The sequence below is a fragment of the Lonchura striata genome, chromosome 2 (genome assembly GCF_050655825.1).
Source record: "Lonchura striata isolate lonStrDom1 chromosome 2, ASM5065582v1, whole genome shotgun sequence".
NCBI classification, from domain to species: Eukaryota; Metazoa; Chordata; class Aves; order Passeriformes; family Estrildidae; genus Lonchura; species Lonchura striata.
Genome location: NC_140704.1, coordinates 89,151,448 through 89,223,536, shown reverse-complemented (window position 1 = coordinate 89,223,536; position 72,089 = coordinate 89,151,448). Strand labels below are relative to the sequence as shown.

The 72,089-nt window shown below is 35.8% G+C and overlaps 1 long non-coding RNA gene across 4 annotated transcripts; it reads left to right on the top strand.

The window, feature by feature from the left end:
- Positions 1-35,276: 35,276 nt before the first annotated feature.
- Positions 35,277-62,633, top strand: LOC110479524 (uncharacterized). 4 transcript variants are annotated; one of them, XR_014952795.1, is made up of 4 exons: positions 35,277-36,500; positions 42,485-42,642; positions 59,768-59,837; positions 61,021-62,633. It is a non-coding gene; the product is annotated as an uncharacterized LOC110479524 (long non-coding RNA). The 4 variants fall into 4 exon arrangements; XR_014952794.1 differs by having other exon boundaries at positions 59,644-59,837; XR_014952796.1 differs by having other exon boundaries at positions 35,277-40,402; positions 59,644-59,837.
- Positions 62,634-72,089: the final 9,456 nt, after the last annotated feature.

Sequence of the window (72,089 nt, the reverse complement as noted above, 5' to 3'; positions counted from 1 at the left end):
ATTGAAATGAGTTATATTTTGACAGCAATAATATGATAATGCCATCATGATTTTAAAAGGTTTAACCCTAACAGGAGCTTCTTTTGCAGAGGGAAAAGGCTTTCTGCAATTACCAGTGAAGCCTGCATAAAATTTGGGAGAGTGGAATAGAGTTCAATACATTGAACTCTAAATTCTGATGCTGGCGGTTTTCTCAGCTTTTTGGGGAGTCAGAATTATTCATGGCTATAGTGCAGAAATTAATCTTAAAAGTGGTAAATAGCTAAGATCAAGACTGAGAGGCAAGAGGAGGACATGATGGAGATATGCCAGACTCAATGGAAATGGAAAGGTGATTTTTACTTAATATCACTATCCAGATATCTGCAAGAGAGATGGGTCAAATAAGGGAACTGAAGTTTTAAACTACTTTGACACCTAAAGTGTAGATATCCCCGCAAGATAGAAATTCTCTTTCTGCTAAAACCTCAAAGTGTTTTACTACACCTCAAAGAAAGCTGTCTGATAATAATTTCAGATACTTCCTTCTCAATTAGCTGCAAAGGTGTTTTGGCTGGGTTTTGTTTGGTTGATATGGTTTTGGTTTATTATTTGCAACATTGAAGTAATTAGGGAATAGTTTCAAGGATGTTCACTTGATTATCTGAAAGTAAAGAGTTGTCCTGCTGTCACTATAACTTCCAAGAAGATTTAAGGATAGAAAAAGATTTGGGATCTTTGGAGAAACAAATAAACATCTCAGCTATGACACTTCATTTATTCCACTTCCCTTCTAGGACAAAATAGGTTTCTTATGTGGTATTAGCAGAAAAAAAGCAACTATTCCCACCAATTGAGCAATCTTTACAGTCATCTTAGATTAAGGAACATTGCCTCAAATGGGAGACTTGACTGGAATAATGCTTTTTCAGATGGCACATCATGTATTTCACATTACTCACATATTTCGCATTTTCACATTTCCCACATATAGAGAACCACATTTTATACTAAAATACAAAGATCTACTTTAAAAGTGGCTTGATCTAACTTTTGTAAGAAACTAAGCATAAAGCCTGCTGCTAGCAGCTTTTCCTATTTTTTGTCTTCTCTTCCCCTCAGACCCACACTGGAGTTCTATATATTTATATGGCTATATATTGTGCTTTGATGGGTGATTTTTTTCTCTTCCTCCATATTCAGTCACTAGCTTTTCAATTAAAAATGCACAAATAGATACATAGAAGCTGTGAGTCAGAGCTTTGTCTAAGTACAGTTGAAAACTACTGTTGTCAAAACTGCCCTTAAACAGAAACAGAGAAAATAAGATTAGGTTAAAAAATACCTTGTTTTAAAATAGCTCTTTATGTTTCAGGAGACTGGAGTGGGGGAATATTTATTTCTTTCTTTCTTTCCAGAAGTATAATTTATATTTCTATAGAGACAAGACAGCAAAGACCTGTGGAAGATGAGATAAGCGAGTGACATTCAAAATAAGGAATAAATTTGAATGAAGGGGGGAAAAATACAAATAGGGAATTAGCCTTTTAAAACAGTTTGACTTACTAAGAAGAGAATATAAAATACATTGGAGTAAATGTCAAAACTTAGCTAAACAAGAAATATCTTATGTGATCTTGATAGTATGACCCTCTCAGTTGTTAAAGTCCCTCTTAGAAACAATATAATACCTTGTTGTAGTGATATAGCCAAGTAAGGACCATTCAAAATAATCTGTGTCTAAGATTTGTGATCTATTTCGATATGCAGAATTTGAAACCTACATTCCTCATAGCAATATTGTTGCTTCCAATTACAGATTTACAAACTGTATTTGACAAAGTTACATGATGAAAAGCAATAGAATGGTGTTTGAATCCATCACACACCATGTCATGCTACTGAATCATCCCTGTACTATGAAAGTATTAAAGCTATTGTTTTAATTCTTAATTATTGATTACATTAACAGCTTCTGCTTGCTGAAATAAATCCCTAATATAGTAAGAATTTAAAAATTGGTTGTCTTGAGAGGTTTCCTTTCCCCATTTTGTTGTGTTTACAAGCTTTGTCTCTGTCAGAGATCAGACACACTAGTTACACCTTCCACTTTGAATATAAATAGTAACCATTCATAAAATAAATATTATGGATTTCATTCTATTATTGAGATCCTTATACAGCTACATCTAAAATTAGTTTTATTCTGAGGCTGGGGGTTTTCTTGGACTGTTTTTTTTCTATGCTTTTTGTTTCTTGATTTTTGGTTTTATTTCATCTTTGTGGGCTTTTTTGGGGAGGGTAATGGGGTAGGATAGTTTTTGGCATACTTTTATCATTATTACTTACTGAAATAAATTGGACTGTAGAGTTGTTGTAATATACTTCAATGTTAAGTTTACAGGAATATACCTGTAAATCAACCCATACAGTTAACTTCTGCTTTTGCAGATACAAATACTTGCAATGTACTTTTCTAAGCACAAAATTCATCCAAGGGACAACCAGAGGTTTGAGTTAAGCATATACATTGTATTTCCTATGCTGTACACATACATATTGAAACTACTTAGATACAATTTTATACAATTTTTTTTTGTTTGAACTGTGACTTTATACTCTTAATACAATGTGTTTAGCAAGGAAATGCTACCATGTGTCCTGAAGAGGTTGCAGAAACATTTTCATGTTAAAATGCAAAAACATTTTCATGTTAAATTTTTCATGCTCATAACTTACTGAAATATTCAATTTTTTGAGTTAAATTTATGCATTGCTTGAAGGAAATAAAGGAAAGATTGTTGAGATGCCGTATATTTAATAAGGATGAAAGAAAAACATATTCTCTGGTCATGCCATGCAATAGCCATAAATTAAGGAATGGGGCTTTTAGTACTTTTGACCCCAGGTTACCTGAAAAAACTGATGTTTAAATAACATTTGAGATTTTAAAAATTTTTATTCTGAATCAGTGCACAGTTGATTATGCATACTTATTAATTACATTTACTAATTTATTTAAAGCATAATCAAGAATTATGTTTTAATACTTCTTTCTTGTAAAGATAGCTTGTGGAACAGGTTATCTGTGGTTCTTAGACAGAATCCAAGCAAGTGTTCACATTCCTTCTGACTCAAAATGTACCTTTCTACAACATTTTCCAATCTTTATATATTTTTTTGCAAAGAAATATCTGCCAGTGTTTCCATCTCAAGTCATGAGAATCAAGCATAACATAGAGCTTCATACTACACAGATTTTATTTCACTGCCACTTGGTATCCTAACTAAATTCAGTATAGCAAATTGCAAGCATCTTCTTCTCTTTATACCTTAGTTTTTCTCACCTGTGAAGAGCAAACATTTAAAGCCTTTCTACAAGACATGTGAAAGTACTACTTGTGATAGCACACAGATATTTGAGGTCTGTTTATTTAAATCACACTCCTGTAAATGAAAATAGATCCATAAATTTAACTATTTTCAAAATCTTTAAACAAAGTAAATAAGTATTTAGATAGATTATTTCAGAATACATAGAATTCATTAAAAGGTCACAAAATAGTAGGTATGACCTACAGTCAAAATACTTCACAAATCAGAGTTCACAGCACTGAGAAGATAATTTCTGTTTAAGGAATGCTTGGAGCAAAACTGTCTTCTCCCCAACAAGAAGGGAAATCACAAGGTAAGATAGTAAAAAGGGAAGATGCCCATATAGCTGGAAATATTATAGTGGACTACTAAAAGAATGGACTGAAAGTAAGTTTTTAGGAAACCAGTCCTAGCACTATCACTAACAGGAGAAACATTTTTTGATCAGCAAGTGCTAATTAATGTGCAGAAAAACAAACATTTAATTGGATTATGCAGCATAATCTCCATGACTCTTTAGGATCAGGTAGATATGTTTAACAAAGACATCTCTACTTCTTTAAGTTGTATAAGATTGTCTGATCTCCTCTGGTCCCTTCTGATGGTATATTTATGTGTTTGGCCTTTTGTTCTAAAGATCTTTAAGTATGTTGGCAAAGAGGATTTCTCTGTGGTTTTATTGGGTGGACGGAAGGTTTTTCTGATCCTAAGGGTGAGATTTATCTTGTCTAAAACGCTAAAAGTCTCTGAAGCTTAATATTTAATCCAAGTCAGTCATTAAGTCTTCTTTTATTGTCAGTGGTGAAAGATTCACCTGATTTTAGACAAGGTTCTGAAACTAGATAGGTAACTTAGATTCTGGAGATCTTACTTTCTCATTGACCGAAGATGATCGTGATTAGATGGCATTTTAGAGTAAATGCTTAACTTTCCAGTGTTTGAAATTATGACATTATGAATTTGGACTGAGATTATGAAAGTCTTTCTGTGGAGCTGTCTGAATAGCTATTTGGGATCACAAAGGAACAGAGTGTCAATATCCATACCAAGAACTAAATGTGTCATGAAATGACCTTTCTGTCTGAAGTCTTCTGATGCAGAAGAATCTGTACTCATACGAGGCACTAACAAAGGGACTAACACAGAGAGAGATTTTATGCCAGAATTAGTGCTCAAAAACCAACCGGCCCGTATTTCTCTAACTCTTCCTATAACCCTGTCATTTGCTGCTCACAGGAGACATCATCACGCTGCATCACTACCAGCACTCAACACAGACATAGTGCTGCAGAGGAACTAAAATCAATAGTTGAACATGGAAGGAAGCTTATGTGATGGAAAGTGTCTCCACAGCTAAGAGTACAGCCTTGGTTTCCACCTTGGAAGGTCATCTGATTGAACCTCTTTGTTCAAGCAGGGCTATATACAGCAGGACCATGCCAGATGGTTTTTGAATATAACAAAAGATGGAGACTCTACATCTGCTCTGGGAAACTTGTGCTGGTGGTCTGTCACCATCACAGTGAAAAAGTGTTTCCCTGTGCTCAGAGACATCCTCTTGGTCAAGACTTTGCAAATGGTTCTGTCACTGGGCACCCCTGAAAAGAGTCTGGATCTATCTTCACTGCACCATCCTTTCAGTAATTATGAACATTCATATAAATACTGGAGATCTTTTCTTAAGGTGTGACAAATAAGTCACTCAAATGAAAGAAAGCTCAGAGGAGGTGGGAAAGGGTGATGATCCCATGAAGATCAGGAAATGTGTGACTGACCGCAGCTTTGCATGATCACATGCAAAAGAGACAATATTTTCTCAATACAAAGGGGACCAAAACAGCTATAACAATTGAGTGGATCAACAGGTGAAACAAATATTTCTCCCTGAGTTCATTATAACAGTGTGGATATCTCCCTGAGTTACCAAGACCAGTATGAGAAGAAGATTATATTTCTTTCTGGTGAAAGAAGATACCCAGCATTGTGGTGATGAGCATATTCTATGATACATTAGTGAGAGTCACATTTGCATTGTGATTGAACTCTGTATTGCAACTGCTGTAATTTTCTATGTGTAACTTAAATTTATATTGTATTTTCACAAGTGTTAAAACAGAAATCCTGGGGTAAAACAGAAATCCTGGGTTACATCAACATTCTTCAGATAGGTAAATCTCGTATTAATCATACTCTGCCTTTCTGAAATACCTAAAACAGGTAGAGGTTAGAGAGCTCTGACACAAAGCTAAACATTCTCAGGTCTCTTAGCCTTTCCTTACGTGAAAGGTTGTCTAATTCCTTAATCTATAAAAGTAGAAAACTACAGTGCAGTAATGGAGGCCAGGAGTTTCTCAATCAAATTTATATTCTGATGGTTGACTGCAGTGATATGAATTGATTAGACAGGCTGGATGATACTCAGTCAGTGCCTGATGCACAGCTTGATCTGAGGACATTGGCAAACCTTTTCATTAGCACTGGATGCAGCAAGCTTCTTTACGTCTACCCTGGCATCACTCTCATTTTGTGATCTGATAACAGAGAAGGGAGAGACAAGAATTGCATATTTTAGATACAGGTTGTTTGGGAAAGGTACAAAAAAGTAAGTTTACATTCATAGAAGTATTTTGTTGATTGGATTACTTTGAACTAGAATTATTGTAATGTACCAAAAATATGCTACATTCTTTTAACATGTTTCATTTGATTTCTACATTGTACTAAGTTCCATTACATTTTTATGTGGTTATTTTCTGTAATTTCATTTTTAATTATGTAATATTAGCTTTGCATATTTCTGCAATTTCTAAAGTAAGAAAAGCAACATATAAAAGTCATAGCTCCCCATAATAAATCAATCTATCAAACACATATATCACAGGAGTTTTAATACATTTTAGTCAGGTGAATGCTGTGACTTTTGAAAGTGTGTATGTATGCCTTATTCAGCTCATAGGTGTGTGTGTTGTACATCCACATTATGTGTGATAAAATTTAAGTCAGATATTTGACTTTAGATTAGATCACCCTAAAAATTATGGTGTCTTGGTCTATGGGTCTACTTTCTACACTGTGATTACTGAAAGCCTGCAAAGTATTTTTCCTGGGGAAAGTTACTCTCAATAGTACAAGACAAATTATCCAAAATTTATATCCAAAAAGAAAATGCAATCAATGATTTATGTATTTTGCTTAAAGACACAAAATGAAATGGGATGGTGCATTGTTGGGGTAACAGGGAGCGAAGCAGGGACCCTGAGCAGGTGCAAAGGAGTTATCTTTATTGCCAAAAAACAGACCTTTTAAGCAGTTAGCCTGTTACCAGTTTACATAGTTTTAAGACACAACAATCCCAAGTCAACCAACCACCACACACCACGATGTGGGCATGCGGTAGTCACACAGCATGTTTCTCACATCTCTCATGTCTTTCTACCCCTATTCCACCTGAGTCACTCTCCCATAGTTGCCCTCTACTTAGCCTAAATTACAGGCCTAAGCCATGTTACAAGGGCTTCCCTTTATAAAGCCTTACCTATCAGCAACAATTCCCCCTTCTTTGTTTATGTGTTCCACAGCTAAAACTGTCTACACCAGTAAACCCATTATCTAATCAAGACTGCTATTGATCATTCATTGCACAGGAGATAAAATACATGGGATACATAGCACAATCATTAAGAACATACCAAAGATAACTATGCCATACATTACTAAATGCTTAAGCCATGCACTGAAGCTGAGGTTGTCGAGCCATGAAGATACCCCCTCTTAAATCCCATCCCCACTGTATACTATACAAATGAAAAAAGGAAAGGTAAGGTTGGAAGACAAATAGTAAGATTTTTAAATGCAATTACTCTATCATTTTCCCAATAAAGTTATGAGTTTCTAGTTTACGTCCATTAAATATCAACCTTCAAGAAACCTAAGTTTAAGAAATTTAAGGGAAGGACTCACTGTAATTATTAAGAAAACTAGAATAATGTAGGTTCATTGTCCTGAGCTGGGGGAGTAAGGGGTCTTACAACACTTGCTCCAGCACTCTGGCACTACGCTGTATTAGTGCAACTGGACTGAAGTTACTTTCTTCCCTGTAGATTTTCTTCCCTGCACAAAAATGAGAACGGCAGCTCCTCTAAACGATAAAGAAGGAAGCAGGATTTTCTTAAATTGCAGATTACTATTTATGGCCAGTGACCATACAAAACTCATATTTTTGGAAATTAAGAAAAATCTTGACTGGGATATGCAGTAGAATAGAGGACTGATAACCTGGAATGAGTGAAAGGATGCTCAGAGAGGCTAACAAAACCAGTTACATGAGGAGCATACAGGGGCCAGAAGATTTATATATTAAAGGCCAGAGAAGAGAGGGAAATGGAATTCAGAACTGATAGTAAAATGAATGCAAAGTGGGAAGAATGTCTCTGCTTTTTGAAAAAATATCAGGACTATCACATGAAATGGGGACTCTAGCATTTTGAACCATATCTAGGTCAACCCATAGCTTTGGGAAGATATTTTGTCAGTTGCAATACAGAGGGAACAAAATTTTAGGATATCCATCTTCAGCATCAAATATAAATATACATTTGAAATTACTCAGTAAGACTTAAGAAAAAAAAGGATTTGCCTTCTATCATGGGCATTTCTCTCTATGTTCTTGTTTTCTGAAATAATAGTCTCATTCTTTACGTCTGATAAATCCCTGAATTATGTCAGATATTTTATGAAAATAAACTTATTTTCTGAACCATCTTGTAATTATTTCCAGGAATTACACATACAAAAGCAACATTATTGAATCATATGACACAGAGTTACCTCTACAGTTTTCTATCTTTGTTTAGTTCTGCTTCAAAAAGAAAAAACAGAATCATCTCTGAGTTTCTTAAATTCAACATGTAGTAAAATGATGAACGCAGTTCTAAGATTCAGCTTTTTTAGTACTCAGCTTTCTGAAATGCTGATGCCTTCTGCTCTACTTTATTGCATCACTCTTTCTGTATGTGAGTATGGATTATTCATCAGATCCAATTTAGAATAACAAAAAACACTGCCTTGTGGAAAAAAAGTGTCAATCCCTCTGAATTATATATAGAGAGAAAGATTTTCTGATGTCAAGCTTACAGTTCCTCTTTGGAATTCAACTTACATGAAGAGGATATAGTTTGTGTTTTGTTCTCTTGTTCCACTTTTCTAGCTACATAATTGTTCAAAAGCCAGATGCATACTGACCTGTAGGAAAAGAAAATAAATGTCTATAACACACTGGGAGTAATTTGAGGAGAAATATAAACCAGAAGTGCAAGATTAACAGATTTAACTTGCTTCCCAGGTGGCTGGAAACAAACAAATATGTAATCAAGGCAGAAAACAACCTTCATATTTGCAAACTATTCTATACCTAAAAATAGATGAGGTGGACACATACTTTTTCTTTCTCAGACAACTTAACTGGAAGTGAAAACTTTCTCAGAATTGTGATATGAAAGGGAAAAGGCATGTGTCTTACATTCCTGAGCAAAATGTATTTCTTCTGTATGTTCTCCTGAATTTTCCAAAAGGTTTCCACTTTCAGATATTTAATAGTTCATAAAGTTGACAAGTCTGTATCTTTAGAGTAACATGAAATATTGTGCATTTTCAGTTTGTGGTTTACCATTAAAAGTAGTATCAGCACAGCTTAAGGCCTTTCTAACTTATTTCTACAATTCACATTACAGCTCCGGTGAATAGATATTGCAACTTGAGAAAATTATTGGTCTCTTCTTGAAATTATTTTTTTTTCCAGAAGGAAATAGAACGTCAACAGAGAGAAGGAATCTGGTCTTCCTTTATTTCTGTTATGAATCAAACCAGCAAATTTAACAGAAATTTAATGCATGAAAGAACACTATGACATCAGAGACAGTACTCATCCCCATACTATAGTGTTTGTAAGAGCTCAAAGTTCATCACAAAATGAATATTAGATATTTTGTGAGATCCTTAAGAAAAGTATATAAACCTAAAAGGATCTCTTTGGGATTATTTTTATCATTCTTCTTTCAAGACACAGATATCATAAGAATAAGAATTGACCACTAACTTCATATAAATCTGGTAGAAAGCTGTCCCAAGAGAAATACTTGATCAGTTAGCTTAAGACTGAATGTGGAGACCTTGGAAAAATATATTGGAAAGAGGAAAGGAAGACAGAAAAAAAAAGTTTAACTTGCACAGCCTGGGGCTTCTGCTGTTTCTCTGAGTAATGATGAATGTCATTTATGGGTAAGGCTCAAGCTTTCTCAGCAATCACATATATGTCCATCCAGAGGTTAAGGGTGAGGTGCTTTCTGTGACTTTCCCATTGCTTTCTGTGACTGATTCCCATTCCTGTAAGATGCATAATGAATGTAGGCAGCTTGTAAGGGTGGGACATTCATTCCTGGGTCTGTCTGTCAGCTCTTCTTTAAATCAAGCATACTGGATCCTCACAAGGAGTTCAATGGATCACTGCACTAGATTTTGGAAAAAAGTTTTTCCAGAAGACCTTATTGCAATATGCTGTGTGGCCTTTTTCTGTCTTGCTCTTGACATGCACAGGGCTTATCTAGAAGATTTATGTTGTGATGCTGCAATTCTGGCAGATGATATTAGTGATTTAGGAAGGACCTGTTAGGGACGTAAAATCTCTCCACTCTTAAACTGAAAAATCAATACTGGTGCAACTCTACTGGGGATTTCTGGATGATTTATTCTTACTAATTACCAATGTTGGACCTTATATTTTCAGTTGTTTCCATGGTTAAGATTTCACCTAGTGTTTCCACATATAGAAAAACATGACTAGGAGAAAAATAGCTTAATGTGATTTTGTCTACTTAGCATGCAAAGGATGTAAACAGCAAAGGTGGAAAGATTAAACATGCACACATAATAAAGACAAGCCAAAAATTAATTTAAACAACAGAAAATTAATATTTAACACTTCTTTATCTTTTAACCCTGACTCACTGTGACTATGCTCATATAGATGAACACTGCTCACTATCAGTCCATCTCACCCAATTTATAGGATATTAACTGAACATATCTTGTCAAAAGCCATAGACAAAATGAAAAACAAATCAGTATTTCTTAAAATTAATGGCAGCAGAATTCAAATTGTTAAGAGAACAGCCATGCAGCTGAGTACTTTCTGATTCAATTTACTGAGTATTATGTCAAAAATGATGTGAATATTTTGGAAAGCTATAATGTAATATAACATTTTTGTGGGGCTTGTTTTTTCTCTTTTTTTTGTTTGTTTGTTTTGTTTTGTTTTGTTTTGTTTTGTTTTGCTTTTCTTTCTTTCTTTTTTTTTTTCTTTTTTTTTCTTTTTCCTTTTTGGTCCAGAGACTGAAATACAATAATTGATGGAGGGTTTTTTTATTTAATTAATGATACAATATGCAGTTCCTGGAACAAAAATGTTCACATTGAAATACCTTACTGTAATAACTAAGATAAAAGCCTAGGAGGGCCTATAATTTAATATTGTATTGCATTTTTAAAAGACAGCCATATGTACTTTTCTTTTAAATGTCAGTCTCTTTAACAAATAAACAGATTATTCACAGTTTTCTGTGAAAAATCAAGGTGTCTTCCATTCTGTGACTGACTCAGTTTCATTTCCAAGTTATAATTGCACAAAGAACTGTGTGCTGAAGGGAAAAATTGCTAAGTTCACACAGTCTAAACCAAGCAGGCAAATTTAACTTCAGGGTCGTAGTTCATGGGCCCTGATGAGGTGCAACCACAAGTCCGGAGGGAGATGGCTGTTGTCATTGTAAGGCAACTCTCAATTATTTCTGAAGGCTCCAGGAGAGGTCCATGAGGACTAGAGAAAAGAAAATGTCACTCCTTTCTTCAAGAAAGGCAAAAAGGAGGATCCAGGGAACTACAAGCCAATCAGATTCATCTTGATTCCTCGGTAGGTGATGGAGCAGCTTATGTTGGAATTAATTTCTAGACAGATGAAGGACAAGCAGGTGATGAGGAGTAGTCAGCCTGGTTTTACCAGGGGGAAGTTATGCTTCACCAACTTAATAATAAATCATGGAATCATTTAGATTGGGAAAAGGTCATCAAATCCAGCTGTTAACCTAACACTACCAAGCTCACCACAAAATCATTTCCCAAGAATAATGTCTACGCGTCTTTTAAATATCTCCAAGGACGATGACTCTCCACTTCCCTGGGCAGCCTGTTCCAATGCTTGATAACCCTTCCAGTGAATAAAATGTTCCTAATTTTCCACACAGACGTCCTGTAGTGCAGCTTGAATCTGATTCCTCTTTACCTATACATTGTTACTTGTGAAAAAAGACCAACCCCACCACACTGAGTGCTACTTTCAGAGTGATAAAATCTCCCTTAGTAGCCTCTTTCACAGGCTAAGCAATTTCAGCTCCCACAGATGTTCCTCATAAAATTTGTGCTCCAGACCCTTCACCCGCTCTATTGGCTCTCTCTGGAAACACTGCAACACCTTAATCTTCTTGTACTGAAAGGCTCAAAGGTGAACACAGGGTTTAAGGTATGACTTTACCAGAGCTGAGTACAGAGGTCTTATTCCTGATAGCTGCACTAATTTTGATACAAACCAGGATGTCATTGTCCTTTTTGGCCACCTGGGCACACACTGGCTCACGTTCAGCAAGCTGCGGATCAGCACCACTTTTTTCTCAGCAGTTTTTCAGCCACACTTCCTTAAACCTACATTGTTGCATGGGGTTGTTTTGACCCAAGTATAAGATACTTGATAACCTTCTATGAAAAAATTACTTTCCTGATAGGTGAGGGCAAAGAAGTGGATACTGTTTGCTTGGACTTCAGTCAGGCCTGTGATCCTGTCTGGTAAGATCCACTTAGAGAAGATGACAAAATATGGGCGGGATGAGCAGTGAGGTTAATTGGAAACTATCTAAATAGCTAGGGCCTGCCTGTGGTTGGTGATTAGTGGCGCAAAGTCTAGTTGGAAGTAATTTCTAGGTAACATCAGTACAAAAGAGACATGGATATACCGGAAAGAATCCAACACAGGGCTACCAGGATCATTAGGGCACCTGAAGCACCTCACATATGAGGATAAGAAGAGACAGCTGGGACTGTTCACCCTGGAGAAGAGAAAGCTTAGGAGGGTGAATCTCATCAATGTATTTGAATATATTAGGTAAATACCTTAGAGAATAGAAGGGGCAAGGAAGACAAACCTGAACTCTTTTCAGTGGTGCTCAAAGGCAACAGGCACAAACTGAAACACAAAGCTATTTAAAAGTGGTCCTGGTCAATCTGCTCTAGATCACTCTGCTTGAGCAAGAGGTTCAACCCAGTGACCTCCAGAGTTTCCTTCCAAGTTTCATCATTATGTGATCTTGTGGTCCTGTGAAAGTAGCTTCTTGATATATTAGCAGCACAAAATTGACAAGCAGTCTGTGCACAAGAATTTCAAGATCAGTATCTGCAATATAATGATAACCAATGCTACAGAACACTTAAATGCTATTAGCAACCCCGTTTAGGTTAAATACAAAGGTAAGATTTTGTTCCTGTCCTACCATCTGCTGCTACTGAGGCTATACATGCAAGATTGAAACGTGACAACTACTGACTGTGTTCATCCCTTATTGCATCTCTGTAGTAGCCTGTCACATCTTGCATAGCCTCAGTGAAGTAACTCTTCATACAGGTGTATCATCCATAAATAAATCATGTCACAGCTTTTCCTTTTTTTAATAAAAAAAAAAAAAAAAGTTTCTTTAGGAGAACACATAAAGTGTATATACTAAAGAGGACAATTTCTGGAATCAGTAGACAAGAGCAGCAGCAGAGAGACAGCAGCAGTAGTTTTCAGCTACCTGAGACTCATGTAGGTGAGGTCCAGGGTAATATGATTCCATTGTATTTTCTGAACTCCCGGGAGAAGAAATAAGACAAATTCTCAAGGCCAAAGAAGAAGCAGCTTTGATCAACCCTATCCCTAATGAGGTTTTTCATGAAACATCCTATGAAAAAAGTGTGCCTAAAAAAACATCTTATACTATACCCTTTTTACCCCTAATATAAGTAGGGTTAAAAAATTCCTACTTGTACTTCAAGATCAAGCTTGTTTTCTTGTTGCCATTGCCTGACTTGTATCAAAGCCATGGAAATCAACACCTGAGCCTCACATGTACCCTTGATCAATAATCTCAAAAAGAATCTGAAATCAGTCTATAGTGGTAACTTTTAACCCATGCAAGGTCAAAATCCTATAGCTTGGGATCCAGTCTAGTAGGACTGCTAGAAGTAGAAGTTATTTTTCTGTGCTGAAAGACTTAACCATAAAGTGCCACAATCCTCAACTGCCGCTTTACTGACCCCTCTCCTGGAAGCCATGGGCTTTGTGTCCTTTGATCGAAGGACACTATGGCCAACAAATTTAGTCACCTCCAAAAGAGTGTTGGGCAGGGGTCTGGGTGACTTGACACAGGCAGGCAGTCAGAACAACCACAAAAACCAGAGCTGAAATGTAAAGAGCAAAGTTGTTTCACTGCCCCGCTAACCAGAGGATCCCAGCAGTGACACACAAATGGCAACACAGTCACCATCAGGCTCAGTCAGTCCTGATGGGAGGTGGGCCTGCTGCTTGCACAAATTCATCAAAGGCCCACACACCTTACTGTGATATCCTCTGAGCCTTTTTATCATCTTTGAGCTTTGATCTTCTGTCTTCTGGAGCTCAAGCATGTCCATGAGAGTGCATCCAAGTCTCTCCAAACATCCATGTTCTCTATGCACAGATTTTACTTCTCAAAACAGACAGAGGCAGTAGGCATACTATACGGGGTTTTCCACACTGTTATTCTCCAGGCCTTGGCATTCTCAGAGAGGTCACGTGGACAAATCTGTCATTCTCCTCACCACTCTTCTGCTTTTAACCCCTTTCTGCCAACAGGGCAAAACTAGTACTCAGCAGTTAGAATTAGTGAGTATTTTCAATCTCATTGTTCTTGAGTATATGAACCTCCCTGGACTGAGAATGCATCAGGCAAGACTTCCCTAAGAGTCCTTTTTTCCAATCCTCATAGAAGGTCTCTGGCAGATTTTTTTTTTTTTTTTTTTTTTTTAAGACCTTATTTAAAACATGAAGAAAATCTGTCTGGGTTTGTTGGGGTTTTTTTTTCCCCCACAATGACAGAAGCATTTATATTCACTCACTCAGGATATGAGGCAGCCAGAAATAATTACTCCTGCAAATTTCCAAAGGCTTGAGTAGATACAGATAGCAATAAAATGTTATAGAATAGAATGGATATAAGAGGAGTAACAAAAACTGTGACTGTAGGACTACTCTGAAGGTGAAGAGCCTCTCTGGTTTCTGTTTCTGTTAACATAGTGAAAATTTAGCATTCAATAGAAGCAAACTCTGGCTCCTCCCAAGCTCTCCTTTCCCTATCTGAGGCTTCAAATAAGATCGCTGAATGAGTAATTCCATGACTGCATATTTAGAGGTTCCTATACCACCTCTCACTCTCCGGATCTACTGAATCATCTCTGATGCTTCAAAGGCTGTTGCAAAGGAAGGGGAGGCTGAGAAGTTATTCTGAGCTCTGAAAGCATATCTCTATATGTGGTTTTAAACTGCCAGTTTTTAAAACAAATGTAGTACTAAATCACTATCTCCTGGTCATAAAGTTTCTGGGGGCAAAGACAGAATCAGCACATGAGTGACATGCTTTTATCCAAATTCTTCAAGTTCCTACATCAGAACTATGTACTTCTCACCCATGCATGTTCTGGAGAAATCAGATTTGTATGGGAAATATTGTTAAGCATCTCTAAAACCTGGAGACACAGTAGTAAAGCCTGTATGCCACTCATGCTTTGGCTTCCTCCCCACCAGATATCAGATATACCAAAAAAGACTGCTAATATATAGAATCAGAGAATTATAGCATTGTTTAAGTTGCAAAAGAATTTTAAGTTCACCCAGTCAAACTGTTAACTCAGCACTGCCAAGTTCACCACTTAACCATGCCTCTCAATGCCCCATGTACACAAATACCTCCAGGGGTGGTGACTTCCTCAGGCTTGACAACCCTTTCGGTGAAAAAACTTTTCCAAATAGCCAATCTAAATTGGTATTATTTCTGGAGCTCTCCCAAAGATATTATACACAGGCTTATATTCCGGAGTCTACACCACTTCCAACACAATTTCATTACACAGTACCAAAATGAAGTTATGGCATCACAGATATGAATTTAATTTTAAAAGCTAAATGAAAGGTTGCACTGCAGTAGTCTGCAATTTGGAAAAAGATACATGTCACTAATAAAAAGATAATAGTGTTTGGTGAGAAGCATTATGTTAATCTGATTAAACTTACCATTATTGGTTTTAGGAAGTAACATAAATCATTTAATCCTTCTCAGTGAAATAATAGTGGTTAACCAAACACTGTTGTTGATGGCTTTCTAATCTATTGTTCACAGAAGCAAGTACAAAGAAAAGTAAAATGATTTTTTTTTAAGGATCCCTGTCCGAAGATATGTTTGAAAAATACCTAGGAAAGTAATCATCTAAATTCTGGAAAATATTAGGTAAGACTGATATTTTCCTTGCAGTTTAGATAAATATTTGCCACTTTATTACACTTCTGTCTGACAATGGTACTGCACTGTAACAATGATGGATGATAGCTATCTATTTATTTATCCACTGGGAAATATAGACTTACCAAATTGTAGTCCTGGGACAAGGAAAGGAATAAAAATGAAAATTCAAGAACTTTATCTAATGTCAGACTCAGAATTATGAATTCCAGAGCCTTTTTTTTTACAACTCTACATTGGCATGGGACAAATAGAAAATGTATGAACAAACTCAAAACACATATAATTTAAAAATATACAGTTTTGTAATGGATAAGATCAATCTATCTGGAAAGTTTCCCTTAAAAAAAAAACATGCCAAGGACAACTGACTGTGGGAGGTGCCATGGCAGGGTGAGAAGTTCACATTCAAAGCATCACTGTAATGTTAAAACTTAGAATACAAAATTAAAACTGAAAAAAATTCCTCCCCCCCCCCCCCCCCGCAAAACATCATGCCCAAAAACCTTTCAGGGCATTCAAAGATAAATCAACATCAACAAGAAGAGGAGGGTTGTTGAAATAGGAAGAAATAGGAAGAAAAAGTTGGGAAAGCTCTGGACAACATGTATATCCCACTAGTATGTTTTATTGTTCATAGATATAATAAAAGAGAAATATTGGATATTCTTTATGGCAAATTCCATTTCCAAAATTCTTGTATGCTAATTGGAAATGTTTTTAATTAATACAAATTACTTCTATTTTCATTAAATTAGCAAGTACTCAACATCAAGACTGCAACTGTTAACAAGAAAAGAAGGGTAGTTGTTAAACTACTCTCTTCCAGGTGAACAAAGGGCCCCACATGAAGACTGCATACAACTCACAGGGAAGTCTGCTCTCTCCTAGGAGCATGGATAAGGGACACTGGAAAATACTCCAGTCTACCAAGGCCTTCCGATTACTATCCACTATTAGTTGTTCCAACTGGCAATGACGAAATAACAAAGACAAGGTCAGGAGCAATCAAAAGAGACTTCAGGGCCATATAGTGATTGGTAGAGAGATCAGGAGCACAGGTAGTGATTTTATCAATTCCTCCAGGAACAAGGAATAATATTGATAGGAATAGGCAGACCTATCCAGTTAATGCATGGCTCTGCGGTTGATGTAAATGGAAAAATTTTGGGTATGTTGACCATGTAATGATTTATTTAACACCTGATCGACTGAAATCTGAAAGGATGCACCTGTCTCAGAGGAGAAAAAGAGTGAGAAGCTAGCAGGGCTCATTGACTGAGCTGTAAACTATCTTGGAATGGGGGAAGGGACAAACCAGGCTTTCCAGTGATGAGTGATGGCATGGTGTGCCAAAACCTGGGGAAGCAAGAACTCATGGGATCTCCCAATCTGTTTTACAAAGTGTTGGCTATGTTGACTACAAAGCACCACACCTAAAATGTTTCTGAACCAATCTGTGCAGCTTGGACAACAAACAAGAAGAGGTTGAGGCTTTGGTCTGGTCCCAGAGATATGATATCTTTGGTATAAGTGAAACCTGGTGGGATGAGTCCTGTGTCTGGAGTGCCCTGTTGGATGGTTACAGGTTCTTCAGGAGGCATAGGCAGGGCATAAGAGGCAGAAGGGAGCCATTGTATGTAATAGTAGGGGTAAAATGCATGAAACTCAAAGTTGCCAATGGCACTGTTGAGAGCACCTGGATGAGAATGAAGGGACATAAATACAGATGTTATCACAGGAGTCTAGTATAGACCTCCTAGAGAGGACACTGAGCCTGACAAATTATTCTTTACGAAGCCAAGGCACACTTCGAAGACAGTGGTGTTGGGAATCCAGAGCAGTCCCAGATAACTGGAAGATGGAAAACAGTGTCCTGATTCCCAAGAAGGTCATGAAGGAGGACCCCAGAAACTACAGGCCTGTAAGGCTCACTACAGCAGCTGGTAAACTTACGGAGAAGATTATTCTGGGATGTATTGAAAAACACCTGAAAGACAATGCAGCCATTGATCACAGCTCACACAACTTTGTGAGAGGAAAGCCCTGCTTATCAAACCTGATTTCTTTATGTGACAAGGTAACCCACTTCAAGGGCAGCCAGTTGATGTAATGTAACTTTGGATTTCAATACTGTCTCCCACAGGATCCATTTAGACAGAATGTCCAACTCACAGCTGGATAAACACATCATGTAATGAGTGGGTGTCTGGCTCAGGTCAGGTCAAAGGGGTATAGTAAATGGGCTGACATCACAATGGTAACCTGTCACTAGTGGCGTTCAGTACAGATCCATCTTCAGTCCTGTGCTTTTCAACAACTTCATAAATGACATGGATGTAAGACTGGAATGGATATTAAGCAAGTTTGCAGGTAACGAAAGTTAGGAGGACCTGTTGATTCTCTTGAGGGCAGGGAGACCCTGCCAAAAAGACCTAGACAAATTAGAGGGCTCAGCAATTGCTGGCCATATAAAGTTTAACAAGGAAAATTATCGTTTTTGCAGCTGGGATGGGACAGCCCTGGATGTATGGATGGAGCACCCTGCATGTATGTAGTGGGGCAGAAAGTGACCTGGGGGTCCTGGTTAAGGGAAAGTTGATCATAAGTCAGCAGTGCCCTGGCAGTCAGGAGGGCCTGGCGTGTCCTGGTGGGGCATGAGGCACAGCATCACCAGCCAGGCAAGAGAGGGGATTGTCCTGCCCTGCTCTGCTCTGCAGTGGGACAGCCTCACCTTGAGTGCTCTGCGCAGCTTCAGGTGCCACACTATAAAAAAGGCATTAAACTATTAGAGAGTGAGCAATAGGGCAACAAAGATGGCGAAGAGCCTTGAGGGAAAGCTTTATGAGGAGCAGGTGAGGTCATTTGGTCTGTTCAGCCTGGAGGAGACTGAAGGGAGATCTCATTGCAGTTACAGCTTCCTCATGAGGGGAAGAGGAAGGGCAGGCACTAATCTCTTCTCTGGTGACCAGTGAGAGGACCTGAGGGAATGGCCTGAAGCTGTGTAAGGGGAGGTTTAGGTTGAATATTAGGAAAAGAGTCTTCTCCCAGCAGGTGGTTGGGCACTGGAACAGGTGCCCCTGTTGGGAAGTGGTCACAGCACCAGCCCAAGAGTTCAAGAAGCATTTGGATGATGCTCACAGTCACATGGTGTGATTTTGGGCATGGTGCTGTGCAGGGTCAGAAGCTGGACTTCAATGATCCCTGTGGGCCCCTTCCTACTCAGTTTATTCTGTGAGTCTGTGTTCTACAACTTTGTGAAGTAAGAAACATGAAGGTTTCTTTTATATTTCAAGATTATGATGATGAATAAATGTTATAGCAGTACATACAAGAAGGGTATAGAAAAACATGGGGTTTGGTACAGTGTATAATGTCCATAAACACAGTTTTAGAAAATAAAACTTCATAAAATACAAAATTTTCTGGTTTTTCTAACAGCACATAGCTTATGGTGTAAATTAATAAGTGTTCCAAACTTCACTTTTTTGCTTCAACTTTGAGTCTACAGGTTCTTCCGAAATGTCACTGCAAAGCATCCATGGAATTTGAAGATTCTGAACTATTCTCACTCCACTTAAAAACTTTATTCATTGTTTCCTTTCCTAAAACCATTTTTGGTCTTATAAATGACCATTTTTCTTCTAATTAATGCCAGGCAATCTCCTTAAGTCCTTTGTTTTAATGTGTAAATTATTAATCAGAGGCTTCTTTTCCACTTATATAGGATTTTTAAAAAATCCCTTTTATGCATAATGAACTTTTATAATTGGCTGTCACCTTAATTGAGAAATTATAATTTTTAACGTTAGTGCTCTTTAGGGAAAATTGTTTTGACATATCATTCTTAAAGAGAATATGTTTTAGTCCTGTGACATCTTCTTATTTATCATGGCAATTTTAAGTCTTGCATAATTGTTTTGTCCTAAAATTAGAAAAAATATGTTTATGTTTCCAATGACTAAACAGTATAGCAGTTCTTGCAATGTCACTATATGTGTGTATATATATATATATATATACATAAATCACAGTAATTCTACTTTCCATTCTCTAATCATATCTGGCTGAAGGTTTAAGATTAGCATGAGCATTTAAAAAAATGTATATATATATCTTTGTATTCAGACATGAAAAGCCACCATCCACAATCAGAAAGTCTAGAATCCTTCTAGATATACTTCCCTAAACACTTATGGGTAAAATAAAGAGGGAAAAGTAGAGAAATAAGATATTAACATACTAGAAATGTATTTCTTGACATATGTGTGTCTTGACTTCTCCTAAATAATTGGTTCAGGACAAAGCTTTTTGGCACTCTTTTATTACCAAAGAAAACAACATTATCTGTTTGCATTACAGCTTTACCTACAATCATATGTGTGTCCCATTTGCCTTTTTTCTTTTTTTTATGTCCCCTTGTATCTGCTAAATATGTTGATGGATATATTGTATGCCATTAAAAATCAGTGTCAACCTGTTTGTATATACATTCTGGCTGATTATACTAATTTCTTCCTTTTTATTTCAGCTTTTTTGCTTTGTAAGCTCTTTAAAGATGAAGAATGAACTATTTGGAATTCAAACCTGTTTGAATTGGCACTGAAGTGCCAACATAATACTAATAACAACACCATAATATTCATTATGCCTTTACTATTAAGAGAAGGCTGAACAGAACGTGTATCTTTTTTTTCTCCATAGAGAAGTTAGTTTTAAAGAAGAAAGTAATATTTTGGGGTGAAAAATAATCTCACAAATAGAGAATTTTCAATTGTGTTGAAGTTTTTTTGTGGCCATATTTATTTATTTTGTTAGATTCCTGACCTCAGACATATTGTGTAAGAAAAACACATAAAATAATGTTAAAATACATTCAAATGCTATTTAATTTTTCATTCAGGTTTTATTTGCACAATCTGCAACTGCTGGAATATAATAACAGTTGTTTCCCACTAAGCTCCCTAGAACACAAACCCTTGCAAAAACAATCATTCCCAAAGATGTGTTACAACTTATTCTTTGTATAAAGGATTCTTTTTGTTGAGTTTATCAGAAGATCATTTAATAGCTATAAACTGATACAGCATGTTAAAGATCTGAAATTAAGTCTGCAGACAGACCCCCTGTGAGGACTGTAAATGACTTCCAGATAGTTCTGCTTAACAGCTCTTTTACCAGTGAGGTCTCAGTTAAGTTAGAATAAAACTTGCCATTCTTTTTCTATTGTTCAGTAAGAGAACATAAAATAAATTTTGTTTGATGCAGTATGCTTATTTTTCTAAGATAACTTACCAGACACTGGAAAAAAGCTACAAGTTAAAATTGAGCCTGATTCTTCTTATTTGCCCAAGGAAGAGGCTTTTGACCTGTCCCAACCTGCAGTGCACAGGCTGAGTCATGAAATGGGCCACAAGGTAAAGTGGACATGAGCAGTGAGGCATCAACCAGTAGCTACCTGTATTCCAGGCTTTAATGATGTGGCTTCTTGATTAGTAGAGTTTGGACATTTCCATACATTTATTTCTTACTAAAGCTGTTGTACCAGACAGCAGAGCTAAATTATAGAGCAAGGTTTATTAGGTGAACACTTTATGTGGTCAAACCCAAAACATTTTTGGGAACAAATTTGGCAGTAGTAAGGACCCTCCAAGCCATCATTTTTCTGCTAAAGTAGGCCCTAGAAGCAGATTGTGGTCTCTTGTTTATCCTGCATGGGCATATATTAAAGCAGTACACTGTGGCTGCTACTCAGAACAAGAGTGGACTGTTCTCCTGTGAAGACTGGGGTGCAGGAAATACTCTGAGAGTAGTGCATATCACAGAATCCCAGAATCATTAGAGTTGGCAGGGGGCCTCATCTAATGGACCTTAGAGAACATCTAAGCCAACCCCCATGCCAAGGTAAGATAAAGAAATTCCTCCTTATGTTGAGTAGAACTACTTGTGTTTTAGTTTATGGTCATTGCTCCTCATCTTGTCACTGCACACCATGGAGAAGAAGTCTTTCACTATTCTCTTAATACTCACCTTCAAGATATTTATTTGCATTAAAAAGACCCTTCTCTCTCTTCTCCAGACTGGATAGGCTCAGCTCCTTCTGTCTCTTCTCAAGTGAGAGATGCTCCAGATCCTTCACCATATTTGCGACCATCCACTGGACCCTCTCTCCTTAAGTCTTTTACTGAGGGGCCCAGAACTGGACACAATATTTTAGATGTGGGCTTATTCAGGCCAAGCAGAGAGTCAAGATCAATTCCTTCCACCTGCTGACCACCTGCTGCACCCCAAGGTACCACTGGCCCTCCTAGCCACGAGGGCACTGCTGGATCATGGTCAGCTTGCGATCCACCAAGACTCCCAGGTCCTTCTCTGGTCTCCAGTAGACTGAGCCTCAACCCATGCTGGTGCTTGAGCTTATTTCTCCCTAGGTGCAGGACTCTGCACTGGCCCTTGTTGAACCTCACTGGGTTTCTCTCTGCCCAACAATTCAGCCTATCTAGGTCCTGGTGAATGGCAGCAAGGCCTTCAAGTGTATGAGCCACTCCCCACAGTTTTGTACCATCAGCAAATGTGCTCAGGTTCTATCTCTTTGTCCACGTCATTGATAAACAACTTGAATAAGACTGGAACAGTATTGATTCCTGGGAAACATCACTGACTGCACACCTCCAACTTGGATTTTGCTTTATTGAACATGACACTCTGAGCTCAGTTCAGCCAGTTCTTGATCCACCTTACTCTTCTTCCGTCTAATTGCATTTCCTGAGCTTAACTATGAGGATATTATGAGTGACAGTGTCAAAAGCCTTGCTGAAGTTGAGGAGACAATATACTAAGCTCTGTAATACAGATATAGCATGAAAGGCCATAGGAAGCACAAAGACTACCCAATAATTTCATAATAGTTTTGTTTTTCCATAAGGGTTTCAGTAAAATATCCTGCTCTTTGTAGTGGTGGTTTCTGAGACAGCAGAAATCCGGCTGAGATTGAGAATTTCAAATTGAAAGGTCAAATCAGAAAAGGTACCTCTATGCATTAGATTAAGCACTATTCCATCCCTCTCCATGGCATTTTCACTGTTTATAGCCTCTTCCTCTCAAATGATGACTTTTAGTATGACTTGTAGACAGTTGATCTTTTTTGCCAGTAAAGGGAGTCTAGTTTCATTATGCAAGGTAAAAGTCTTCATTAGGGAACAAGGGTTTTGTCAGGTGATGTACAGATCTAAGAGTGAGCTCTGGTTCTAACCATATGTTCTTAAAATAGTTCCAAACTCTGACTTAGTGCATAATAAAGAAATGGGTAAGACCAGTAATATAACAAAGCTTGTTCAATATGCATATTATATTTGGATGTAATTCATGGGGAACAATTGGTTTAGGATGGTGACTTGGCTCAGTGGAGATGAATTTTTCAAATGTATATTTTTGTTTAACTCTACTGATGACACTTAAAAATGTATTTATGCAGTTTTCCAGCAAAAAATAATTAATAAATATTCTGAAGGACTTTTAGATCTGCATTACACATGTGACAGTCAACTTTGTTGTAGAATAATCCTGTTAAGTCTTCTAATAGCATGATGTGTAAAAGATCACAACTTTTCAAATCTACAGAGGAATGGACACTTTGTAGAACTCTGTAGCCAAGCTTTGCTTTCAAATTTTGTTATACCTATGCGCTTAGCTAGCTTACTTATGGTTTCCTTAGTAATTTTGATACTCCAATGCATAACTGGTATTTTAACTTAGTATATGTCTTCCTTTTAGCTAGAAAAAAGATAAATCCAGAATTTCTCTTTCCAGCAATGCTATGGATTTCTGTGTAACTTTGAGAAAGAGATCTTTTTTTTTGCTCATCCATTTGTGTAATAAATGTAATAAATATTACATATATTTAGGAGAAATTCAGTAGACCTAAATTGAAAAAAATATATTTTATTTTTATTTTAAACTCAAAAAAATTCTTTTTCTTCCTATGAATCTACAGTTCCATGAGTTATATGACATCTGAAACATAAATGTGGCTGTCATGAATAACAACCAGCATGAAAATACATTTCTTCTATGATAAATTCAAATTTTAATGTTGAATTGTGAAATTTACAATTTCATCCATCCCAAAGACCAGATATCTTTGCATCTCACTCTGGATTATGTTTCACTTACACAAACCAGTGAGGATGAAAAATGGGAATATGGAAATAAGATGCAATACACATTTTTTTATAACATAAGTAATATAAATTTAAACAGTCTTAATTGCACATACAGTAGTGATGACTTGAATTTGATGTGAATGTTCCCTGCAGTAAAAAAAATTTTGTGAAGTACTGAGTGAATTATGTACATTATTGAGCATATTCTACAGTTTTGTGTTAATCTCCAGAACAACAAAAAAAATCCAATTAAATTATTTCTTGTAAATCATTTGTTCAGATGATTTTCAGACTTTCTAAAGATACAAATTCTGATATTTTACTTTTTTTTTCAATATATTTTTATCTTTTAGTATTACATGGCGTAGAAGAACTTCAAGCATATTACTTAAAATCCAAGCTATAAATAAGAATGTGGAGATAAAATTACAAATACATAAATAGTCAAGTACCACTTAAATTCATCCTATATACATAAGGAATAAATTGTGGGTTTTTTTTTTTTTTCCTTAAATCAGGTTAATGATGGATATTGAAGTGTATCTACAACCTTTAAAACTTTCTGTATTTATGCTGAAGTTGCTAGGTATATATCCCTTGCTTATTTCTTTTCAGTGGTTAAATGGACTTTCTGTTGGGCTCTAGAATGCCAACAAAATACAGACACACTTTCTGAAAATAATTAAGATATTTTTTGTGCTTTTCTTTCTGAATTTTTGAGCAGTTGGACAACACCTGAAGCTCACTGCAGGTGCAGCTGCAGAGTGTCTCCAGTCCCCAGCTCTGAGATCTGGGTGCCTTCCAGAGCTACATATCATCATCTCATCCCTGAAGGAAAAAGTTTGCATAAGGATAGCATGTAATTGTGTTATCTTAATGTGAAATGGAGATGTGGCATCTGGCTTGGGGACAGAGAAGTAGACCCTTTATGCCTCAGCGAACCTGCAGAATTTGAGAAGCAAAGGATAAAACTTTCACTTTGAAGAACCAGAGAAAACAATGGGGAAGAGCAAAATATAAGGACTGCTATTGCCATCAGGATTCCTAATGTATATTATACATAATTTATACATTTTTTTAGATTACCTAGTAGATATAGATGTAGATATACCTCTACATTTGTAACATATTAACCAGTAATAGAAACAGCAAGTACCATGTTTCTTTGAAAATTTGTAGACTATTCAAATTCTTTTGATAATTGATTGGTGTGAATCTTTATTCAATTAAAGGCAGAAGTGTAGCAAGAAAAGGAGAGAACAGACAATTATATATATCACTTTATTTAAATAAAACCACAAGATTAAAAAAAATTAAAGGTCCTGTACTAAAAAGACAGATCTTGTCAGCTGAATTTTATTTTTTTTTTGAGGGGTCACATTTCTGTATAGAAAGGTATTTTTGTAAAACTCTGATAAGGTACATCATAGAGACAGAACCCATCCTTGAAATGAATGTGGACAGCTTCTTTATCTCTCTTTTGTTTTCACTGTTATCTAAAATATCAGAATAATTATAAAATAAGGTTCTGAAAATTCTTTATAAGCTATTGCTTTCATCTCCCTTTTGCATTTAGAATAAAGCTGCCAGCTCAAAGTATGTTCCTTTTGTAAACCTTCTGTGTTTTCTTCATGGGAGTGCACAAGAGACAGATTTTAAAATTTCATATCTTACAGGGTAATTTTAATTAATGTTGCTGTAATTTGGGGCAGACACGCAGTATTGGTAATGTGATTATAATTATTATTCCTTTATTTATTTGCCACTGAAATGCTGACAATATATAACTCTTACTAAATGCACATGGCAAGCACATCCTATCCCAAAAGGCAGTTTTCTCTTGAGGTTCTACCAGTTTTACTCACCCTGCACAGCACATTTATGCAAAAGGAGTCACCTTATTATGAAGTGATGCCTCATGGCAAGGATGCAGATGATGTTGAAAACTTGCAGCAGCTGAAAAGCCTGATTGGTGAATTAAAAATTGGCGACTCCTAACTCATACTGTTCCCACTGTTGTTTCTTGGTCTGTTTTGAGAGTGAGTAGTTTCCCTCTCCATCAAAATGAGCTGCCCTCTATCCATTTGCCTTCATCTTTCTCTAATGCCCACAGCTTCCTGATAGCTGTGCAAGCAGCCTGGGAGCTCCCTGTGGCAGTGGGCACCACACAAACCACCTCCTTTGTGTGGCAGGGACTGGGAGCAGCAAGTGGCTTGGCAGGCCCCCTCTGCCTGGCTGCAGCACCCAAAGTTCTCACCGATGGTGATATTTGCACCAAAGTCAACCATTCTCCGAAGTTATCAGTGAGGAAGCTGACAATCAGCTGATGGCAGTGCGCAGCAACATGTGGGATCTCCATCCCACGGTGTCTGTGGGAGCAGGAGCTGTCCCACCAGCATGTTGGTGGGTTCTGGGCAGCTGCAGGACCATATGCTGGGCTGGAGAAGCCTTGGAAACAGGGTAAATGGGGCAATCCATCCTCTCTGGAGAAGGGACAGGGGTCTGTGAGCCATACATGCAGTGAGGCTCTGTGTGTGCAGAGCTCTGAGTGCATCTGTTGGATCAGAGCCTGGGTGGATTACTCCTAGAATACTTAAAAAGTGTGTTTACTAGCATTTTATAGGAGTCTTGTGGTCTGGTTTACCTGTAGAATTGTAGAAATTGATTTTGAAACTATTGTTCACTGACTACTTGCTAATTATGTGGTATTCATGGATGCAGAAATCAAGTTGTGATGTTGACTGGAGTCAAAGCTTGTAAGCAGAACATTTTTTTCCCCGAGATTCATGGCATCTCAGTGAATAACTTGTGATTTCTGTGACCTCTTTCTTTCATTTCTTCACCAAGGCCTGCCTGTTTTATTGAAGTCATGCTAAAATTATTTTTGGCTTTCTCTTTTTAAAATAATATGAGTTGAAGGTACCATCAAGAGGGCATTTTGTGCAACTTGAACATACAAGTCCCTTTTGAGAATGTATGCACAGCTATGCAATTGGATGTCCATTTCCACATCTTCTAGAGACAGTTAAGATATTCTGTCTAAGAAGATGGTAGCTGGATCTCTCACCAGGTATCCTGCTCCTTTGAACGATTTCTTTCTATTTTCCAAATGGAGGTCCAAACTCCTTGAGATGATGCAAATGAGAGAAACATGGAGAAAGAAGTGTATGAACTGAAACTTGGCAAAAGCTTTTAACGTTTAATTATCACATTCTTGCATGACCTGATTATATAGCCACAGAAATGTCTTATGTCAGAGATCTGCCTAAAAAGAAAGTAAAAAAAAAACCAAACAATTTCTTCTTGTGGGTGAGGCAGGTATATGGCCACATTTGCAATTTTGCAGGCAACTTGGTAAAACTAGTCTGCTAATACATGTTGCAAGTTGTTCTGCCAAATAGAACATCCATACTTGCTCCAAATACACACTTAGCATCTAAAAATTAAACCTTTTAAATTTTGGTTCATGAAAACTCCTCACTAGCTGTCTTTCCAATTGTACTCCTAGGATAACATTGCTCCTGGGTCAAGACTTTTCATTTAAAGCACAGTCCATATATGTATACATATACTACAGTTCTTAGATCCCCAAACCTTGACAAACACATTTTCTTCCTAAAACAAGGCTGTAGATTTTTCAGTGAGGCCTATGTCTGTGACAAATTTCAGCTGCCAGACCATGGCAGTTCCAGGAAATCATGCATAGCTTTAAATATTGTGATGTTTCTGTTACTTATCCATTTCTATAATGAATCATATATGCTGAAATTCCCAAAGGAAAAAAAAAAAAACGTGGAAAATGTCAGCCACTTTGTCTGAAGTCCTCCACAAGGTTAAAAGGCAGGTTTTAATGACAAATTTTGTCAATAGTGCTATGGCACCTAAGAAAAACCCATGGAATAAACACATCTAGCACACAAGCCCTGTGTTTTTCCAGGGATAATTTATCTTTATTTCTGCGAGTACTTGTACATTAGTAAAAGATTGGTCTTGTTAATGTGATCTACAACTAAGAATGTTACATGACAATTTATCACCAATGATGTATTACTTGGAGACTATAACCTCAAAATAATGAACACAAGAGTATAACTCCACTACAATGTTGTAAACTTTAGAAATTATTTTACTTTTCTCTGTAAGAATTGAGTGGCTTGTGAATTTAATTGCTAAGCACTGGTTAGGCCTACATTTTATTTAACCTTTCTCACATGTTTACCTTCAGTGACTGCTTGCTGTGTTTGAATATCAAGAGAACTATTAAATCCACTCAAATATTTCCATTAGATTCTCTTTCTAAGTGGCACTATGGACAATTACACCTCCTAGTAAGGCAAGTACTCATTGTTAGAACAATGTCTGTTGTCACTGGAGCACAAAATAGTCTGTGTGGCTCATGAACTGAGGCAGATTCAAAAAGATTTTTAATCACATTGTAGTTCTTTAATGTTCATATTAAACATTTTTTTTCCATTACCTAAGATCTGATATAAATACATTTAAATAAACTCACTGATACACTGAATAAGCTGAGTCAAATCTCAAATTTCTCTCTCTTTCTTTACTTGTTTGGATTTCTGATAGGTTCTTTTGTGTTATTATGTTTTCTTTTGCAAGGTCCTTTATACATTTTCTGAGTACTGTTACCTAGCAAAACAATCTTTAATTTGTAAAGCATATCTAGCATTTTTTCTAGTGGTTTACTCTTCTTATCCCTTCTTTTATAGAAGGTTTTGGACATCTTCAGCATGAAGAGTTCAGTGCTGAAAAGTCTCTAGATGCCTAGTGATGATACAGCTGTTTTGTGATCTTAGACAAAATATTCCCCTGCTCAATTGCCATATTGCAGACATCTCACACTGAGAAAATTAATACTTATGATGAGAAATAATGTGATTCTATCCAGATGTACTTCATGAAGGGAAGTAATTAATTACAAAAAAAATTGTGACTTCAGCTTCACCCCAAGGGTCTACTGTTTTTTAGGCCATCTAAGAAAAATTGTTTTGTAGTAATAGTGACATAAGGATGTTTGATCCTTTTAATTTCTAGAGGCTTTGAAGGTTATTTTAGCAGCTTTGAATACACTGAGTTTTTCTTTTCCCTTTTGAATTGGGCAGGTCAATCTGGCTTGATAGAAAATTGCAATGTCATAACAATATCTTTCCTAGGTTCTTTTCTGGTTTTGTTTTGGGGGTATTAATTCTTTAAATGCTGAATTACACTAACTTCATATGTTTTTACTTCTGAAAATCCAGCACAGCCATTACATGTTATTTAAAAAATTGAAGCCTCATAGTAGAAGGCTGTTGGAAACCAGTGCAGGCATAATACAGGTCACAACATAGAAACATTGCTGTAAGGGATGCACTGTTGTGAGTTTTCTTTCAAATATATGAGAAAGGAAACTAAGGTAATCAGAAAGGGTGAAGTATGTTTTAGCATAGGTGACAGATAATGAAGTTTTGCATTGGCTTTTCCATAGTATGTTATTCCTTCTGGAGGATTGATGTATGATTATAATTACACCCCATGAGAAATGGTTTCAAGCTTACAATCTAGTTTGCTTTGTGTTTGTCATTTTGCAGATATAATTTTCGGAGGCTGTGTGTTTCCTGTTACACTGAGACTAAATTACATAGGTGGAAGAGAGATGCACTGTCAGTGCTCCGTGAAGAGTAATTTGCCTGGTATGGGCTCACAAGGCATTATCTTACAATGTTATAATTAATCAAGTACCTTTTGGCAAGTTACTGTCAGCTGCAGATCAAAAGACTTCTGTCACATCATGACTTGCTAGTCCTCATTAGCTGTATAATAACCTTTAAAACTGCAGGGGCAGACTGACATTACTTAAACAACTTAGATTTTACCCCTGTGTGCACATGCTCAGCTAAGATATAGCCGCTTCTATAAATACATACTTTGCAGTACTAAGATTAATAATATGGCCTCTTAATTATTAGCTTTTTGTCCTGAAAGGCACGGTTGTTCATGAATTGCAAATTTTATTTCTCTTGTTTCAGAATATTTAAGTGCTTATTGGTGCAGAACAGCAAATTACTGAATCAAGTAATTGTAAGAAATATACCTGTTTTTTACAAGAAAAAATGACTCATACACAATTTGAATGACTGCACAGTGCACAATAATATGTACTCATGTCTGATTTTAGTACAGTACAACAGATTACATCTGGCCTAGGGTACATTACTCCACAGAAAACCTGGGAGGGTTATTGAGAATAGATACAAAATGGTGAAAATCAATCACACCACACAATAAATTCCTGTGAGGTGTATAGTAAGGGCAAACAGATTCTGCATCTGCATTTGAACAATACATCTGAAAGAGATGCACAGGATGAAAAAAAACCTGCATTAGAAAAGTCACTTCCAATGCTTCCTTCTTTTCTTGAGCAGAGAGAAGTAGCAATCATGCTGGAAGCTTTGAGCATCACAGCTTAGTCTTTGCTCTCTCTTTAATTTTGGATAATTTCATTTTCACATGTACAAATAAAAGCACCTTGAGGTGATCTAAAAGGCATATTAAGGGCTCTTTATGAGATGAAATGTTCAAGATTCTGAAAACATGGTCTTCTGAGGAATATTAAATTGGATCTCAAGAACAGAGATGTATGAAATCAGAAGATATTTTCAAAAACTTTTGTCAGTAATTTTGTCTGGTTGCCACTTAATCAGACTAGAAGAATGTCTCATTTTTGCTTTCCAGGTGCTCTCTAAACAGACAAAGAAAAAAAATTAAAAAGAAGAGCAGTGTATTTTGCGAAGAGGAAAATGAGAGAATTAAATCACAGTGAGGTATGTGTGCCTAGTATTTGTTTTCTGATTCTCTTACATGCATCTGTGATAGCTTTTTCATTTTAATGAGCTTCATCTTTCCTGTTTTCCTATAGTCATTGACAGGATTTTTCCAGTGCATCTATGGGCCACTTGTAAGAAGTATGAAGAGTGGCGCTCAGAGCAGAGAATCACCAGAACAGAAGAAAGTCCCTGCTACTTCACCTGAGGAAAGATGAGCTGTAACTGCCTTTCCACACCCATTTCAGACTCTTCCTTATGCTGTGTGGGTGAATGTGTGTGAGAGTGTCTGGGAGCTTCCGTCATTGTCTTTGAGGAGGTGATGTTACAGCTCAATGACACCAGGACAGCTATGGGAGCTCTGACATTGAAGATGACTTAGCATATTTTAATGGAATTTTCACAGAAATATTTCAATTTGCAGTTCAACTCAAGCTTCCTAATAACAAGAATATCCGAAGGGTTTACACACACTAAAAAAAAAATTAAAAACAGCTAACATCATGGTGCAATTCATAAATACCATACAAAGATGTTTCTGTAGATAAAAATAGCCCAGGTCTATCCTGAGAATCTAAACAGTAAAGGTCAACTAAAATAACTCAAATTAATTCCCTGGTTATATGCTTTTAAGACTGCTGTTGATATCATAGTTTTCAATGTTTGATGTTTGCAGTGTCGATCCTGAAGTTTTATTAACTCAACACCACTGGGTCGCTAAGAGGTAAAGCAAGAACTGAGTGAAAGAGAAAAACAGGGTTGAAGGAGGAAACAGTGTTAGTATTCCTAAAACATGACAATCAAGTAACCAAGAGAGAGCCTTTCAGAAATCACAACCTTGGTATATTCATTTTCTTCAAGTTTATATGTTAGAGACTGAGGTAGAACAGAGTTAAGTATAGGGGCAAGGCCGGTTAGGAAAAAGGGCATAGGTCATCACTGACAGAAAGTATCTGGAACATTTTCAACCACTTTTCTTCATCTGTTTCTAAGAAGAGAATGCATTTAAATGTCTATGTTAAATTTACAGTCTGGAGAGCATATAGGTACACATTGATGGTTTTTTTTTCTCCTTCCTTGTATACAATGCTTTTCAGACAGGGTTGGTTTTTTTTTCTCCATGAGCCCAAAGCAAAGGTTTGATTCCTATACAGGTTAGTTAAACAATTAATGAAAACATTTTCATTTTTCATGACATAACATCTGTATTCTTCTTTGTTTTAGGAACCATTTGCTTGTTTCTCTTTTGTTCTCTCTTTTTAACTAACCCTGATAACACATGGTGTTTCACTTGCTAAAGGACTAAATTCAGAAAAGTTTCTGAAATCATGTCAGTATAAATACCTGAGTATATTTAGTTAATAGAATTGTTCATTTTTTCATCACAAAAATTGATGGAAGGGAAGAGAAGGGAATTACAAAGTATCAGGTGAGGAACTATTTTTCCATTCAAATTATGGAGCTAATGTGATTTCACTCATAAACAAGACCTAAAAACTTAAAAATCTCTATAATTAATGAGAAAATGGAAGGGAAGACCCCCATGGTACATAAACTAGTCAATGTGATGTAACCTGTGATGTGAAGTTATCTTTGAATTTTGAGGAATGTTTAATCTTTCTATGTATAGAGGATTTGTTCTGTATATAACACACATTACATCACAAATGGCTTGCAGTGCCTAGATTTATGCAGGAGTTTTTAATTCCAGATGTCAAAAGTAAAAACTGTGGCAATCATGGGAATTTTGTCACTAATCCTCTGATTCTGTGATCAACTCTTTTGGATGTCTTAATCCTTTTGCAAATTTTTCTGACTGGAATTGTTTTTTGGTTTTTTTTGTTTGTTTGTGTCGTGGTTTGACACGGAAAGAGAATTTTTTTCCGGAAGGAAGAGGTCAATTTAGATATTGACCAATTGAAGGTGAACACGCCTCTGAGAACACAGAGGAGTTAAAAGCAGAATTCCCAGGAGAACTCGCTCTCTTTGGTTCCGGTCAGCGTGCAGTGCAGCCTCTCCCCTGCCCGGCCGTGGCTGGGTGGGGAGGGGAAGGCCCATGGCCTGAAAGGTAGGCCAAGGGTGGTGGAAGGACTGGAACCGGGCTGGCCCCTGCAGATGGAAGGGTGGAAGAAATCTGGGATGTCTCCATTCCCCCCCCAAGAGTTTCTCTCCCGAGAGGGAGAGAGAAAGCCGCAAGGAAGGAGGAGCGGGGGGAGCTGCAAGGTGCCCAGTGCGTGGGAGTTGGTGGATGTCCGGGCATCGAGCCATCCTGGGAGTTCGAACTTTTAACCCTTCCTTGAGAAATGAAAGCTTTGTGAATTTTTCCTTCCCCTCCTCAGTTTGAAAGAGAGGAAGAGGGACACCTTGGACCCTGGGATGTTAGAAGGAGGAATTCTAGATGGGAGGGGGACAAGGAGTGGCTTTTTGGCTGGACTTTTCCGTGTTAGCCACAACCTGAACCAATCTTCTCCTTCAAAAGGGACTGTGTTTTGGGAGGATGCCAGTGAGTCAATAGACCTGCTTCAGCTGGGAAAAAGACAAAAGTGGAGTGAACAGAGAAAAGGTTAGGGGGTTTGTGGTGGCGCCCCCTTGTCCTGGAAAGGCAAGAGAAGAGAACAAGATCTCTGTTCTTGAGCCCTCGGCCCCAGGGGAAAATGGGGGGGACTGTGGTCCCAAACAATGAAAACTGAACTGTTGTTTTCTCCCCTCTTGGCAGGGCATCCTTGAAAGGAAAAATCCTAAAAGCAGTCTGTCCATCCATGCATTGGTGGTGAGAGCACTGTGCATGGAAAGGAGAAGGGTCACCATGGCAAACTTTTTCTCCGGGCGGTGCCATGTGTGACATGGAAACACAGGATGTGGAGCTGTGTTTCTTGGGGGGTCTGTGGCACAGGGGAGACTCTGTTCCCTCGATGGACTGAGTATCGATTGTTTGGAGGGTGGAAACCTGATTGGGGTCCAGATTGTGTCTCACTGTGGTTTGTTGGAGTTGGGTGGTGGGGGGAGGAATGTTTTGCAAGGTTTTAATTTGATCTTTGTGTGGTTTTTTTTTTTCCTTCTTTAGTTTTCTATTTTCTTTTGTAGTAGTAGCTTAATAATTTTTTTTTTTTTCCAGTTATTAAGCTTGGGCCTGCTTTGCTCTGTTCTAGATTCCACTTCACAGCATTCAAGGGAGGGATCACATTTTCATGGGGGCACTGGCATTGTGCCAGTGTCAAACCATGACAGTTTGTTTGTGTTTTTTTTTGTTTTGTTTTGGTTTGGTTTTTTTTCCATGAATTTCCATAATTGTATATTAACAGATTTGTACTCAGTTTAGAAAGTCTGATATGTTCAGTGTTGTGGATTCAAAGTCTGTGGACTTTTTCAGAATGCAGCACAGGTGGAAATTGACCACTTTTTGTACATTAATATTATGTGACACGTGATATGATTACTGAAACATTTCAAATTCTATCATGAAGTTTTCCAGTACATTGATGGTTTCTATCTTACTCCAATGTAGATATTAGCGAAAAGATTCTGACAATTCTATCTCAGTAGAAGCAAACCAAACATGAAAAAAAAATTAAAAAATTAGGTCTTTGATACATTTATAGAAAACTTTGGATCACTGATTTAGCTATGAAATGAAATCTCATGTCACTACACAACAGAGCAAGACTATATACTCTGCTCACAAGATACTCTCAGGATGAGCCTTACTTTTTCACATACCCTAATGAAAACAGTCTGCACCATCCCTTACCTGGGTATAGACTAACTTTGTATTTCATGAAGCTGAGCTGTAGTGGTCTGTGCTCTCTATGACAATGTTCATTCTTCTTGTTTGATTCATTTCACCCCCACAGGGTAGCTAGGAAGGACCTGCCTGTGTAGAAGACTGAAGACCACTTTTAGCCCCATACCCTTCTGCAGAGATTTTAATTTCCATCTTGTGCTTTCCTTGGTATTTCCATTCCTACTATGTCCCTTCCCTTCCCTTCCCTTCCCTTCCCTTCCCTTCCCTTCCCTTCCCTTCCCTTCCCTTCCCTTCCCTTCCCTTCCCTTCCCTTCCCTTCCCTTCCCTTCCCTTCCCTTCCCTTCCCTTCCCTTCCCTTCCCTTCCCTTCCCTTCCCTTCCCTTCCCTTCCCTTCCCTTCCCTTCCCTTCCCTTCCCTTCCCTTCCCTTCCCTTCCCTTCCCTTCCCTTCCCTTCCCTTCCCTTCCCTTCCCTTCCCTTCCCTTCCCTTCCCTTCCCTTCCCTTCCCTTCCCTTCCCTTCCCTTCCCTTCCCTTCCCTTCCCTTCCCTTCCCTTCCCTTCCCTTCCGTCTGACTGTAAATTTGCAGAGAAAGGGGTTATATATGGTTAAGTCGTCCAGGTAAGTAGAAAGAAGCTGATGTGCCCATACCAATGAGACACACAAACTCTAGTTTCATATTTATGTGTTTAAACTATACCTGTGTTTTCTACCTACATTTTATAGAAAATACTCAGTCTTAAATATTATTAGTCTCTTACATACAAGTACTGTAGATAAAATAAAACAACTTCATAGTAAATTTGAATCAACTAGACATAATCACAGATACATGGAGGATAGTATAGAGCTAAAGCAAAAGAAGACTGAGAAAATCCTCAGATTTAAATACAATTATATCAGAATTCCACACAGATTCTGAATATCCAAGCTGCTATTATTGGTCAAGGTCATTGTTCTCACAGATTAGATAGATATTATTAGGACAGATATTTTAAAATTGGTCTGCCTTATTTAAATATTAAAAGCTGAAGATAAAATTCCAGCAACTGGAAGTCAAAAGTTAATAGCTCTAGAGAACTGTAAGTAATACATATTCTAAGCACATATAACAAAAATAGCGGAGTAAGAATGTAATGCAGAAAACAAAACACACAATAGATTAGTCATCTGACTTCTATTTAGATCTTATATAATTTAACCATTTTGTTATGAAGCCAGGAATTTAAGTATGACAAAAAAATTGCTATATTTCCTCTGTTGCCATTATCTGCAAATCAGTATCTTGGCACTGCAAAATAATGAAAACCTCAAATTCCCTTGGTTTCACCATGACTAGGAAGTAGTCCCGACTTATATCAGTGGTTGCCAGTCCATTAAATATTTTCATGCAGTGCTCCTGAACCTAGCCAAACATGAGGCTGAACTCAGCACCAAGGTGAAATTTCCTCCATCAGATTGTCTAAATAGGTGGCTGTAAAATCTACCCCTTGTGAGATTTGCAATCTTTAAAAAAAAAAACACACCTGCATGTCCAAGACAGATTTGTATGTTTTCAAATATTGTTTTATCCAAAAACACAGCTTTCAAGAGCTACCATATCAAAGAATGGATGACTGTTTTGAAATCTCATAATTGCTTCTGTCGCATTTATGAGCTTGTATGTAACTGCATCTGAAGACGGGATAGTGGACTGGAAACAATATTTATCTGATCTCTGATTTTGCTTTTTTATAGGGCCTGAAGAGATGGAAAGCGGTTAGTTTCAGGACTGAAACTAGGAATGATAATGTTTTCTTGTAAGTGTCTTTACCAAACTTGAAGGATAAATGCAGCCAGTCAAATGATCTTTTGAGCATCACATAAGCTTTGCATGCTATTCTAGATGGGGAGAAAGACACTCATGGGTGGTAGAACAGGCTCCATCTGTTTTAGCTCAAAGTGCAGATTCTCAGTCAAATAGTGAATTTTATTTTAATGGTAGAAAGCTGAGTCCCCCAAGCAAATTAAGGAGAGTACATGACATAATGGTTATGAAAAGCAACTCTTCTGGAAAGTGTAGTATGTCGTACAAGTAATGAAAAATCCCAATCTGATCTGCTGCAGCATTAGGCATATTATTAACATTAGGCACATTATTATCAGAGTTGTTAGTGTAGTGGAAACAACGGGAAAGCTTAATCTCTTTAAGCTTATGGGACTTCAACAAATTTGTGTAATGCATAATTTTGTGGAGGAGAAAAACTAAAGATGTAATTGTTTTTCTAAATCCTTTTCCAATAGCCCACTTCAGTTTTGGCATTTCTGATTTTCTGTTCAATAACAAGATACCATTTAATAATTGCAGAAGAAATATAAAGCATTTTTTAGGCAAACACAAAGAAAACTGTTTTCCTTTTCTAAAATTTACTTGAACTAGCTATCTTTGATCAATACCTTCTTTTTTTAGTAACTGCAAGAAGTCAAAATCAAATATTCACTTGCCACTACCCACCTCAAGTCAAATATTTCTTCCATGACTTGTGGGATATTGGCACATTGGCAGTTGCAATGCTATTTCATATTGATCACGTTTGAGTGAATAATTTACAAAGAATATAGTATTCATCTGAGTTAGCTTCTTGCCCTTCTGCAACATGTCCATATCCTTGTAGTTCAGATGTATTTTTCATCTGAATACATTTTAATATATCCATATGCAATTGAGCACCTTCACTTTGAATTAGTCATTGAAAGCTGACCTGCAGATACTATTGAAGACTTTAAGAGACCAGTGTTAAAGTTTTGATGTGTTCATTACATGGCCATGGGAGCACTTACCTGCTGGCTGATCAATAACTTTGTCTCCTATTTTTCCATTAATCCAACTTCAGAAAACTCAGGTTTCTAATTAAATGTAGAATAACCCTTTGTCGATTAAGATTGCCCTGTTTGTTTTTTATGAGCTCAATGGGCCAAGAGTTTGTGAAGCCCTTGAAGGACCAAATTGAAGGATTTTGATTCATAAACTTAACCTTCCTTTCCATGAGACAGTCCAACCTCATTAGGTGTTTAAAATATATCCATAGATTTAAAATATACAAATTGAGCCATTGATTTAAAGGAAGAACATCTTTTTTTTCCTGTTTCTCATGATGGAGCTAAAGCTATTTTCTCTCAAAAGTACCTGTTTTTTCCATCAAATTTAATACAACTCTAGACTTTTATTCTATGCACTAAACAAGCTAACATGTTGGGGTAAACCAGGATAACTGGACGTTGCTCAATAGCTGGAAACTTGGAAGTATCAGAAAAAGAATATGATAGAAAAAAATCAGTGTTCAAAGCAATACTTTTTCTGTATTCTCAACACCAATCTTCTTGTTTTCCTAGTTTGAATCATCTTGGTAAAAGATGGGGGCATTTTATAAAAAACATTCCTTACTTGAATAATATTTTTTAGCCTGAAAAAAATTCCTGGGACAATGTCAAGCCAGCATTCACTGTGAGTGTAAAATTGTCCTAACAGAAAGATTTCTTGATTTAGTGTTTTATTACATCTGTCAGTCCTTCCTTTGAGTAATAAGACACTACAACCATATAATTTACAGGTATAAAAAATATTTACACTGCTAGAATCTTAAAAAGAAAAATCAGTTCTAAACATCTGTTTTGATAATGCTAGCCTTTGACTCCACTAACCTTCAATATGCATTTACTTCCTAAGTTTCACTTGATATTTTACAAGCTGCATTCATATTCATAACTTTTGACTGATAGTGTGTGATTTAGACACCATAAATCCTTTCTGCACTTCCCTGGTGAGTCAGTAGGCTTATTTTCTGCCAAGTGACAATTTTCTTTAAGCACAAACTAAATGGAAATGTTATTTAATTAAATAAATATTTATGACAAAACAAAAAAACAAAAAAACACAACCCTAAGCTAAACAAACATAAACCCAAAACAAACAAATAAATGAAAATATAAATTAATAATTTAATAATTTTCTTACTAGATGAAGACAGACACTTTTTCAAGGTTTATTTAAAGGATAAATTAATCTCCATTGCTGCAAAAAGGACAAACCCCAGATATACTGGTTTCTAAGAAATTTCCCATCTCAAAGTGGACCCAGAGATAGATAATGGCCTTTCCATTCAGAGAAAATTGTATCAAAGGTCTCAGCACTCGATGTTATCCCTCCCAATTTTGACTATTCAAACCTGTCGCATCTTTTACGATCGAGTCAGTGTCTTTTACTGGAGTCAAATCTCCAAAAGGGAATGTCAATATCTCCAAATGATCAGAACTGCACATTGCAAGGCAGACTTTGGGTCCCTTCTCAGTACATCACCTGGACGTCTGTTTGCTTGAGTTTGGTGGTAAATATTTGGAAGCGTGGAGGAAGACAGATCTTCCAATCAAAGTTCAGTGTAAAATTTATTCTTATTGGTTATTTAGTCATGAAATAGCTATTGATGTCCACAGCCTCCTATATCCATTTATAAAAGGTTAGGAAAGGCCTTCAAGCCGTATATTACATTTTTCATGGTAAACCTATTATACTAATGAAAAAGATGTAATAAACAGCGTACAGAAATGGCAAAATTCTACCCTGCATCATATGTTAAACTATGTTTTATTTCCCACAATTTTAGGATTCTCTTTTATTTAATTAACTCTAACATTAAATAACACATACATTTTCTTATATTTACTCAGAAATATCAACAGTATTTCTGTTTTGAGCCAGACTTGCATGTTTTACTTCCACTGAAATAGTGACTATCTTATGCTTTTATATGAAGATTTGTTTCAGTTAAATCTGAGATGTGAAAAGAATTGTGAAATTTAGTGCATACAATTTCACTAAAGGCGTTTTTTTTTGTTATGTCCTATCTCAAATATATGAGGAAAAGATTGAGGTGTCTATCTGAAGAAGCAAAGGGTGCAGGTTAGTCCATTAAACTCCTTCATTATAAATAAATGGTAGGCTTTTAGTATTTTTTCAAATCTAATATATGTTTGCAGCTTTTCTATTTATTTATAATGACAAAGATTAGTAAGCAAAAGATAAGTGGATATAATTGTGGAATTTATAGCTATTGAAAACTAACATACACTGCATATGGTTTAGGAAATTATTTGATATTTATGAAGTCCCAGTTTTCTATGAATATAGAAATTCAATAATTATTGCTTGTCACTATTTGCTATTCCTATGCAATTTGCTTTAATATAAAGGAATTTGAGGGTTTTGGTTGCATTTAAAAAGTGATAGATGTTTACTAGCTATTCCTCTGGGTTTATGCTATTGGATATTTTATGAAAAATCATCATGAATCTATAATTTTATATATTTTAAATCTTTTAAAAAGTGCCTGATTAAATTGATAGTCTCTTCTTCTCAATTTTCTCATCCCACCTATATTTATACTAGATTACATTGCATTATATTAGACTATATTTTTAACTATTAGTTATTTCTTAAGAAAGAGCATAATGGGCAATCACTACTGAGACAACTTGCTCTTTGATTTTCTAGCTATAGTGGTCTTTCAAATACTTAGTGATGTGGATTCTTCATTCACAGAATTATTCTACTCCTGCTGTCTTTCCAGCCTTCACAGTGGGACCTAACAGGGCTTCTCAGTTTTGGGATCTACAGCCATGTTGTCTTATCCCCACAGGAGGATGAGTTTTGGGCTGACATTCCAAAGTTAGTACTGCACTCTGGGATGCACTTCAGCTTTTCTTTTTCAACAGATGAATGATGGGCAATATTTTTCATAATTTTTCTTCTTAACTGCATGAGTCAACTGCATTTTTTAAAATGATGTGTAAGTAACTTCTCAGAAAGCTGTGGAAAAGCTATGAATCATTTTCTTTTGGAGAAACACTTGTTAGAAAGACAAGTACCTCCTTCATGTCACTGCAGGAAAGAAAAACCTCAATTCTAACTTTGAAATGTATACATGAAGGGCAATAGATGTTCACACAATTAATGAGGCATGCTTCACTGATGGCTTTGATATAAGAAGGCTTATAAAACTGTCAAAAATGATTCAAAGAGTATTTTTTACAAGACCATGACCTAAACCACACATCATGTGTTACGTTTAGTAGGCATTCTACACCTCAGCAATCAAAGGAACTATATATAAACTTAATAAAAGAGTTCTTGATGTATAGGAAACTGACTTGACTCCAAAATAAACTCATGAAAGGGAAGATATCAAGTACTTTGGAATATAACTTTATAATGGAGAAATGAAATATTGAGTTGATTCACTGACAAGACACCTGTATGTTCATTAAGGTGTTTACTGCCATTTTATACTTAGGTATGTAAAAAATTTGTGGCAATAAACTAATAATTAAATAACACTAAAATTCTAGCTAACCAGCTAGGAAGCTAACTGAAATAATGCAAAACTAACTTGCAAAAATTTCTTAATATTTTTCTTAATCTATTTGAAAATTTCAGTAGGTAAATGAGGGCAGGAGATAGATCATTTTGTAGCTCTAGTTTCTATCCTGGCAATCTGAGATCTGATGTCATTTTGAGCAGTTCTTTGAGGCTGAAATGCCAAAAAAAAGATTAACAAATCCACCTCTCCAAACAGCCAGGGATCATTTCAGACAAATATTTAGGCAAGTCTTCCAGTAATTCTATTTCATTTGTTTATGAACGTGAATAAAAAATAGGATGTATATCAGCATGCTGCTGTAATACAGAGATCAGTTATATTTCCTGAAACACAGATCCTGATTTGATTTAATCTTCAGGGACATCTTAGAAAATATATTTACTTTGCTACAGGTATATTTATATATCTATAAAAATATGAAGTAGCAATTGTCATTTTAAAAAGTAATATATTCCCTTTCTATGCCTAAAATTGAGTAATTTACTAATATTTTTGTCTTAAAGAATAGCCTGTAAAGACTATTTTAAAAATTGACTCATCATTAATTTTTTTATATCAAAAATAGTGTCACCTCTCCTTTTTTCAATGCTGTGAGTATTTTTAAATTGGAATAAATATATATTCACATTACTTTTCCACAAAACTTAAGTGAGTAACAAACAGTATGTTTAAAAATAACTAATAACTTTTTATGTATTAATGTATGAACATCTCAAATATATGTGGACTTTGAAAAAGGAAAAACAAGTTTCTGATCTCTGTTACTAATATCCCTGCTTATATGTACATATATGCTTTCATGCAGGGGGCAAAGGAAGATGTGGAAAATATATATGTAGCTATTATTTCCATAATGCTAGACAGAGAAACTATCAAAATTATATTTTCTCTTCCAAATTCACCATATAAATTTGTATTTGTATTTGTGCTCTTGTGTCTACCTACAGAGGACAGATAGAAAAATTCAGATATTCAATGATTTTGTGATGAGTTCCTATTTAAAAAAAATTATAACAAAAATCTAAATTTTAAGGATATATCTATAAAACTTGACAAAATTAAAATGAAAATTTACAGGGAGGCACTTGAAATGGTCCTGTTTTTACATATTTCCACAGCTCACTAATATAGGGAATTGAATCTGTTATATTTCTCAGACAATTTATTTCTTCTCTGTGAGGCTCATCTCTTTCCCAAAAAATGTATGATACAAACAAGAAACATATTTAATTTTCTATTCTGAGACAGTTTTGGCCTTGTTTTTGCATTGCAACATGTGTTTGATTTTAAAAAGAATTTCTAAACTGGGGAAAAAGCTTAGAAAGGGATTTGATCAAAACCTCTTTAACACTTATTGTCCTCACACTCAGACTTCAAGGAAGATTTTCTGAGTGGTGTGAAGAACTTAATGGTATGAAGAACATATTGAAATCAATGAAAATTTTTCCATAAAGTTCCTTGAGGACTGTTGACTTCATTCACTAAATCAGGATTAGTAATCCTGGAAAGAACAAGGCCATCTTCAGAGGTAATCCAGGTGTGGGGAGGGGAGGGGAGGGGAGGGGAGGGGAGGGGAGGGGAGGGGAGGGGAGGGGAGGGGAGGGGAGGGAAGGGAAGGGAAGGGAAGGGAAGGGAAGGGAAGGGAAGGGAAGGGAAGGGAAGGGAAGGGAAGGGAAGGGAAGGGAAGGGAAGGGAAGGGAAGGGAAGGGAAGGGAAGGGAAGGGAAGGGAAGGGAAGGGAAGGGAAGGGAAGGGAAGGGGTGGCAGGTGTCCTAACCCTGGAAATATTCAAGGGCAAGTTGAATGAGACTGTGGGCAACCTAATCTATTTGATGATGTCCCAGTTCATTGCAAGTGGGTTGTAACCTTCACAAGGTCCCTTCCAAATCAAGCTATTTTATGATTCCATCATTCTATAAAAGATGGGTATGCTCTGAATGAAAAGAAAAATATTTCCAGTGGTATAATTTTTATCTACTTATTATTTACTTAAATGCTTACTATTTCTGCTGAGCGTCATTTGCTTCTCTCTTTACCTTTAAAAGCATGAAAACATTAGAAAATAAAATTAATATATTTCTCAGGTTTATGTCCCTAGTTTATGGATGTGTAATAGAGCAGGGGAGAATTCTGAAAAGCTTATACTGGCAGAATTTGATATTGATTTTTGTAATGGAGGAAACTCAAGTTGAAACACTGGGATTCAGTTGTGATTATTAACAGTTTGAGTTTTAATTTTAGTATAGAAAAAAATTCTAAATCTGTTGGAGATTATATGAAAATTTCCAGGTTTGGAAAATCGACCACTTATTATAAAAAACCCTCAGATATGTTGAATTTCTTTCTTTTCCTTTGGATTCTTGGCAATCTAATAATTTACAATTTTGTTGGATCAAGAATATATCAAAACCAGAATTTCAAAAACTGCTTTGATATTTCAATCTATTTGGGAACAGCAAACATTGAAAAGGTTCACGTAATGTTTTTACAATTTTCTAGAGATTATTTAGTCAGGTCTTATATTTTCTCCCATCTATTTTGGACATGTAGAGAGAATTGATAATATTATAAGGTCCTGATCTGGCAAAACACCTAAACTTATGCTTAAATGTAAATAGTTTCATTGAAAATATTGTTACTTTCTAGAGGAATAAGTTGAAAAGAAAGACACATTGTAAACTAGCTAGGGAGCCATCTCAGCAGAGATTTTTACTTCAGAAAGACATTAGTGCTTTTCATAAAATCATGTAAATTTGTCCAGAAAATGCTGTTTGTTTCTATTTCTACAACTATTTTTGTGTATCTCTGCACACAACCAGACATAGAATTATTTAATGTATATTTAGTCTCAACAGAGGAAAACAGAGTCCATCAGAGGACAATGTTGTTCATTATTTACCTGTTTTGGACAAACTCACAAAACACTGCTAAACTCAAGTTAAGGGAAAATGGTTCATATTTATTTTTAATGCCCTACTTTCCCAGGAAATTCCAGAGTAAAAAAAAATGTCTCATCTAGACAGAGAGAGGGGAGGAAATGGAAATGGAGGAAGCAAAAGAAAAAGAATGTTTCTATCTGTCACTTACAGTTGTATTCTACCACCTCCTGATTTGACTAATGGCAGTTGCATAATTATCATTTCTCATGTGTTCGGTATTTTTCTTCATTTGTACTGCCAGTTGTCCTGATGGAGTACCCTCAATGGTGTTATTCAAAACCATGAGCTCCCTATGTGGAACATTCATGCTTTCACAGGAAACATATTTTGTAGGTTTTTAATTTTCCCTCTAAAGTTTCCACTGCTGGAAACCCTAAATACACCAATAGTATTGAGCTTTTCTTGAGAGTGGAAACACCTTTTTGCACATATCAATTCAAATGTTAAAGAAAGCATAATTGTTAGACTGATATCCAAATTATTTTACCCATGCTTTTTTAAAAAAGAGACAATAAGAAAAAACATACTTCACCATGGCTGTAATCCAAAGCTCATTGAATAGAAGCAATTATGCCTTGATCTATCAACAACGATACTATCTGTACTGATAAGGCACTCTCCATCCAATTAAGATTTATTTCTAAGCACAACATTTTAATCTTAAAGCATAAATGCACTCTTAGTGATAAATAAATCATTCTTTTGTGCAATTTTATAATGGTTCCACTCTCCAATGAGGGAAAGTATTCCATATTTCTAATGTATGAGGAAATTAACCTGAAGTCACATTTAAATTCTTCATTCACTATCGTGTCAATATTCTTACCAGACTATCTTAAAAATACAGTGTTAACATTGAGCTATTTAATTAGAGCGCCTCAGGAAGCATTTTGACTATGTAACACAAAAGGTCTAGCATGCTTTCACCTTTCTGTGTTCCAACATACATTAGCTGATTAGAAAAAAAAATAGCTAAAAGGTTTCAAGAAAATAGAACAGCATATTTGTCATGCACATATTATTCAAAATTAATTCTGGTGTTTAGAACAACAAAACAATTTGTTGGGTTTTTGGACTAACAAAGCATTAACAAATTAGAATCAAATCAAGAAAACAATAATTAAGTAAAAGGTTAATTAAAAGCCATTTTCTTCAGTATCCAAAAAGTAATATAAGATAATAATAGGGTAGCAGTATTATTCAGAACTTATGAAATACAGATGAGTTTATTAAAGATGCATATTTTTAAGTGTCTAACAATTGAGCATTTTTATATAAGCTCAGGTACTGAGCAAATCTAATCAGATTGGTTCTGAACACTTTGTCTAAAGTAACATTAAAAATTATTTAAAAACTACTAGGTTTAAATTTTGCAAAATGTTTGTCTGTTACATATTGAAAACATTCTCATCAATATTAAAATTTTTGCAGAAGGGATATGTAGATGCATTCAGAAGTTAGTTTTTGCTCATAATTTTCTCCTTCCTGTAGATTCTCAAGTCACCCTCATCACTATAATGCAATCTCTTTTCTGTAGAGTTTTAAGCACTCTGATAACATCTGTCACATATAGTTCATGATCCCTCTCATCCTCTCCCTAGGGAGTGGGTATAGAGCACTGAGTCATTTTGTTAGAGTTTGATTTGGAGGAATCTATTTTTCATACATTGCTATATAATTATTTAATTGTGTAGACAATCTGACAGATATTCTTTATCTCATGAAATTATGTGTATTTAGTAGTTTACTAGATGAATATGAAACATGCTTTATTAAGTATTTTTTATCTATTTTAGGGTAGTTGAACTGTAGCTGTTACAAAAGTCAATTGCTCTGCTAATGTGATCAACAATATAAGAACATGGCTGGAAACCTATAAGAAGGCTGTATGTCTCTTAGTACCTTTGGCATTTTTACAATGCAGAAGAGTGATTATAAAATAATTCCAGTCCTTTGACACTTCATTCACTATAGTTCAAGTTGATTAGCTTTTCTGGATGGGTTACTGGTTTCCCTCCAACTTTAATGATATTACTAGTGATGCCATCTGTTCCAGGTATTTTTCTTCTTAAAGGTTTCACAACTTTCTCTATCTTCCTTTTGAGGGTATAAGATTTTTTCTTCATGTCCCTTTATGTCATAGGAGGTGGTGAAACTTGTCATGTTTGTCTCTATGCATTCTTGTAGAGCTGCTGGTAAAGCTCATCTGCTCTCTGCAGGATGCTATCTTTCCCTCTGTAATTACTCTTTCATCACCGTCTGAGAGGGACATCTGGTGTCAATTATCTGTTTTCTTCTCATCTTGCTACAGCTGTTTCTTTTAAGAGTATTTTAAATCTTTTCTATATTGCATCATATATTTGAATTCTTTGTGATCTTCCACTTTCAAGGTCATGTAGAACTTGTAGTTGCAAGCAATCATTTTTTCTTTCAATTCCATTCCTTTTATCATGAGTGTCCTATATGCATTTGCACTAAAGTGATCTTGATAGATCACTGTCCTGATAGCCAAAGGTACAGTTTTAATGAAATTTCTTTTTCAAATAAATTCCTTGACAACACTTTTCTCCCAGTACAGTTTGATACTTAATTTTGTTATTTTCTTGATGCTTTTTTGTAGTTTCATTGGCTTGAGTAGCAATACTTTTATAACGTAGAAGGTAACGAGGTTGAAGGCTTGAATCTGAAAACTTCAGGTAAAATACACTGAGAGTGTACATGGAATCTGTTTCTAGCAGATTGTCCCTCAGACATCCATTAGCAGAGCTGGTACCAGTAGACCAGATGCCTGTCCTCTATAGCTGGTCTCAATGTCTTATGTTAAGGGTGGGGTGCTGACCCTCTGCCAAATAATACTGATGTATCTTATCCAAGTCGAGAAACTCTCTTATACAAAGTTGCCAAGAAATTCAGACAAAGATGGTGAGAGAAAACCCCAAAGTGAAAGCATTTTAAGATCTCATCAAAACAGAAGTTTGGATCTTGAATAAAGACTGCTTATTTCAGTGGATCAGAAATTCGCAAAGAAGAGATACTAAGCATTCAACTCTTCCAAGCTATATATATGGTTGTAGGACAATTATTACTTCAAAGTAAAAAGCAATCCAAGCCTCTCCCTTAGGCAGATTATTATCTCCCTTTTGTCTTTTCTATCCAAATGAGGAAGGTTAATATTATTGCTTTGGTTTGGCCTTTTTTTTTTTTCCTGACTTACGTAATGCCAAGACTGCTTACATTTCCTATATTTGGTTGAAGTGCTATATAATTGCACTGCAGAATATGCCAGGGCAAAGAAGAAAGATTTATTTATTTCAGGTAAGGACCATTTGCAGTCTTTTGTGTATCTAGAGGAGAATGATAAGTAGCTGAGGATATACACAATCTCTGGTCATGAGAAGCAATGCTATGGTGACCAGTGACAAGCTTGAATAGACATATTTTCCCAAATCAGCCTTCTGCTGAAAGAAGTAAAGATGCTTAGATGTCTCAAAGCTATTAGTTTTTGTTTTGTAGTTTAGAGAGTGTTATTTTAAATGAAGTTTCTTTACTTGCAGGATCCTATTTGCATTTTAAATCCAGCAAACACAGATTTTCAAGATGTCCTGGTTTTGGTCGGGGTAGACATAATTTTTCCTCATAGTAGCTGATATGGGATCATGCTTTGGTCACATTCTGGAAACAGCTGGTAACACAGAAATTTTCTTGTTACAGCTGAACAGTTCTTACAGAGACTTGAGGCCTTTTCTGCCTCTGACACCACCCTAGCAGACACTAAGCTGTGTTCACAAGCAGTTGGGAGTGAACACAGCACACTCCAACTGACTTAAGGAATGTTTGATATCATATGGGGCTGTCTCCAGCAAATAAAAGATAGGGAAAGAGTGAGGAAGATGTTTAGAGTGATGGCATGTGACTTTGTTATGCATAATGGACCCCTGAGTTCCTAGGGATGGCAGAAAACTTTCCTGTCTGTGGGAAGTGGTGAATTAATTCCTTGTTTTACTTTGCTTGCATGTGCATATTTTGCTTTCCCCATTAAAAGGGATCTTTATCTCAACCCCCAAGTTTTCTCACTTTTACTCTTCTGATTCTCTCTCCCATTTCACTGGTGAGGGAGTAAGTGAGGAGCTGCGCACTTGGGGCTTGGTTGTCACCTGGAGTTAAACTAGCACACAGGAGAAATCAATTAATTCTCAGAAAGCTGAGCATCTTAATGTGAAAACCCAGATCTCTGACCACAGGATGGTTCCACCTTTACTATATAGAAACTGGAAAGAGTTGGATTTACCTGAGACTTTTACTAACATATTATAATCATAATTTTATTCTGCTAATGTTGAAATCAAGAGGATTATTTTTTTTAAATTATTTATTAATATTTAAAATTTAATTAAATTGACTTCTTATTCAAGGGATGAGAAAATTCTTTTTCTGTACTTCAGAAATATTATACCACTTGGCTCATGTATATTTTGAAATATAATTCTCAACAAACACTCTAGTTTTTTTTCTTTCATTATTGTTGTGTACTTCATGCACTAAGAAGTCAACTTGCTTCTAATTTCAGATTTCTACTGCTTTATGTGACACAGGATTCAGTGAAACCTGTTCTATCAGTTATACAGCAACATGAGTATTCGATTTTTTTTTGCCTCAGATGTTACTGGCAATCAGTCTTCCTATATCTCTAAATTTCTGGTAACAGAAGAACACTTTCAAGATAACCTGAGAAACCTGAACACACACAAGTCCATGGGACTTGACAAGATGAATTCCAGGGTCTCAGGAAAATTGACAGATGAAGTCATTAAGCTACTCTATCACATTTGAAAAGTCATAGAAGTCAGGTGAAGTCCTTGGTGACTGAGAGAAAAGAGAATATTACAACCACTATCAAGAAAGGTAATAAGAAAGACCCTGGGAAGTACGAGCTTCTCTCTGTGTCTGGCAAGACTGTGGAACAGATTATCCTGGAAATTATGATAAAGACCACAGAACACAGGGACAAGGGAGTAGAGAAAACCAACATGGTTTCACCAAGGTCAAATTCTACCTGATTTATCTAACAGTGGCCTTTCGGGGTGGAGTGACTGCATCAGTGAATAAGTGAAGAGGTTTGGTCATCATCTACCTTATCTTCTGTAAGATCTTTGATATGGATCCCCACATTTTTACCTCTAAGTAGGGAAGATATGGATTGGATAGATGGACTGTTAGATGGATAAGGAATTGGTTAGAATGGCCACATTTGAAGAATTTCAGTCAGTTTCTCAATGTTCAAATAGAAACCGGTAACAAGTTCCTTCAAGGGTCCATATTAGAATGAATATTATATAATTTCTTCATCAATGGCATTTTTAGTAAAATTCAAAGCATCTTTAGGAAGTTTGCAATTGACGCTATGAAAGATGCTGGGCCATGCCCAATCTAATCTCAGACCAGGGGATTAAATGATTAAGAACACGCTGGCAGAGAAGGATAACTAGGTTATGGTCACAAATTCACACTAACTTCACACCAAAACCTGTTTTTAGACAAAAGCTTTGATGATTCTTTAATCAGTGGAAAACACTCATTTGTGACAGAGGCTTCATGGGTTTTGGTTTTGTTTTTATTGATTCACAGTGCACACCCAACCATTCTTTGTGCCCACTGGGGTCTTTGAACACAGACAAAACACAGCAAAAGCTGATGCCCACCCTCTTATGAAGGGATACATCTTAAGCTTGAAGTAGCTTATCTAGGCCAAATCTATATCTAATCGAATATTAAGATATGTTAATCTTAATAAACATATGTATCTTCTACTTTTAAACCATAGGTATGAAATTAAAGCTAGAAAGGGAGTTCAGTTCATCTAAGAAACACAGGAGAAATGAAATTTCCCTACCACATAATGTGGATGTCAGGATGTATTTCTTGTGAGTGTTATGGAAATGAGCAGGGAAATACATAGAAGAGATACAAAAAATAAGCTCTTTCCATCATTTCTAAACATTTTATACTGCAATAGACAGGGACTTTTTAAAGAAAAATCATCCAAAGCCCAATATCCTTCTTAGCTGTTGTGCACAGTAACCTCAGGCAACTAGGGTGTTATAAAATTTAATTTCTATTTAAAGAGATAAATTGGAGCCTCTTGTATCACCTTCCAGTTCAGCTGTTTTAAAAATGAGGGTATAATGATGGTATAAAGTTGGGAGAGGTCTGCAGAAACACTTAAGTTCTGCAAAGGGATACATAAATTTCCCATAACAGAATGAACTCTGGAAGTAGATGGGAAAAACCTACAAAGACTTAATATTTTTTACCCTTTTGGAAGAAGATGTTATCATTAGTAGTAGTGGGTGGGTCACAGCCAGCAAATCAGGCAGCTAACTGGGATTAGCAATACTTCTATTCAAACCTTAACTGATTTCTCATATAAATGTTTTAGAAATATTTTTTCATACCATTTGCTGTACAGACATGAGGTTGGTGAAGGAAAAGCCTCTGAAGTAATTTTACAGCATTTCAAAAATCTGAAAAATACATAATTGGGCTAGTGTTCACTGGATGAAAGAGTTCTTTTTTTGAACCATTATTTGCTTTGTGACTTTCCCTCTCATTCAGGAACCTTGGTCCCAGGCTGCTCCTTTTCCCTGAAAGCCCACAATTCCCAGCCTGGTCTGACTGCTGGAGAATGACACATGTGCAATTGAGATGTGGGAAGAAAATAAAAAAGGGCTGGGAGCAAGATGGCTGACAAAATGGGTTATGTACAGAAAGTGCAAAAGCGTGGAATTTCTGGATGGCTCTTTCTTGAGATATAATTGAGGTGCTAACTGAAACCATGCAGAGCAACCATTTGATGTGTAGGCCAGTTGTTCTTTTTAAAGCTAAATCATTTTAGAGAATGAAGTGAAAACAGTAGGCAAGGTCAGAACAAAATGTTATGTCTTTGTAACCCATTTGGACAGAGTACATTTGCCTTGGAAAAGATGGGGCTGATTCTGCTGTACTAGAAGTGAAGACACGAGAAGAGAATGGGGCATAACGGAAAAACACAATGGAAAAGTGAGTTAGGATACCCCAACCAATATTTGACTTGTCTAAAACAGATAAATAAAGCATCCTAGAACAAGGAAATAAACTGGGTTGTATTATCTATTGTATATTGTGCATTGTGTATTGTTTTCCAGTGTATCAAAGAGGTGTTGGGACATTGACATTCATACCTGCCCTTGCTACACTCATTGTCTATTCAGGGATGGTAGGAGCATCTTTATGCTTAAGGAGAGGGAAACTGCTAGACAGGAAAATGGGAAGTCCCTTATCAATACAGCTTTCTTCTGTTACAAGGCCTGTATAATTTATAATTCCCATAAAACCTTCACAAAGGCTATTAGCATGTTTTGGCCAGGAATATAACTTTAGTGATGTAAGTTACTAAAAATCTCTTAATCTGTCTCCTTTTGACTGACTACAGTGAATAGGATTTCACAGTAACAAATTTCACCAGGCTCAAAGGCATTGAAAAGTATGTTAGACCAGCTCTTTAATGGTATTTTAGTCTTCTGTTAATCCTACCTATAGCACAAATCCTCATAATACATATGTAGCTCACACTACCAGCATTTTTGGGATGTGATGCAGTTAGGCAATTTGATTGGATGAAAATTTAATTGCTCCAACCTAGTTACCATCCTTAAGGAGTAATATTGAATAGATACTCAGAATAGCTTGCTATACCACACTACAAGACTTGCAGCTTCTTCTTTCCTTTGAGTAAAATTTCAGTATTTTTTCTATGGAAACATTATTTACAGATTGCCTTGTTGCAAAATATAAGTGATTTACTCATATTGTAAGTATGAGAAATGTGTATGAGAGTACCTACTAAATGGGAATTTCTTTTTCCATGTCTAGTTGCTTATTATTTTTTCTTTAGATTACAGTTATATGCAATTATGCTCCTTATTAAGAGAAACCTTTTTTGCATCCCACTACATAGTGAAGTGATACCACTTTTACAATGTTCCTCCACCAGTGCTCACCAAGTAGCAGAAAGTCTCTATGATGTGAAGTTACTGCTTCATGTCAGTGTGAATTATCTCACAGAGGGTGATGGACATCTGCACACGAACAGAAGCCTCCCATAGGCAAATCTTTTCATTACATCTCAACAGTCTCCCTGCCTCCATCAGTCTACAAAGCAAAATTCCCATTTGATCATGAACTCAGCTCTCTACAGGACAGGGCATATTGCAGCACTATCACACAGTGGTTTAACTCTGTGTTGTTGTCAGGAGTACTTTGGCTTTCAATATGTGTTAGAGAAGTGGGTTTTTTTTTGGCCTGCAGTGTAAAGAGATATTATTTACTTTTAATTAGTCATCACCTACAAATAAATCCTATTTTGAGAGGTGAATGCTATCTACTTTCAAAGGAGCCTTTCTAATCCAGTTCAAATAATTAATCTGTGATTTTAAATAAACTCTATTGATCACTTCATGTTCTTTTTTAGAAGATTTTTTTATTCAATTAAATCTTTGGAGTAAATGAGATGGCATCCAAATACTTTTCAATCTCTTAATATAATTCTTCACTTACCATCCTCTCTTTGTCGTCCACTTTTGCATTAAGATAAATTATTGGCCTGTGCTTTCCTAAACATCATATAAGTGAGCATAGATTAAGTAAGATATTTGATTTTGTTTTTTTGAAAAGCCTTTTTATAAAGTAAACCTGGAGACATGAGAAAAAGAAGGGGAAAATGTATTCAGAATAAATTGAAAGTTGGTTTCTTGGTCTATTTCATTAAAGATGTGTTATAAATTGTTCCTTTTCAAATTATCAGAGGTAGTAATGCAGCTGTTTTCAGTTTGCTGAATTTCCATTTCTTCATAACAACAAAATCTTTTTGATCACATAGTGATAGTCACCCCTAACACCTTTCCCCCAACTCCAAAGCAGGTAAATTTTTGTCCAAAACTAGTAACTTAAACTCCTTTCGAAATCAAAGAAGTGATAACAGAACCTCTGGGTGTGATTCATCCCACTTTCCTTGGAAAACCATTTTTTGTCAGGATGAATTACTTTCAGGATGATGCCCATCTCACTCCATGCTGAATCCCAGAAGATGAGAGGCTAATTTGTATGTCCAAACACCCATAGCCAGAAGATGGTGGAGTCAACCGGACACTATTAATAACAGACAAGAATTGTTAGCAATAAGAAAAGACTGTTAATATTAACATGATGTGAGAAAGAACAAGGTATGGCTGGAGAAGATGGGTCATGCAGAGACAGGGCAGCGCTATTCTGGGATAAACATCCTTGTTCTAGTCCATAGAGAGACAACAAAAAATGGCAGTAGAAGTGTAGGAATAAGGCCAAGAAGGTAGAACAGACTGTAGGGAGACATCAAGACCATCCAAGAATCCCAAAGCTTTCTTACTCATTTCCTAGAACAGTCTAAAAGAATGAACTTCACATGATAAATAGTTTGCATAGAAAGCAAGAAAACCTATCTTCAAGGCAGACAAACCTACTCATGAAAATGTACCCCACCAAACCTGGGTTGTGGCCCCAGGACCCTGCACATCCCGTCAGAGGGACTGATGCAGCTGGATCCACGCTGAAGTCAGGATTGACATCCAATCATCTGGACTGACACTTAAGCCAGGACTGACATTCCCTCAGCTGAATCAACACTGGAACCAAGACTTGTGATCTCTTTTTCTCTCTCTGTTTCTCACTTTCTTTCTCTTTTTCTCTCTCCCTCTTTAGTTTATCTTTTACTTTCTGTCTTCCCTTTCACCCTACTCTTTTATTCAAAACCCACTGCTGTGTGTTTATATATGTGGCAGGGACAAACAGCAATTTCCATGCCAAGTGTCCAATTTATTAAAAAAAATTTCTCATTGTTTTTGGACCCTCTGACTTCTGTCCTTCCTTTCAGCCACAAGCATTTATGAATCCTTAGGTGCTTCCTTCTCCTTAAGGATGGAACATCACACTCCATGTAATTGATCTTTGAATTTATTTGGCTAAAGGTAGATGGAATGAATCGTGCCTACAATCACTGAAAAGAAAGGTTATGGTATCCTTAGATTTGCTAGGCAAACCTGGGTGTAACATACAGCCCAGTTTCAAGTGACACAGGTATATGACCTTCATTTAATCTTTCTGAAGAGTAGTATTGACATGCAAGAGTTTCACAGAGTTACAGAATAGGTCAGGTTGGAAGGGACCAGTGGGTTATCTGGTCCAACCTCCCTGCCTAATGATTCTGGTCATCCCAGAACATAGCATTGTGTCTAGACAGTTCTTGAATATCTCCAGGGAGGGAGACTCCACAGCCTCTCAACCTGTTCCAGTGCTCAGTCACCTGCACAGTAAAGTTCTTCCTCATGTTCAGTGCATCAGTTTCTGCTCTTTGCCTCTTGTCCTATCGCCAGGCACCACTGAGAAGAACCTGAAGACCTGATGCCTCAGATTTTAGCTTTTATATTTTTCAGATTCTGCTCTGCTTTAGTGTGTAAGTCTAGGCTTCATATTAGGGGATAGTAAGTTTTCTTTACAGAGCAGGTAGACAAAACAATTCCTTCTCTAGCTAGAGACCCAAGGACAGCCGATCCAGATCTCAGGCCCAAGAACATAAACAACGGTGAACCGAAGACAGAAAACAAGAAAGAAGGGACTTCGTGGCTAAAGCTGTAATTGAAAAATTAGCTCCAATATGCTAATGGACCAAAATGTATAAGTGTGAGACCCTGTGACCTATCATCCATTTTGGGTTGTGCTGCCCAAGGTGGATCTGTTAATAAATACCTACCTTTTTCTTTCCTTATTCTTTACCATATTCTTTATCTAGTCTCTGTTCTAGGTCAGCCTTCACAAGATATCAATCCTCTTTATACCCATGCTTCAGATATTAGAGGGATGTTTATAGATTAAAGCCATGTAAGATGAAAAATGTAAAAGCAAAGATAGTGGTAGTTGTGCTCTAAAAGAATTGTGATATGGAGAAAAAAACTTTGGCATGGAAATTCATTTTAAAATGATAAACAAAACAGAATTGAAAGACTCAATTAAACAAGATTAGGTCCAGCTCCAAAAAAATCCCAAAGAGAGTCAGATGCCACCATCTTCCTGAGATTGCCAAGCACAAATGCAATTGCATACTGCAAGACATCCAACCTCTGTCTCAATGCACTTGAGCCAGCAAACACAGGAGGAGAGAGACTGGCTTCCTATGTGAATATGAGTTTACAGCATTGATTTACAAATATCTGTTTCCTATGAAAAAATTTGAAGTGTGGAGGTTACATTAAAGCACTGCCTTACCAAGCTGAACACTTAAGGATCAGTCAGGAGACCAGGTATCTTTTGTCCTTAATTTTGTTCTTAAAAGATTTACAAAGTTTATCCCAGCATGGAAATGACTGAACAAAAAAGAAACATGAGAAGAAACAATACATTCAGGGAAAAAAAGTTTGAAGAAGCATGGAAGAGCTGAGAACCACTGTCAGCAGCCATTGCTGCTGGAAGGTGCCCACAGATCTGTTAAAAATTGCACAGTTTATCTGCTAAGAAGAATGAGCAGAGTCTCAGGGATACTCAGGAATATTTGGATTTTTTCAAAGCCTCTGCCACAGTTCTGGCTGCACACAAATTCTTTACATTTTCAGTGCTGTTTATCTTCTCATACTTTGCCTTTTTCTTGCCTGCATAGCTCAAAAGGTATTCAGATGTAGAGGTTTGTACGCCACTGTGTTTTGGCAGTGCATAGCACAGTGCTACTTCAATACAATAAATGACTAACAAATTCATTTTTACATAGCATAAAATCCTACTGTAAACTTACATAAAGTTCTGGTTGCCTCTGGAAAGTTCTAAAACCAATAGAAATGAAAAATAAAATTATTGGCAGTTTCCTATAAAACATTTGTGGCTTGTAGACATACAACAGTGCCACACTTTTCTTTATTAAGTACATTTAAGACTGAACCTGATTATTTATTTCTACTTTTATCTTTGCAAGTTATTTTATATATTCTCTTTTATGTGTAAGCTACCTAAATCTTAAGTTTTTGAGTAGCTTGACTACAGGAGTATTAATTCAGGAATGCAAGAATACATTCAACTGGCTAAACAGAAATAAATTAATTTATTATTGAGTTTCTATATCTAAAACCAGACTGAATAGAGAAAGAATGATAAGATGCTACAGGGTTTTAATTAATCTACATAGTTCATTATGTATGGGGGTGGGTTTGGAGGGGTTTTTTGTGGGGGGGGTTGGTTCTGGGATTTTGTTTGTTTGTTTTTAATAATAGTCTTACTGGAATTCCCACAAGAAAATCCAAATGCATATTTGGTTTACAGCCAGAGGATGTAATAGTCTTGATTAAATTTTTACATCAGTTGTATGCTAGTAGAATCCCAAATTATTTAAACAGAGTTAGTTACTGTGGGCAGTGGCAAGCAGACTTGAGTTCAGGATACATTCTATTGCTTGAATAAAGAATATATTAGCAATGAAAATTATTAAAAAGAACTTCTGTGCAGTGCTGTTACCCATACTATTTGCAGTCCATCTCCATCTATGTATCTTAAGTGACCATTTTAAATCTTCTTCATGTCTTCCTGTAGCTATTTCCCACACGCACACTTTTAATAAAAATATTAAATGTTCTCTGAGCTGCAGCTTATTTTTGCTCCACTACTGTATTCAGCCCACAACATATTTTCCTTTGTCATTTTTTATTTCCTAATGTAGAATATCATCTTATACAAATACATGGCTTGATGCTGTTTCACACAAATGGATAAAAAGATAATAAGAATCTTAAGACATTAATGAGGAACTGCAACACATGACATCAAATCTTTGGAATTCTTAACTACTGGTTAGATTCCATGTGAAATACCCTAGTCATCACAAATAGTAATAAATAGTTAAATGAAGGTGACTGAAAACCCAAAGTCAACTCTATTCTTAATGAAAATTTGATAAACCTTGGGAGCCTCAGTATAATATTTTTTGCTGTGTTTAATCATTTTTGTCTGACTTAAAACAAAACTACAACAGACAGTCAAAACATAGACACTTCTCATTACTTTGAGCAAGGCAGCACAGAACTACATTCACTTAAGTGAAGTTTTACTCATTTTATGAGTGTAATTGTGAACTGAAGATGTTGACATTAGATGGAATTAATTGTAACTCAGAGCAAAACACCATCTCAATTTGATTCACACATAAGAAAAGAATTTTTGGCCAAGAGAATGCAGAGCTCATACTAGAATTGCAGATTGATCCTGGAGTCAGGAAAAAAATATACATAAATTCTATTTTTTATCTTCTTAAATGGCACTCTAATTATGAGCACAGAAAGCTAGTATGTTTCCTCCACTGAAATAAATCTATAGCAACTTGGGTTAAACAAAGAAGTAACTCACATGCATAAAACCATACAAACCAGAAAGGAGTTGGTCCCTTTCAAAGATGTAATTGGCATCAGGAAATTAATAAATTTTAAAATGTCACTTGTATATGAATTGTGATATCATAATGGTTCAGGAAAATCATCTGATCTTTTTAATGATATTTCTTTTAAGTTTCAAAGTTCTTCTAAAAATTTTCTATGCCTTCTGATGTTTACATATTTCTACTGGAGTTTTCTCACACTGTTCATGTAAATAATGATTGTTTTGCCTTCTTCTTTGTGGGAGGAGAGAATTGATGGACTGTTGGTTTGACCAGTGTGGTTGGAGAGATGGCAATTTCACCCTTCAAGCCACTGTCACTTTTTGAATTCTATATATTGTGGAATCATAAACTTCCTCTTATCGCTCTTTTTCCCTCTTCTGCATCCCACGTGCGTGTGTGAGTTATTTTGTGTCATAGTGTGACAGTAAAGGACTGGAAAGGCATAGCAAGGGGATTTGCTATATAAATATTTCATTTTCTTAGAAGTTTACACTGAAAGTCTTGGATAATGGAACCTTGGAAAGCCCATGGAACCAAAATATAATCCAAATTAAGTCCACTTGAGATTTCTGCCTTCCCCTCTTTTAGCTGGACACCAACACTTTACCTACCCAGAAATTGCAATCCAGGATGTGCATATAGGTCATACACTTTTGAATGTTAACTCTGTTTCACTTTAATTTGGCAAAGCACTTTTTATTTACCCTGATCTTGCCTTCCAAATAAGTATTTTATAGTGCCTGTGGAAATAAAACAAACTGTTTTTGAGAAGGTGACTTTTGAAAGTGTAACTTTTACCTCTTTAACAGCATAATTTTTTGTCAGTAGATTCCAGATTCCAAAAGATGGGATAAAAAGAATAGGTGAGAAGAATTTAATCACAGTCAATCAGTCATAAACCTTTTATCATAAACAGCATCAGGACCATCTAAATGTTAATAAACTCTTACTTGCACAAGCACTACTGGAAAGCTGTTCTAAACCCTCACTGTTGTGATGATTAGAAGCTTATTTGTGACTTGCTGTTTATAGCCTTTAGTACTTGTTTATAGCCTTTTTTTCTTCTTTGTGTCAGTCACCCTTTGTTTTTCTTCTCTCCCATTTTGGAATGCAGACCTGTCCACTTAATGTAGTATCAGCTGCTATACACAGATATAATTTAATATAAAAGTTTATATTTAATTTTATATATTATTATAATTAATATGTTTATTTATTTTAAAATTATTTATAATTCTTCTATAATTTTAACTTCTGATCTTAAAATTTGTAGCAAAATAATATTGCTGTTAGTCAGTAAATACATATCCTTCCACAAAAAAATCATTATATGAGACAACTTTATAGCTTTCAAAGCACCCTATTCCTACTGTATGCACCTCTTTTTCTCTATAATATTGATACCTTAAAACATCAGAGAAAGAAACAATCCTATTTTTGTACAAGACCATTAATGAAAACTTTAACTAAAACATACCGCATCATGAGTAATATCAGTACTGATCCCCTGCAACCAAATTTCAATTTTATAATTCTTGAAAAAATTGACATTTCTTCACTGATTTATATAATTTACTCCCTGTCCCAGCTCAGGTAGTGTGGGTGTGCCAGAGCAGTTTCTGGATGAGCAGACAGGGAAGTTTCTTTAACACTCTGTGGGGGACTGACATATTGATTGTAAATTACACAAAACAATTGGCCATTTACAGAAACAGCAGCAAGCTTGGCTGGGGGCAGGTTTAAACCTCCTGGACAAAGGGAAGGAGGAGAGGTTTTGGGTATGTGATGGCAAAATGTCTGATCTGCATAAGGCAGAGGGAGTGAATGTGCACCACCAGAGACTACAAGCTGGGTTTTGAACCAGATGTGTGTGTTGAAAGGACAGTGTTTTTTTATCATAACAGTACTCCCTTGCACAGTTGGCTCAGTTGTAAAAACTCCCCTCTGCACAGACATCCACACACAGGACTGAGGGTGTTATTCGTTTCTGAGGGGGCTTAAGTGGTTCAACTATGCTGATGTGAGAAGCGGCTGTCACGTCATTGAAACATGTCATAAAACACCAAAGACACCGGAACAGTTCCCACACTGATTTTTGGGGCCTTCCACAGGTGGACTGTGCATGATCCACAGTGCTGCAATAGACACTGTAAACCTTCACCTCAGGGAAGTTACCTGGGTGTTCCTATGTAAACTTAAGTGCGTATTAACCAATTGAACTTTGTGTTTTCCGAGATTTTGACCACTCCCAAGCGATCAAGACTATGACCATCACTTTGACCAATGGATATCTGAATTGTAACAAGTAAGTCTTGCCACGAGATTCACAGATGGTGATATCTTTCTACTCTTATCCTTTGCTGTTCTTTCTTCTTTATACATTTTCTTCAGGTTTATTCTTTATGCCTTTATATTGCTATATTACTATATATAATAATAACCAAAACAGCAATCATTCAAGTTCATTTCACTCTAACCTGTCCCAATGGATCTATTAACAAAAAGCTGAGTGACCCTCACCCTCAGGGGCAGGTTGTAACATACTCTTCACCCCTTTCTGGTTATTAAGTAGCTTTGATGTTAGATGTTTGATATTGTGCATCTGATATTATGCCATGATGTGTTTGAACACTTAAACATGAATCATTGAATGCTGAGGTACAATATTTCCTCCTAATGAAGAGGTGGTGGAATGCGGAATGACATCTAAACACTTATTATATTTAAGCCTTGAAACAAATGCATGTTGAATCAGTGATCTTATTTAATAACATTTGTATTCTTCTTGTTCCTGTTTAATGATGATATTTAACCTAGAATTTTGTAGATCAATGCCTCTTAACTTCAAACTTTACAATAATAAATAGCAAGATTACTGACCAAGGAAAATTAAATTTTAAAAAATTAGATGCATTGTAGTAAGTATTAATTGAAACTTAAACAGGCTTTTTCTACAGTACAAAGAATGATGTTTTTAATATATTCAGATAAAATTCTGAAATATTGAACTCTTATTTTCTCACTTACCCTTTGTGATATATGTCAGGAGGGTTAATGATGTACATAGGTGCAGTATATAAAACTAAAGAGGCTGGTAATCCAATGAGAGTGCAAAATCAGGGAATGTGCAAAATCAGCCCTAATCAATATTACAAATGAGGAAAATCTGCTACTGGATAGACAAAACTGTATTGGAGTCTATCTTACAGTTAATTTCATTTCTACCTGACCTTTCATAGGCAAAAAGAACTTGGAAAACTCCAACTGTGTTCAAAAATAGAAATTCTGTAGACATTAGAAAATGAAAAGAAGACATCAGTATTAGAAGTTACTCTTCGGTCCTCTCTTTAAAGTTCTTGGCTAATGAGCCTTTGGCATCACCTTGACAAGTACAAAGAGTCCCTTTAGTGTAATAAAAATATTTCTATGGATAAGCCCCAAGATGAAAGAGTACATTACGTAAATAAGTTTTAATTTTTGGCATATAGAAACAATGTAATGAGATGAAGAAGAAAGAGATTTCATCCAGAAAGCTGCTCCCACTTCAGAAATTGCGGTAAAAATAGAGTAATGCGCGGGTCAAACTGGAAACTAGACAGGTATTTTTCCTCAAGCAAGCCCTACAAGAGTACACACCAAAGCATTGCAAATAGAGGTGTTTACATGGTCAAGGAAATGGATATGCTGAAATATGAAAGATGCATCACCCTGGATATCTAAAAGTTATCAGACTGGATCATATCACATGGACAATAGTAGAAGAAATAAGATTTAATTGCTCAGTATTGGTTTGTAATGTAAAGAAGTTAAATGTGTATGAGCTCTGTCAAAATGCTTGAGTGGTTGAATCTCACTTATATGGCAGAACTTGAAAGTCCCAGAACATGAGAAGCTTTTATAACTAAGAAATGTAAGAGCCTTATTACTGACTTCTGAAGACAAAGCTTAAATACTTCTTGAACAATATATGGGACTTTCAGTAATATTTTTTACATACTCACACGTAGGCATATACACATAGATGATTTTTAAAGCTCTGTTAGCCATCAGTATTTGCATAAGATTCAGAACCAGTAAGGTTCCCCAAAAGTACTTTCTAAAAATATACAGTATATTTGGAACATAAATAACAGAGTTTGAGCTAATGGCTGTAGTCACATTAGTGCTGAATGAACATCAAGATGGCAAAGTGGGCTGATTTCATGAAACATTCCTGGCCTTGTTCTAGGCTAAGAAGGATACATTAAAGAGATTTTATGTTATTGCAGAAAATAAAATTAGATTACAGTTTTCCAGGGTGAAAAAAGGAGCTTTATTTCAGCACCACAACATGGGCACAGGGAGGTTTTTATATGAAAGTGCTCTCATTTTAATCCAAATTGAACTATTTTTAGAAAAAGTAGGCCTATAGAAGAAGTGCCTTTTGTTTGGTTTGGAAAGTGTATTACAAACAATAAATGCGAAAAGGCATTTGGCATATCAAAATTATCCTGTCAAAACTGTGTTCTTGTGAAAACAACACAATAGCTCATTAAATCTTCACTCTAGATTACTATCCCTCTAAGAGTTATTAGCTGAAGTATTTTTTAACTCACTTTCAAAATGTACCACATAGCGTAATAAGTCTAAGATTCTTACATGCCTACCCTGAAACTTTAGAAAAAAAAATCTTTTCCCCATTAATCCTTTGAAGAAACTGTGTTTAATATTACTTTTACTCATTCTTTTGGCATTTTGTTAGCATCCTGATCCTGTGACAGATATGGAATCAGTATATGGCTAACATTCATTCGTCCTTAATCAGCAATCTTCAGACTTTCATCAAAGTCCCTGTTAATATTTACTTTGTCCTGCAGATCATTATTTTCCCCAAACAAGTTTCTGGTTTCTTTGTTGTAAAAAAGAACAAGATTTTTATGTTAAAAAAACTCTCTTTGGTGTGGAGGCATCCTCCAATATATAAGAAAGATAAGAAGGCTTTATGGTTGATATGTAAAAACCAAAAAAATAAAAATATACTTTTTTTTTTTAATAACACCAAGTAAACTCTGTGAAAGATTATCCATTTGATTCAATATTAAAAATTTGGTTTCCACCTATACAGTAGCTTTCACTTAAATCTGTCATCACAACAGGGAACAAGAAAACCTTATTCAGATGATGGCCCAATAATTTTCTTTTAACTGTCAAGTTTTGACTTCTCCTTTTTTCATCATACTTATTGGTCAAAACAAACTATTTATAAAATTGGAATTTTAATATATCATTTCACTTCAGAATTTATTTATTTAGAGAAACAATTTTAGCAGATTTAACAATTCACACAAAGTTTCCTGATTTCAGAAGACCTTTCTAACTACATAACTGATGTAGACTGCTGCTTTAAATTTTAGAGAAAAATGCTTGGATAATTCTGTTATAGTGGGCGATAGAGTAAATTTGGGGGAAGGACATGATCTTCCTTCTCAAATAAATAAAATTGGGTCATATGTCCCTGGAGTTCATGTATGAAAAGAATACTCTTTTATAGAAAACTCACATGGGGATGAAAGTTATTTGATATAGCTTTGGTACATAATTTGTTGCAAAAAAAATCTCCTGAAATGCAATGTCAATGAATACACTTTTTTCTGACTAGTCCTTTCTTTTTAAATACATGTTATGGTTCAATGAGATGTGCTTGAGACACAGGAAAATGGGTTTCAAACATGATAAATATAAACAAAGAAATTCAAGAAAACACACTGCTTATTCACAATTCTTCTTCCTGAAGCTTATAGTTCTTTACATTAAATACTTTTAGCGTGTCAGATAACTGTAATATTTTATGCTGAAATTTTGATTTTTGAAAATGGAGAAGCAACTAGAAACATAGACATTCAGAATATGAGTGGAGCTTGTGATCCTAAGGTTTTTGTTTTTTTCTTTGAAATATCTGTAAGTTCCAGGGAGGATATTTTCAAAATGCCTAAGGGCTCACTTATTGTTCTTGTGAGACTAAACTAGTACGTGAAAAACTCAGTGTAACCACATACTGTTCAATGGAAGAAGCAGCAGGTACAAAATATTTTGAAATGAAAATTGCTGCTGGCAAAATTACCCTACAGACAAACCAACATGCATGCTGCAATATTCTGTAGCAGCACACAAAAGTGTCAGTAGCTGATATGGAAGTAGTTGAACAAATGTTGACTATTCTTTGGCTAGGATCAAGGAAGGTAGAAGAGCCCACAGTGTAAAAGAATATTTTACAGAATACTTTTCTTTCTCATATAATATTAATGCTTATATTTGTTTCCTCCTGCAATCTGTTGCATTTGTGCCCTTCTTGCTTCTTCTGGCCCTTCCTTTGAAGGGCAAATAATAGGCTTAGGAAAAAGTGATGCAGGATGAATGACTTTTTGCTCAAGCTGTAATATATCAGATGTTTTGTATTCAGGCATTTTGAACTTCAATTAGCAGAAAAAAAACATCCCTCACTAGGGTACAAGACTTCATTGGCTCCAAATTTTACTAGGTTCAAAGAAAGGGAAAAAGTCCTTAGAAATGTACCTGTGACATATTACAAAATTATTTCCAGTGTTTCCATTTCAGAAGAGTAACTGACAATGCAAGTTTTTTATATCCTTCCATATTAAGAAAATAACATGCATTATCCTTGTTAAAAATTATGAAGAGTTGTAAAATGAAAATCAGAGTGGTGAAATTATAAAATTAACAAATAGCATCACTGATATATTTTAATGTTAATTTTTACAAAATGCTTTAAAGTTAAATGGCTTGCTCTTTTAATGTTTCATTGTTACTTTGCTTTTATTTTCACTAGCACTTTCTCTTTTTGCATAAGAGTAAAAATTCCAAGGTTATACCTTCTTGGGCTTCAAAAAAATACTGCATATTAAGTGAAATAAATCCTGGCCTTCCAAGATCAAACCAGTCCAGAAAAAATTCTTGTTACTTTCACTGGGGTTAAGAATTAGTTGCTTTCACAGGTATACAATGAATTCAAAGTCTCTGATGCCTCAACGATAATTTGTTTTGTGAAGAAAGAGTTTTCTATGTTCCATGATTAGTTTTAAGCAAAAAGAATGTTGTTCCTTTTTCTTCTAAAGCAGGTATTTTTTGCAAAGTATACCAAGGACTCCACCCGGTAATTTCCTGAAGAAAATTTTACATTCTCCTCATCTTGAAGCTCAGTCTATACTCCAATTTTGACTTTTTGGTGACCTATTTGCTATTTTGAATTAAATCTGAGGTTTGATATTTGCTAGAAGTCCTGGTTGCTTTTCTACATTCATATATTATGGAATAATGTATTACAAAATCATTCATAAGGCATGAAATTATAAAACCTTGTGAAAGTATATCATATATAGATAATTAGATGAAATTGTTTTAGGAAAAATTTAAATAGAATTTCTTACAACTACACTTACTACACTTACAATCACATATATTTGCATGCAGATACAAAGAGACCAGCTCTATAACTGTGATCATGTCAGAAATAAATCAATTCTGATTTTAAAATTCAAGTGACCTTTAACAGTTTTAGCCCAGTATACTGTTACTCAAAATTCAGCTTTTGATCCTTTTCCAATCATATGAAATAAAAGGAGAGATTTCAATTTTCATGGAACATTCATGTAATTCTCCTCTTGTTGAATCATTGTTTTCTTATAACCTTACAAAGTCCTTTTCTCTAGAGAAAAATATACAAATTTCAAAGCAGTGGAGAAACATGCAAGATTTCTTTAGCTGTAGTTTCTGGTGAGAGAGAGATGGTGTATTATAAGAAATAGCTTCTGGCAATGACAGCAACATGAGAAATATTTTGGCACTAATGAGGAAGGGATATCAGGGAAAGGGCAAATTTACAGTTATTTATATGTTAGTACTGTATGCCACTATTCTAATCAATATTTTTATTTATGTTACACAGTGAATTATTATCAGAGAAATCTTTGGCATGGCACCTGGGAAAAGTTTTATTCAAGTACATCTGGCTTTTCAGGTGGCATATTGCATCCAAAATATGCATCTGTAGTCGACAACTGTGTTTCATTTTATTGCCTATAGATCCACAACAAAAATTTGTAGGGATTCTTCCACCTATACCTTCCAAAATCATCTGTGGTGAAGATAGTACAATGAAGCAAGAGGCAAAACTGTCATTGACTTTCATAGAGTACCCTGGTTTTTATATTTCAGACAAAATAAAGATTTTTTTTCCAGACTCGAAGCAGAGAGAGTGAATGCCAAGTGAATTCTTTTTATCAACTCAATGCATTAAGACAAAAAAATACATTTCCTTTTCAGAGTCCCCAAGCTCTTCGTCTCTAATTCACTTTCTTTTGGTGCTGTATTTCCTGAAAGTTACAATATTTGCCTATGATAGCTCCAGGTCTCAATGGACTTAAGATAAAGGACTTAGGACTTCAGGCAGCTTTTTATAGAAACAATTCTCAATAACCTCTTACTAACCCACTGGAAGAAAGGACTCTTCCAGAGTAGATTCAACCATTCTTTGAGAGGAATTTTTGTAATCCATGTAGAAATGCAAATACTCTAGTATATTTCTTATGTGTTACTATTGAAGTGGTGTAAAGTTGTTGCTGAGGTATGTCTAAAAGAGTTTAATGTTTTCATTTCTTTTTACTCTGGTGAAATTGCTGAATAAACTAGCCGTAAAACAACAAACAACCTCTAGAACTTTAATTCTAAATTAAGTTGTACCTTGAAGGATTAATTTTGATTCTCAAATTCAAGTTTTCATGAAATTGTTTAGAAAGCCATGTCTAAGATAGCATTATTTTGTTAACAACTTCTGAATCTGGGAAGTTTTGGGAAATAATTTTTTACCTATTCTGTTATGTTCAAACAAGTTTGCTTTCTTATTTAAATAACTAAATTAACCTTCTGTATCTCCATAAAATAAAATATCTATAGCATCAGGTATATGCATAAATTCACTGTCCCCCAGTAAGTGAAATATACAGTGTTGGAGCATTGAGTATTGTAATACTCAGTGTCAACCATCTATTTCCCCCACCTACAGGAATGCAAGAGTTTGTCATTATAGTATCATTTCTATAGGTGATGACCTGAGGCTCTGTCATGGTGGTGGTGGTTTCTAAAGCAGAGCTGTCAGCCACATCTCCTGCTGCATAAACAAAGCAATGACAACCACTTTAGCCTTTGGCTCAAATATCTAATTAAACATGCACTGCCAGCATGAAATAATCTGTGCTAAAAAAATTTCAATTTTTCTATTTTCCAAGTTCATTCCAATGTGCTTTTATACTTTTCAGGCATATTCCCTTCCATACCACCTTTTCCAATGGTTTGAATATGATATTTATACTCTATTGTGTGTGTACCCAGGAGAACAAGCCAGCAAGAAAATAACACTGGTATAAGAATAGACAGCATGTAGTTTTTTGTGTCATTTTATGGTATAATAATAAAACTTACTTTCCTAATGTATTCAACCCCCTAAATACCCTTGTGGGCAATTAAAAAATACTTTCTAACTGCCTTTGAGTCACAGCAAACTTGACAAGTTTGGCAGATTTTTTGTCAGTTTGCTGAATCTGATAGAAGAGTAGATAGTCCCAAGCTTACGGAGCTCTAGTTTTATAACTCCCAGAGTCCCTTTTTCCAAGAAATATCTATGTACATATCCATTCTAACAGCTTTAGAGCTTGAACACCTGCTCCTTTTAAATCTTCCATCTCATGCCATTATTTATAAATACTCTGAAACACAGTATATAAATCATTGTTGGTGTATCAGTGAAAGAGGTTAAAAAAATGGCCTAAATACACAAATAGGTGCATTGAATAAGCCCTTTAAGAAAACTGTCTTTCAGTCATCAATAGACTGAATTGGAACAACAACAATTCAAAATGCAGGTTTTTATGCAATAAAGTAGAGATTTGTTTTGCATGTAAGCTAAGATTAATTAAAATTCAAGGCTTTAAAACAATTATCCTTCACTGAGATTTCCTGCAAGACAGAAATATTTGTTGACCCAAGATTACAATAGCAAACCCATTAAGTAAATTAATAACCCAAAAAATTTAAGATCTCTAAGATTTTTAGTGGGAGTTTTAAACAAAGATCTATTACATCTGTTTGACATTCACACTGCTGCTTTCATTGTGTTTCTTAGAAAAATACGTACTTTTTCTGAGACCCAGCAAATTGGTGTTATTAATAGGATTAGAAACAAAATGTAAATTGGATGGCTAACATCCCAGAAAGTGGTGCTGTTGCAAGTTAGCATAAGCAGAAAAAGGATTGTTGTATTCTACCTATTCTACAGAGATTAGCAGCATCAAGTCATAGCAAACTGAGGGCAGTCTTTGAACAGAATGATAGGAGCAGAATTTCTTTTGATTTATTTTTGTGGCAGGAATTACTTAGACTGAAATGGGTGTCTGAAACAATGTCTTTTCTAGCTATTTTCAGGAGAAAATGTGATTTTCACTGCTATCTGTGGACAGAAAATTCATGTCTGTGTTCTTATCACTTTCCTAGCTATTGCACACAGTTACAGGAGAGTCCTGTATTCTTATTTACCTCCTTGCACTTTTAAAAGACAGAGCCTGAAGATCAGCAATGGCCAGAAAACAGGCCATAAGGGACAGTTTTTGTCTCTATGAATTGCTTTATATCTAGGGAGGCTGAACACCATCACTATCTCAGGCCACCCAGCCCTGGAAGTAGCCTAGGGAAGAGAGACAGGGTAGAGAACTTAAGGTGAAGCTCACGGAGCCTTATATCAGCATAAGGAATGAGTTGATAGCAGATCAGGTGAAATGCTGACAGCGTGACTTCATAGGGACAGCAAGCACCTGGGTCCAGCCAATATCATCTATATCTCAATGTTAATCATAAAGCAAAATCCAAATGCACAGCTCAGGAGGGTTGTGTGGTCAATACCTAAAATTCACTCCTGTAAGTGGAAGAATTCAGTTCTATTCATCATAACCAGACCACTTTATTTGGAACCTTGAAAGGCTTTGAATTCCTTTTAAATTTATATATTAAACTAGTTCTTTTGAGACTCAATAAATGAGGTTTGGAAGCCTACCTGAAAGTAAAGAAATTTACAGTTGTCAGCAATAGCTACAGTGAAATTATCATCTATCCCATTCTCCATGTTCATTGTTATTACCAGAACACAGTTGCATTACAACTTTATTTTTTTTCAGTTAAAAACGTTATTCTACAAGCCAAGTAAAATTTACATTTAAAAAAACCTTTATTTTCAGATATACCATATGGTTTACTCAATCAGAAATGGTTTTGAGAAACTTGGCAAGAATAGGAAGCATTATGTTTTTATGTTGCATAAATAACTAAGAAAAGTTATCAGATTTTCAAAATTAAATCCTACCAGAATGAAATATCTGATAGGCTTTTCCATATTTTGTGACCTTTTTAAACACTTTTTTTCTCTCAAAATAAACATAATACAACTAATAAAATGTGAAATACATTTCTAGTGACTAAGAGGTTTCAGCCAATTATTTTCCAGTTCTTTAGGTCCTTTCCATGATATTTAAGAAAACTATTTATTTTCTTTTTATAAAGTACCAAAAGTGTTATTCATTTTCATCATCAATTTTCCACTGGATTTCATGTAACATTTTACTTAAACTTTTACCCATTTTCAAAACAAGAACTTACTTTTAAGATATCTGTCCAATTCTCCCACCAATATTTATATATAGATAGTCTTCAAAACCCCTGGTGCCTATATAGCTGAACAGCAGGTAAAGTTTATGGATGAAATTGCTGAAGGAAAAAGCCATAAACAACTATGTGCATGATCCCTGTGTACCCCTCCAAGGTGAATTTTCAGCATCTTCACAAGCTGTCAAAAGGTCTCTGAAAAGCCACTGCTTTAAATCCAAAGACAATGAATCCTCCAAATGGTGTCTACTGAATTTTGTGGATAGGAATTTTCTATATTAGAGTTAAAAATTCCATGTTTTCAAACTTTTTTTTCTTTTGTCATATATGATTGTTGAATGTAGTCATAAAATTTTCTAGTGCTATTTCTCCTGTTAATTAGTCAGCACATTTTGTGAGTTTTCTTGAAGAATGCAAGCTGAGATGCAGATGATCCTAATGACAGTATTTATGCACAAGAGCGCATCACCAATTTTTTAATTATATTTTTTTAGCTATATTATAACATTGCTTTGTTTCAGAGAGCTTGTCACACCTATAAGAAAATATCTCTGAATGAAAAAATAACACTGCCATTAGTAAGATACGACGTATGGTCCAGCTGATTCTACATGAAACAGTTGACCTTGAACTTCATAACAAATAAAATGTATTATATATAGAAATTGTGTAATAGACCAAGATTACTCAGTCATTCTTTTTAGAAGCTTTTAAAGCAAACTGTTCTTAATTTGGAAAGCCAGATTAAAGTGAAATTAACTTTCCCTCTTATGTTTCCTAGTTTAGGGTCAAATACTGACATTAAATGATTAATAAAATTTTGTGGGCTGGTAATTTGCTTATAACTTAAGAACTTCATGACAGCAAGATAAAACTTACCTTTCCAACAGAAGTAAAATCATTATTAATGAAAGCAGGAAACATGCATGAAAATCCATTTTCTTTGCTACACACCATGTTCTCCAAGGTCAGTGCTATAGCTAAGAGATTTTCCAGGTCAAGGTTGCTGGTTTTTAAGGAGCTTCTCTAGACCAGTACCCAAGCAGGATGTGGAGACTCACCCATGTTTACAGTAGAAGATTATACAAAGAACTGACCTAACTAATGTTATCTCCAACTTCCCTTGATTCTTTGTCCTTACCACTAACCATTGCCTACTGAGGTTGTGTAGTGCTCCATTGGGAACACATCCCACTATACTTGCCACTAAATCCATCAATGAGATACCCAACTTCAGTATCCTCCACTACGTCCTGATTACACTGATTTTTATTAGCTGTCCTAGCATTCCCCAATCTGAGTGTCACCACTCCTTGTCAATGGTTCTTAGGGGCAGAATAACAGATATAAACATCACTTACAGATGAAGATTCAGGTGACAACAGCTGAAACATTGTGACTTTCAGGTACTGCAAGGATAATTTCAGCCCCATCCATTCCTCTTATCTCTCCTTACAAAGATAAATATTTCAGAAGGTATATGTATATCTTGAACCATAAGAGGAATGCAGGTAAAATATGGTACATACATTGGGTTGAACTCCATGTTTGTTTCAAAACACACAGGGAACCAAGAGTAGAGGACAATAAAAATGCTCAGAAAATAAAAGATTTGCAATTTGTAGAAATGTTTTATAATGAGATCTGGCTGAAAATATTAATTTTAAGATTATTATAAGATGTACTACCGTGCCCAGCTCCATTTTTACATATATAAATGGTCCACAAAACACTGTCATGGGGTATGCATGCTCTTTTGATTAGTGATACCTCTGCAAGGAAAAGAAAGAGAACATTGATTTCCAGATCAAAACACCAATATGGATATTTTTTAACAAGTACTTGCAACAAAATTATCGTTTTCTTCTTTCATAAAAGTTCACAGAAGGGTCTATTCTTTAATTGGAGTTGGGAAAAAAGCTTCCACTTCATGCTTGTATTCTGATAATCTTAATACTATGTGCAGATTTCAAAAAATTTAGTTCTTTGTGTCTCAGGGCTGCTATCTGCTTTAGAGAATCTTCCTTTTAAATACTTTTGAATATAAAACCCCTACTAGAAATGTTCCATCACTACTATCATCTTTCACTGAATTCTTCTTTTTTTTTTTTTCAAGTGTTATTGAAAGGAAAATACTTGTTTATGTGCATTTATTTCTCTTGCAGAAAGGGATGCCTACAAGTTGGTGTCAATAGTACTAATCAATAAGACATTAATTTCTCCTACATTTGCATCCACCTTTTAAATTAATTTCAATACACTTGACTTTATATGTAGCTTCTGAAAGATCTCAGCAATTCAAAAGTCTAGTAAGATTTTGCTTTAAATTTGGAGGACTTTTTCTTGTCTAAAATAATAAAATCCATCTGATTTCTTTACTTCAAATTCTCTCTCTTTCTCTCCCTTTTTCCTCAGTCTCTGTCTATTTCTTATTTTAGTTGCTCCTGTGGTTTGTGGCTACATCTCAGATATAGGGAACGACAAGTCTTTTAAGACACTATGCTGGTTTTAAAAATCAGCAGGGAAATTAAGAAGCAGGCCTCTCCCTATTAACACTAGAGGAAAAAAACACTGAGAGGAATTATAGATTGGAATCACAGTTTACTGGAGAAATTGCAATAAATAAAACCATACTAAAAAATAAAAATAGATTGCACAAAAGAGGGAATGGTTTGGTCTCTGCTGAGTTCAATTATCACCAGTCCACTGCACTGAGAGGTGTGCAAGGGTGTGGAAGGTCCTGGAGGAACAGGAGCAGGGTCTGGTGGGGAGGAGGGGATGGATGCACTTGTCCCTCTACTGGAGCAAGTGGGGCAAAAAGAAAGTGTGCACTTCTGGTTGGGCAACCCAGATT